Source organism: Talpa occidentalis, unplaced genomic scaffold, assembly GCF_014898055.3.
Source record: "Talpa occidentalis isolate TD23 unplaced genomic scaffold, MPIMG_talOcc4v2.1 talOcc4.9, whole genome shotgun sequence".
NCBI classification, from domain to species: domain Eukaryota; kingdom Metazoa; phylum Chordata; class Mammalia; order Eulipotyphla; family Talpidae; genus Talpa; species Talpa occidentalis.
Window position 1 is genome coordinate 67,984,909 of NW_023605305.1, and position 72,089 is coordinate 68,056,997.

Consider the following 72,089-nt stretch of genomic DNA (forward strand, 5'->3'; position numbering starts at 1 on the left):
TCAAGTAACTTTCAGTCCTACTTTACCTGTGAATGAGGGACTTCCTATGATGGAAGACTTTCCGGTGCTGAGATTCTGGACAGACTAGGAAAAGTTGGTCACTCTCCTCTTCTCCTCCTGATCCTACTTCCCTCTGTGCTAGTTCCATCTTTAGCCAAATAGCCCCTGGGTATTGTGGCATCTCAAGTCTTACAGTATCCTTACAATTAATCATTCCAGTGGAAAAAGAACTTCCCTTTCACATGGTCTTATCATAATCTCAGAATTGTTTCTCCCTGGCTTGGCCTGAATCATATGACAATCTCTGAACCAGTTTTCATGGCCAGGTGAAATGTGAGACACTGCCTGCCTCAAGGGCTGAGTCTAAAATCAGCCACACCAAAATTAACAGACCTGAGTATGGAAAAGAGATGGGTCCCCAGAAGGAAATTAAGTTGCTGCTATCCAAAGAAAAGAGACTGGATTGTGGACAGGTAAAAACAATATCTGCTACATGGAGTGACAAGGCAGAAAGAGCATTGGTCTTGGTGTTCCACAGACCTGAATTCCAATCCCAAATTATCAGTTCTAGAGTGATCTTGCTGAACTTCCAGGCCATTATGAACAGTTCTTAGGGTTGCTGTGAGGGTTAAAAACATAACATGTTGGGCCTTGCCAGTGGCGCAGGGGTTGAGCGCTGGGTTGACAAGCTGCCCGCAGCCTCTGCAGTGCTGGTTCGATCCCCGCCGGTGAGGGTCCCACATGGCATTGCAGACCTCTCCTGTCTCGCCAATTGCTCCCCTCAGCAGTGTATTTCGTCAGTCTGCCTGTTCTGTTCCCCGCTCTGGCTCTGGTGAATTCTCTCACCCTCCTTTGCTTCTGACTGTACCCAGTACTTGTATAAATAAATAAATAAATATATAAAAAAAAAAAAAACAAAAAAAAACATGTTGAAGATAACTGGCCAGGAACAAATACCTGGCCAATGTTTTACTTCCCCATATTTGCCTGGAAATATATGTCATTCATCAAGCTTCCCCAGTGGCAGAACCCAAGGGGGTGTCTTTCATAATTATAATTGAATAGAAGTAGTTTTCTGTCTGAAAGCAAGTGTGATTCTGGAGTTATTTTCAAAGCATTAGCATTCAACACTTCCTTTTACTCTGAGATCCTGAAGCTAAAGTGAATAATCTCATTAAAAAAAAAGTCTAAATACATGAGATAGAATATGAGAACATTGATTTCAATGAAAAGTATTTTTACTTTCTCCAGAATGCTTAATTAGACCAGTCCTCCAATGATTCTAAATTGACTCCAAAGTTTAAAGTCTTCATGCAAAATTTTCAACTCCAAGATCTGAGAAAAGTGTATACAGCTAACCTCATAAAAATTTTACAAGAATATTTGTAAATGATGTAGATTAAACATTCAATTGTTTCTATAGTCTATTTTATGCTTGAGATTAAGGTATTTTTGAGGGTAGAGGAAAAGACATGTTCTATCCACAAATCATTGTTTTTATTTTTTATTTTAAGATTTATTTATTCATGCATACAAGAAGCAGGGTACAGGTCAGATGTGCAGGAGGGTGAGAGGATTCACCAAAGATAGAGCTGGGAACAGAACAGGCAGATTGACTGAAATACACTGCCGAGGGGAGCAGCGGGCGAGTCAGGAGAGGTCTGTCTCACCATGTGGGCAGCTCCGCAGCTGGCTGGGAATGAACCCATGCTGCAGAGGCTGCAGACAGCTTCACAACACTGCACTCAACTGCCTGCGCCACCAGGGAGGCCCAAGTCACAACGTTTTTAGAGGATCTTTGAACATTATCTGATCCACCCCTCACTTGACAGTTAGGGAAACCAAGCCATATTCCACTATAAGGACTTCAAATTCAGCAGAATGATTCACTCCCCTCATGTGCTGTTCCCTCGGGCTCAGATGTTCTCAGACCTCTCCCTCACACCTTTATACTATATTTGTTCCTACACAATTCAACTAGAGGCCACCTCCTGAGCAATCTTCCCACCCCAGGTTGGATGAGGTGGTTGATCACAGTGGACTGCAATCATTTTTAGGCTCCTTTTGCCAATACCCACCCACCAGCCTCCTGCCAAGAGCACCTTGGGAGAAAGGCAATATATTGCTCATTGCCGATCTCTAATAACTAACATCATGGCTGATGCTTGATACACATTTTGTTGTTCAACCTGGTGACCCATTTTGTAAGTTTGTGACAAGTCTTAGTAACCTCATTTTACAAGATACATTTAGACCAAGTAGCAGTGCAATAACTGGGCTTATTCACAAAGATAGAACATGGAATTTTATATTTACCCCATGTGTACCACCTGCCCACTATGTGCAAACCACAGATCTTGACAAAGGGTATTGAATATACTTGTTACCTTCAAGCTATAGTAAGGTGGACAATTAAAGAAACATCCATAATCAACAATGACAAGGATATACTTTTTGGAAAAGTATAAAGGTTCAGAGAAGGGCAGGTTTCTTCTGTCTGGTATTGTTTCAAAGATAGTGGAGAAAGGAGATCATCAAATCAGAAGGGACAACAAGGACACAGGACTAGAGACAGAAAAGGAGGTGTGTGTGGGTGTGTATAGGGAGCAAGTAAGAATAACAAAAAAAAAAAGGAGGGGTGAAGAGGCAGGTAGGGTGCCTTGTAAAGAATATAGAAAGTGCATGGAGAAGGGCCATGGAGGATAATGTGGTTTGTATTATCAAGGTAGCTCAGCCAAGGCCAAGAGTAAAGATGGGTGGATGGTTATAGGTCATAATACCTATCTCACTTACCTGTCATGATGATTAGACAATAAAATGGGTAAGGGCAAGTGCCTAGCCTGTGGGCATATAAGGTGAATAGCCAGCTGAGAAGCTCACCTGGGCCTTGAGATCATGAAAGCAGTGACCAGGTGGACAGCATGAGTGGAGTAGTGACATAGGGAGGTTTACATGATGCTTCCAGGAAGCAGTATGCAGGGAGGTTAGAGGACAAGAATTTGAAGATTGGGAGACTAATATGGAGCCATATTTAGCCTTTGTGATATAAGGGAGGAGCAGAGAAGATTTAGACTCATGGGAACGGGAATAGTCAGAGGAACCCCAGTTCCTGAAGTGGCCCACTTCTGGAATCCCATTCTGTTTGCTTTTCTGTTCCCTGGACTATCACAGCACAGACTCAGAGAACAGGTTGAGGTGGGTTCCAACAGCCCCACCTATGACTGGCTAGGCAACGTTGGGAAAGATCTTCCAATATATCTGAGTTCAATTTATTCATCTGTAAACTGGGATTAAAGAAACTGACCTTGGAATGCAGTTCAAAGATAAGAAACACTAGTCATTGAATACTGAGTTATGGTCCTGGCAAACAGCAGATACCCCATCTATCAAGTGATTATTCACCAGCCAGGAGTAGGATAGCAGCTAGTATGAGAACCATATGGACAAGTCAATGTAAGCTAATTAAATTGAATATAAATTGAATCCCTTCCAATTCATCCTCATTTGAGAAACAGTGATAAATATTCATAGTTCTGTAGAATCTAGCATTTCTCAAAGTACTTGTCTGGATTTATCTGAATACCTGTCCTTCAAATAACCAAAGTGGCTTTAACTGGACTTTTCAGAATCAATTTATGGAAACAATAGTTCTCCAGAGGGGTTCCAGCAGGGGGTAGTCCTGCTGTTCCCAACAGTGAAAGTCTCCTACATTTTCAAAACCATACCACATCTTTGAAGACTTCCTTAGCTTTCCACTTGCTGTTGCTGCTGCTTACAATTCCCTTTCATATTTTCACCTTTTCCTTCTACTACCCATTACTTCTCATGCCTTCCAATCCCACCCCCAAAACACAATGAGCAAAACTGAGCACTCTTAGTTAGGACTTACCCATGCTAACTGTGGGATTATGTACAAATTTCTGGAATTGTTGTTTCTTTCTCTGTAAAATGGCAGTAGTATTAATAATAGTGTCCACCTCCTACTATTCTTGCTATTGGTATTTTTTTCTTTCAAACTCATCCAGAAGTCTTTACTCATTCTTCTCTTCCACCTGCTTTTGTCAAGTGCCTTTTGTCCTTTCTGTATTTTCTTGCCTCTAGTGTGATATGAACAATATCTTTAACCCACCAATTCTATCTACATCTAGATTAATAAACTGTAACCTGAATAAGCTCAAAGTTTATATTCCAAGATGTCCATTGAAGCACTGCTCATATTAATAACATTTGCAAAGAATCTAACAGCCCATCCTACAGGCCATGGTCAATGACTAAGCCCATTAAGAATGTGTTGTATTTTCTTTATCCACTATGGCCAGACCATGTCTGATTCTACTCTAATCCCAATGCCTCAAAAATAATTTTGAACAAAGTATCACTCAATAAATGCTTTCATTCATATATTCAACAAGGATTTATTGAAGCATCTATGAAGAGCCAAGCATCTGCTATATGATTTATCTTATCTTTAATCTTTAACCTTCCTAGTACCCTTTGAGGTAGGTAGTATTTTTAACCCCAATTTTAAAATAAGGAGACTGAGATGTAAAGAGTTGAAGTCAAACCCAAGTCTGTTGGTCTTGGCTATGCAAGCATTAACCACTATTCCACTCTCTTGATGAATAAATTAATGAATGAATGACACCTCTGATAAGATCATTGCATATCTATCCACAAGATAGATGCAAGCATGTTATCTTTGTCTGGGAATCTCTTAATGTTCATACCAGCAGCTGCTTTAAAGGTCAGATTCTAAAAGGAATTATTAATTTCACTTTACACATTAAAAAAAAAAGAGCTGAGTGACTTATCTGAACCACACAGTTAATGAGTGACTGTATTCTAACAAGGATCAGGTCATCTTCCTTGTCCATGGTCCTGTCACTGTTTCTGTACCAACTGGAGTCTGCAATTTAGTTACAAGATTTTGATGAATTTAAGGACCAGCATACAGTTACATGTGAGATCTTTCTGGAAGATCTTACTCTATAAGAAGTTCATTGTTAAGTATTTCTCCTATGGCATTAACACCAAAAAAAAAAAAAAAAGGGCAGTTCAGGACCATCCAAGATGGGGAAACTATCAAATTTAGTACAATCCAGTCCCTTCCTGTGGCATGTGAAATATGAAACATGACTACATTCCCAAAGACAATCTGTCAGTTCAGTTTTATAGATATGCCCTCTTCACTACCCAAATATTGCAAACCTCTTATTTGTCCAATGATCTTCACCTGGTTTTTCTGGAAATTATTTCTAGAAAGACCTCCTCCATAAGTGTAAGGAACTAATGTGTCTCCAGCTATTTCTACCAAGGAAAAGCCAGTGTGATAGTTGAATTAAGTGCATTCAATCCAGCAATAATAAGGTGGACAGTTCATGAAGTCAGCTGGAAGTTCTGTATTTTCCAAATTCCTCAAGAAACTGTTCAATTCTCTGTTTGGAACTATGCAAATGTAGCTTACCATGGAAGAAAGCCTTTAGGATGGAAAATCTCAAATGGGTCTTGCTTCAAAGTCACCACTTAATGGTGTTATTCAGGAAGGAAAATAAAGATGAAGTTGCCATGGAAACATCCATAACACCTGGCATCACACCTCTGACTCACACAGCTGTAAAGAAACATAAGCATAAACGGATGCTTTTATTTAGTTCCCCGGGCCAACTGTACCTTCTAGCTATGCAATGAGGGTTTATTACTGACATGCACTAATATTTTTATAAGGGAGAAATTATGTGTGCAATGTCTGTCATAGTCAAATGCATGTTTATTCTACATTAATGGTGTCCATTGTATTCCCAACTTGGGAAAATCTATTTCTTCCTCCACAGTTATCTTTTTTTCTAGTGTAACACAGGAAGGATTTGTTCCTTAGGTTCAATCTTCACAGCTTGTATAGAAGTTGGTATGAGAAGCAGGTGGCAGGATTAAATATGAGGAAGGTCAAGTTTGTACGTGTGAACCGCACAGACATAGCACAAGAGAAAGGACTGCATATTGGAAGTCAGAAATCTGGATGTCACTCTTTCTTCTTTGATTTGCAGCATCATTATCAAGCATACTGGCTGCCTATGAAAATATCTGTATCATCAGGTGATTGTGAGAATTCCATTAGACTGTTGCAAAGCCATTTTGTAAACTGTAGAGGGAGGAGAGTGAACTTACATTTATTGAATGCCTAAGGAATGTATTGCTTTTTAAGTGTAAAGCAAACATGAATCAGAGATGAGCCTCATAGGTTGACAGGTTTAGGTAACACTGGACCTTGAATAGCAAGCCCGTGAGTGTAGATCTCAGAATGTGGATAACTGAAAATCCTTGATGGACTTTGAGCAGCAGAGTTACAGAATCAAAACTGGATCTTAGAAGGGTTCTTTGAGGATAATAAAGAGAGAAAATGGAGACAGAGGAATTAGAGAACAGGAGAGAGGCTATTGCAATATATTAAGAGAGAGATGGTTGGAGCTGAAAAAGCATAGTGAAAGTGGAAATAGCAACTTTAATGATGCCTCTGTGAGCAAGATGAGAAATGTCTAGATGATGGTCCAGGAGATGAATATATCAATTTAAATAATGGCTGCTATGGATGGAAATGTGTCTCCATAAAAGATGTGTTAAAGTCCTAACCCTTGGAACCTGTCAAATAAAACCTTATTTGGAAGTAGAGTCTGCAAATGTAAGCAAGTTAAGCAAGGATGAAATAATACTGCATCAGGGTATAACTCAATCCAATGACTGGTATCTTTATAAGAAGAGGGAAAGTTGGGGGCTCCCCGGTGGCACAGGTGGTTGAGTGCTGCGCTGTGAGGCTGTCCGCAGCCTCTGCAGTGCTGGTTTGATCCTGGCAGGCTGGCCGGTGAGGGTCCCACATGGATTGCAGACCACAGCTGTCTCGCCAATTGCTCCCCTCAGCAGTATATTTCGTCAGTCTGCCTGTTCTGTTCCCCGCTCTAGCTCTGGTGAATCCTCTCACCCTCCTGTGTATCTGGCCTGTACCCCTGTTCTTGTATAAATAAATAAATAAATCTTTAAAAAAAAAAAGAAGAGGGAAATTTGGACAAAGAAACACGTAGGGAAAATGACATGTGATGATACAGGCTGAGATGGGAATGATGCATCTAAAAGACAAGGCATGCCAAGGATTACCAGCCACCACCAGAAGCTAGGAGAGATGAGAGGAAGGAAGGATCCTTCACTAGAACCTTTAGAGAATATAGCCCTGCCAACACCTTGATTTTGGACTTCTAGACTCCAGAACTGTGTGACTATAAATCTCTGTGGTTTTAAGCTGCCAATTTTGTTACACTGTTATGGCAGCCCTGGGAAACTAATAAGTGCCACACACAGAAAAATGATTCAGCCAATACTTTTTAGTAGTTCTAATGATGTTATAATTATTAATACATGCCTCACATAGTGCCTTTCTCAGGTCCTCCCTTCAGGACCAAAACACTCACTGTCCCCCTCCAACCTCCCCGCACACTCAGGGAATGCTGGTCACTGAGGTCTCACTCAACGGGAGTTACTTGCTCTTAGTGGAAAAGAGCTGCTTCACCTGTATCTTGTCCACTTCCCTAATGCAAACCTTATCTACCTGCTATCTGATATGGGGATATAAAGATTGCCTCGCCTCAACTCGGAACATCTGTGCAGAGCCACCCTGGCTTCAGGGATCACCTGAAGCTTCCATTGTAACTGTGCTGCCCCTCAGCTTCCCTCTCAACCCAGTCCAGTTTCCCCTGCTTCCTTGCAAATTTACTCCTGAGAGCTCTACTCACTGTCCCTCCTGCACACAAACTTCCACCTCAGAGTGTTCCTCCGGAGACCTTTCTCATGAAATTATTTCCAGCCCCATAAATGGAATTCTGGCTTTTAGCCACAGTCTCAGATTTGCATCAATAAAAGACTGTAGGAGCATTCTTGAACAATAAAATGCAACCAAGATATATGAACTAAAGATAATGTTCCCTCCACAAAGGTAAATTCCCATACAATTGTTAAAATGAAGGCTCTGATGTGATCTAGTTGGACCTACATTAAAAGAATACTATAAAATGGATGCTACACTCTAGTCTAGAGTGTGGAGTAATCCTGCAAGCCCTCATATGTTATCCCTCCAAACCATCAGCCTTAGCAACTGTCGTCATAATCAATTGCAGAGTCAGGAAAAGATTATGACCCAGGCCAACCTGAGGAGGTTGGAGGGGCTGAAATTTATAATGATAATGAAAGCCAGCCTACTGAGAATAAAAATAAGAAAAAGCTTATTAAAGCTCCAAGAACAAATAGAATTTGAACCACCCAAGGGACAAAATATGAAGAAGTGTATTAGATCTATTAATCTGGACTGAGTCACCCAATTTCTTCATCAACAGGAAATTGATTTCAGGGGCAAGAGATAAGGAGGGAAGCTAAAGTCAGGATTTGGCCTTTACATTTTAAAGAGTCCCAGTATCAAACATTCAACCCAAAACAGCTGCAATTTCTTTATGCAAAACTGCAATTGTCACAACTGTTTAGAGTACATCACGGACTATATTAAATGCTTTCTCTGGAGCTGATTGTTTATTACTCACAAGAATGTGATGATTTGGGTTCCATTAACACTGCTCCCATTTTACAGAGTTTGTCAATAAAGCAAAACAAGGTAAAGTAATTTACCTGAGGTCTTACTGCTCGTCCCTTGGAACTGGAGCACTGAGGCAACCTGGATTCTGGGCTCCTCTTCTTCATTTCATATTCTGCTCTCTTCAATTTTTACACAATTTTCTCCACAGTGTTTTTCTTTTTTCCTGTCTGGTCTTCCTGCATACCACTTTACTGACCTACCTTCTTCTCTCTCTCTCTCCTTCCAATCCATCTTGGAGTTTGAGAGTCTGTACACAAAGTCCCTCTCTTCCCCACTAAATTAGGAACCCATTAATTGAGAATAGGTTCAGAAGTCAGATGGAGATGAACATATAGCTTTGTTCCTAATAAAAATGAGATTGGAGGATACGCCTTAGACCTGGGGGTGAATAGGTTGACAATAATCCCCTGAATTGCCTTGACACTTTGTAGGGTAAGGAAAAATGTCAGGCTTTTCTGCCCTCCCACCATCAGGATAGATGATGGATCCTTGCGGTCCTGAATGCATGCCTGGAGTAGGCACCTGGAGTAGGGTGTGGGCATGCGTAGGTGGGTACACCTGGGCTAAGACTTTGCTTTTAAGGGCGGCATCACGGGGACGCCAGTAGAAGCCAAGAACGAGCAGAAGCCAAAAGAGAAGCCGAGAACTAACGGAAGAGCAGCAGAAGCTGAGAGAGAAGCAGAGAATGCCGGAGAGCCCAGATAGAGTGAAGACTTTCTGGGGGCTGGGAGGCCTGCCAGCCTCCCGGCCCCCCAGCACCCCTGCCTGCCGTATGCCTGGTGAACCCCAATAAAAAACCTGCAAAAAACCACTGAGGACTCTGACTCCTCCTTTACCGGTTCTGCATGGAATCCTAGAAAACCTGCTCAGTGGTCATTCCTGTCCCTTTACACACTTAAAATGGCATGTTAAATGATAAGAGAGCAGTCTTTCCTGTTAAGTTCTCCAAAAGGCCGAGAGCAGATAGTGTGCCTTCTGTAGGCAGACAGATCTAAAAATCAGAAAGAAAGTCTCCATAGGGCAATTAAGTGTTCTCCAAACATTTTGGTGTAACCTCAGTTCTAACCATGGCTCTTCAATTAACAAAAATTGCCTGATTCCCCTCTACTTTCAAGATCCAATTGTAGCATTGTGATGGGCACAGGGCAAGATCTCTATGATCCAAGCAGACATGTGAAGGAGGAGTCCTGGAGCCCTTGGTGGCTTTTCCAGGCTTTTATTGAGTTTACCAGGGAGGGAGGTTGGGAGGGGGGGCAGGAGGCTGGTAGGCCTCCTAGCCCCCAGCGAATCTTTCCTCTTTCTGAGCTCTCCAGCCTTCTCTCACGGTCTCTGCTTCTCTGCTGGTGCTGCTTTCTCTCTTCTGGTTCTCTTCCTGCTGGTTCTGTTCCGCTCTCTCGCTTGTTCTCCCCTGGCTCTGTTTTCCTCATTCCATTCCGCAATGCCGCCCTAATAAGCCCCATCTTAGCCCAGGTGAATCCCACCTATGTATGCCTACACCTTACTCCAGGTGCCCGCCATCAGGCATGCATTTAATCTAATGGCGGAAAGGCAGAAAAGCCTGACAATCATACAATCATTTACCCTACAAAATCCAAGCTCCCTGGTGAGATATCTCAAAACCTATTCACCAATGTTTCCAGCTCCTCTCCTCTTGGGCCAATGGGACATTGTATTTTCCTATTGTCTTCCAGTTAGGCATTGCTTTGGCCAATGGAATGTAAATGGAAGTGAAGTGTCACTTCCAGGTGGAAGAATGGAAAATCCAGTTCACGCATCATGTCCTGTCTCCTTGCCACAGTGAATGTTAAGATCCAGGTGGTAGAGAGTCCATTACTCTTGAGTCAGGACAATATAGATAAGACCCCAGTTGAATTATAATGGGTCTTTAGCACAGGTGAGAAGTAAACATATGTTGTGCTAAGTCACTGAGAATTGGGAGCAATTTGTTACTGCAACATGCCATAACCCATCCTGATCCATGCTCCACTAGTAATCTCCTTTTTTTTTTTTTTTTTTTGTGGGACTCTTGCCGGCAGCCGGGGAACGAACCAGTGCTGCAGAGGCCGGAGGCAGCCTCGCAGCCCAGTGCTCAACCACCGCGCCACCAGGGGAGGCCCTCTACTAGTAATCTCTTTTGTTCATGATATGATTTCTGCAAACACACAATGTTGGTCATTCTGTTTTTATTCACATGTCCACCAACATCCAACCAGCCCCCACTACCTCCTCCAAACCAGATTTAATCTTGGGCCTCCCTGATGGTGCAAGGGATTAAGTGTCAGTACTTTGAAGTTTCCGCAGTCACTGCAACACGAGTTCAAATCCCCAGCCAGGGAGCAACCCACATGGCACAGCACATCTCTCCTGTCTCGCCCGCTGTCTCCTTGCCACTGCTCCCCTCAGCAGTATATTTCAGTAGATTCACCTGTTCTGTTCCCCACTCTGTCTCTGGTGAATTCTCTCACCTTCCTGCACCTCTGGCCTACACCCCAGTACTTGTATGCATAAATAAATAAATCTTTAAAAAAAGATCAAATCTCACCTCTTTTATGGACACTCTGCAGTCTCCTAGAAGCAGAAGTAAATGCCCTGTCTTTGAGCTCAACTCAGAAAACATTTGACTGAATGGGGTGGAGAGGACTTTGTCTATGGGTCTATGGCAGGCTATAACTGGTCTCACATTGTAGTGTCAATGGCTTTTAGGCTTTTCTGCCCTCCCACCATTAGGATTGCCCTGCCTGATGGGACACCCTCAGTTGTTACATTGCTGCAAGCTGTCTTATTTACTTCTGTGGGCCATGGGAGGAGTATTGAGTTAGTCACCAAGAGAAGCAGGAGCGGGAGAGAGACAGGAGAGAGAAGGAAAGGAAGAGGCCAGAGAAGCCCAGAGTGAAGACTTGCCTGGGGCCTGGAGGCCTTCTGGCCTCCTGGCCCCCCGCACTCCTTCCTGCCTTGTACCTGGCTGCTGCACTGCATGTAAAGCTCAATAAAAGCCTGAGAAACCCACCAAGGGCTCCAGGACTCTCCTTTACCCGTCTGCCAGATCATAAATAACCTGCTCAGTGGCTATCCTGCCCCTACACCCATCTTTTCCTATTTTCAGGACTCTCTGGCTGTGTGAAGTCCATGGCCCTTTCTTTTCATTCTAAAGTATGTTCTTTCTCCGTGCAGCATTAACAGAAACTTACTAGGCATGTTCCCTCTCCACCATAAGATGCCAAGTTTGACTTGAGCCTAAAGGGAGGCACTTAATGTTTTCTTCAAGTCATTCTCCTGCTTCTCTTGGTGACTATCTCAATACTCCTCCCATGGCCCACAGAATTAAATAAGATAGTTTGTAACAATGTAACAACTGCAGGTGCCCCATCAGGCAGGGCAAAATGCTAATGATGGGAGGGCAGAAAAGCCTGAAAACCATTTACCCTACAATCCACCCCCTCAGGGTTTTCTGCCATACAATCAACTTATATCTATATATATATATATACAATTTTCTCTTAACAAACATAAACACAATAACTGTCCAAGCATCTTGCTTTGGCAGCTCAGGGATAAGCCAGAGAGGCAGAGGCAGAGGGGAGAAGAGGAGGTACATGGCATGACATTTCTGTGATATTTATTCACTTCTACCTATGTAGAAGAGTGGGACTTGGCAAGCTCTGATGCTAAATCCCACATTTTCCCACTTTAATTTCTATCTCTTGGCGTGAGCTGGGTCTAGAAACTGGCTTAGATGTATAGCTCAAGTTGAAAGGCAAGAATATGAAACAAAGGAAAAACAAATCTTTCATCTTAAAGGATTTATTAAAGAACATGAGAGAAACAGCAGATGTCCTATTGCACAGGGCCATGGGAATGAGAGCCTCAGGTCAGCTTATGAAGGCAATGCATTGGGAAATAGAGTTGCCCAGTGAATGTGTTGTATTCAAAAACCTGTTGAATTTTCTAAAAATCTCAGTTCTTCTTTCGAGCATTGTCATATCAGTTGGGATATTTTGCATCCTTTTCAAAGTTTTCATTTTTTTATCTAAAAAGGCAAGTAAAAACATTTCATGATTACTTACTAAAAGTTTTCTAATTTCTTTCTTGACAGATAACATTATCTGATGCAATATATAGAACACCTGACATTTTTTTCACCTACAAGAGAAAATTTAAGGCAGTTTTCAACCTTTTATCATGTTGTTCTCTTATGTTCTTTAATAAATCTTTAAAATGAAAGATTTGTTTTTCCTTTGTTTTATATCCTTGCCTTTGAACTTGAGCTATATAGTTAAGCAAGTTTCTAGGCCCAGCTCATGCCAAGAGATAGAAATTGATGTGGAAAAGTGTGGGATTTAGAGTCAAAGCTCCGCAGAATGAGTAGAGAAATGCTGGCCACCAGGGTTGGTGTCAGGAGTCAAAGGCATCCTGGAGAAGACATGAAGCTTGGGAAATACAATGTTCTGAACACTTGCTCTTCTGTACTTATAAATCTCCCTGGGAAGCCAGAGTGGTAAGCAGAGAAAATCAGGGTTTTACTCATAGGCATATTGCTGGCCTGCGTGTCTGCATGTATTTATAGGCATGCCTCTAAGTTTAGAGTGTTGGCTCCCCTCCAGAGGCTCTGCCAATGCTAATGTCACACCTGACACCTCTCCACACTGCAGACCTTGTGGAGAAGCAGTTCACACTGAAACCAGAGAGGAAGGCGACCCTGTGGCTGCCACACAGGGATCTCTCCTACACACTTTCGAGCTCTTGCTCTGGGCCAAGCCCCATGTACTGCACTGGAGTTGTAGAGAGGAAATAGACTGAGACACTCGCTAATTTCACTCCCCACATATTTGCAGAGCATTTCCAGGTGCTGGGCAGCTTTTCAGGAGGTGGAGATTTGGGGATTTAGTGGGGAATAAAGGAAATAGGTTAGAAAGCTTACATGTTCAGAGAGAGACACAAGCAATAAAAAGGGTGAATATTTTCTTCAGAAATCCCTTTCTCTATGTTCTTTTGGTGGAAAAAATTTTCCCCCCACCACAACCATACCTTAAACCCTTTTGAGCCTTTCTCCTTCCCCGCCACCTCTTAAACTCTGAAGCTTCACTGCATTTATTAGCATCCGCTGGTTGTTACACTTTTCTGTGCCTAATTGTCCACTATGTAAACATTCAGCATGTGTCTTTGTCATTCTGACTTGCTTTGCTATACATAATTCCCTCAAGCTCCTTCCATTTCATCTTTCTTTATCCATAGTGTGGATAGACCATATCTTGATCCAATCTTCTGTCAGTGGGCACTTAGTTTGCTCTCTTGCCCCAGCTATTATAAATAATACTGCAATAAACATTGGAGAGGATACACTTTTTTTAGCTGATGATTTCATGGTCTTTGGGAATACGATTTCTAGGTCATAAAAGTTGTGATATTAAGTGACATTACCATGGAAATAAACAGTCTCTGTAAAATGCTGATATTTAGGCAAAGACTTGAAAGAGGTAAATGTTGCAGAGAAGAGGAGATAATATGTTCAAAACCTAGAGGTGGGAGCATGTGTGTTACACAGAGGAAGAATAAAGAGGTCAGCATGGCCAAAATAGAGCTCAACAACAGAAAGAGAAAATCAGATGGGATCAGGGAAACAGTGGGGCTCAGATTCCACATAGCTTTTGGAAGAACATGAAAGAACTTTTACTCTGAATGAGATAGGAAGCAATGTGAGGTTTTTTTAATTGTTTTTGTTTTTTTTAAAAAGATTTATTTATTTATGTATACAAGAACTGGGGTACAGGCCAGAGGTGTGAGGGGTGAAAGGATTCATCAGAGACAGAGTAGGGAACAGAACAAGGAAGATTGACTGATGTATACTATGAGAGGAGCAGCAGAAGAGATAGGAGAGGTCTGCTGCATCATGTGGGTAGCTCTCTGGTCAGCCGGGGATCGAACTCGCGCTGCAGAGGCTGTGGATAGCTTCACAGTGCTGCGCTCAACCCCTTGTGCCACCAGGGAGGCCCCAGGAATGTGAATTTTTTGAGCAGAGGAGTGATGATATTTGACATGTGTAGGGTAGGTAAAAGGTATTAGGCTTTTCTGCCCTCCCGCCATTAGGATAGATGAGGGAACCCTGTGGTCCGGAATGCATGCCTGATGGCGGGCACCTGAATTGGGTACACCTGGGCTGAGACTGGACTTTAATGGGCAGTGTCACGGGGATGCCAGCAGCAGCAGAAGCTGAGAGAAGGCCAGAGAGCCCAGAGTGAAGACCTGCTGGGGGCTGGGAGGCCTACCAGCCTACTGGCCACCCAGCATCCCTGCCTGCCATGTACCTGGTAATCCCAATAAAAGCCTGCAAAAGCCACTGAGGGCTCTAGGACTCTGACTCCTCCTTTACTTGGTCTGCTGGGTCATAGAAAACCTGCCCTGTGGCCGTTCCTGGCCCTACAATTGGCATAAGTTGGCAAGATGATCCATTCAGACGGATATTGGAGCCCTCTGAAGACCTGGAGGGACTAAGGAGTAACAGACTGTATTTGTCTGTGACAACACTGGAGGTGTTATGGCAGCACAGCAGGTGGACAAGGTTCAGGAGCTACAGGATGAGACCTCACCTGGAGGAGGAGATGCCCGAGGGGACCAGCCAATGACCCCAGAGGCAGCAAGAATCGTCGGGGAAGAGAGGACCATGATTCGGAGCTTGCCGGGGCTGATGCAGGGAGAGGCCTGATGGACTTGGACTAACAATCCAATCCACTGACAATCCCGCCAGAAGGCGGAGGAACTTTGGCAAGTTAAAGTTTTGGGACCCTGGGGGAGGATGCTACTGTTTGTACACCCCAGGAGATGGGAATCTGGGGGTGGCCAGTGGGCCTTGATGGCCAAAAGCAGCCTGTGTATGCCCAGCAGCTAGGCAGAGGAGAAAAGCCAACTGAGAAGGCAAAAGCCGATAATGATGCTCAGTTTGGGAAGCCCTGAGTGGCTGTTAAGCACTAAGTAAGGTGAGGAAGGCCAGTGAGTCTCGTAAAATCACCTGTGGGTGATGCCCTGCTAGTTGTCGAGTGAGGGTGAGGAGCTGAGGAACCCGTCCTTGGGGGCCGGGTGGGGAACGTGGCTTGGGGTGGAGCCCAAGCCGAATGTAGAGTTTGTATCCAAGGATCCCTGACCCATGTGCTTGTGCAGTGGGTTGGCCTGAGTGCAGGGGTCTGCGAGTCGCATTGGTGGCTATGAAGGCCGAGTGTTGGAGCGACTGCAGACAGAAACCCTGAGGGTTGACGATTACCCCCAACAGAATAGAATCGCCAATCCCAGAGTGAGTGCATCCTGGGGGTGGATGCTGTGTGTGGCTTGTAGCCGAGACTACAGCCAGAGAAGGCCAGGAAGCCTGACGGCTCCTGGCGTGTTACAGTAGATGCCGTGAGTGATTCCCCTCCCTCGTATGAGCAGTGCCTTCGGCAGCAGATTTGGTGGCTCATCTGCTGGTACCAATAATTGTCTTTTGCACTAGGTTGGGGCCCTGCCTGGACTTATTTGTGTTCTGTTGTATTTTGTTGTTATATTGTGATGTATTTGCTTTTGTGGGCCATGGCTGCGTTGTTTATGTTTGCTAAGAAAATTGTATATATGTAGATTGTATGGCAGAAAACCCTGAGGGGGTGGACTGTAGGGTAAGGTGAAAGGTATCAGGCTTTTCTGCCCTCCCGCCATTAGGATAGATGAGGGAACCCTGCGGTCCTGAATGCATGCCTGATGGCGGGCACCTGGAGTAGGAACACCTAGGCTGAGAGACTGGCCTTTTAAGGGTGGCATCACAGGGATGCCAGCAGCAGCAGAAGCCGAGAGAGAAGCAAGAGAAGCAGAAGTCGAGAGAAGGCCGGAGAACCCAGAGTGAATACCTGCTGGGGGCTGAGAGGCCTGCCAGCCTACCGGCCCCCCAGCACCCCTGCCTGCCATGTACCTGGTAATCCCAATAAAAGCCTGTAAAAACCACTGAGGGCTCAGGCCTCCCCGGTGGCACAGCGGTTGAGCCCTGGGTTGCGAAGCTGCCCACTGCCTCTGCAGCGCCGGTTCGATCCCCGGCTGCTCCCCGGCCACAGGAGGAGGGTCCCACATGGTGCGCAGACCTCTCCTGCCGCCCACTGCTCCCCTCAGCAGTGTACTTCGGTCCTTCTGCCTGCTCTGCTCCCCGCTCTGGCTCTGGTGAATTCTCTCACCCTCCTGCGCTTCTGACTGTACCCAATGCTTGTATAAACAAAAAAACAAACAAATAAATAAATAAAAACATGCCTCTAAAAAAAAAAAAAACACACACCACTGAGGGCTCTAGGACTCTGACGACTCCTTTACTCGGTCTGCTGGATCATAGAAAACCTGCACTATAGTCCGTTCCTGACCCTACAACATGATTTAGTGAATTACAATGGCTTCCATGTTGAGTACAGAAAAAAAGCACCAGCCAGGTGAACAGTAAGACTACGGCTGTCAACCAGGTGAGAGGTCAGGATGTCTCAGCTCATAATGATAGGAGTGGAAATGGTCAGAAGGCTATATTCCAGATTTATTTGAAGACAAAGCAATAGATTTTCTGACACATCCAAAGTAGGATACATATTGGAGACACAGACCCTAATAATTTTTTCTCAATCAATTGAAAGAATTAAATTATCAATAATTTAAGTGAAAATTCACCTCACTGACAACAAGGAGCTCCAGTTTGGGGATGTTAAAGTTAAGTTAAATGTTAGTTTCAGTGGAGAGGTCTAGTATGCAAGTGAATATGAGAGTTTGGAGTTTAGGAAAGGGGTCCTGACTAGAGGTATCAATTCAAGTTTTATCATCTTCAGATGGTATTTAAAGTCATGATATAACCAAGAAATGATAGAGATTAAGAAGATATGAAGTTCAAGGACTGAGTGTTGGAGCAGGCCTCATTAAGAAACCAGACATATTATGACGAAGAATCAGCAAAGAAAACACAGAAGAATGGCCATAAAGAAAGGGGAAAAGGCAACATATTTTGTTATATTGGAAACAAACAAATATTTCAAAGCAGAGACAGTAACCAACTGTGTCAAATGTTGCTGATGAATCAAGAAGATCTATGAATCTGAACTAGGAAATCAGAAGACTAAGAACACCCCGAAAGATATAGCAATAGAGAGATCATTGATGACATGACCAAGAGAAGTTTTATTATAATCACGGGGAGCAAAAATATGACTGAAATAGATTAAAGATATAATCAGGGTATCAGGATGCCATAGTGAAATATCACAGGCTGGCTGGCTTAAACTATAGAAATTTATTCTTTCTTAGTTCTAGAGACTAGAAGTCCAAGACTGAGGTTCCCACAGGTTTGCTTTCTCTTGACTTCTACATCTACAAGTTTCTTATAGAGAGAAGCTGACTTGTAGATGCCCAACTTCTCATGCCTTATCACATGGCTTTTCCTTGGTGTGTACACACTCTTGGTTTATCTTCCAAGGACTTAGGAGGACTCCAGCCCCATCATGTGAAGGTTCCATCTTTATTACATCATTCAAACTTAATTATTTCTTTAAGTAATTACTCCAATTAACTTAGGACTTGAAAGTGCAAATTGGAGGAAAGGAAGAACTGAGTCCATAACAATGGAAGAGGAAGAAATTTATTTTGTAGTGATGTGAAGAAATCTATGATTCTGTAACAGGGTGGTCCCCAGGAAAGGGGGAGGTTCCAGGGTCCCTGCCCTACCCAAAAGGAGGGTGGAGCTGAGCAGAGAAAAGAGGCTGCAGAGGAGACTGAGGATGGAAGGAAGCAGGATGGAGCCAAAAGGAGACCTGAGGAGGCACATGGAGCCTAGAGACATGTGAAGAAACTGCGCTTGCCTTTTGGTCGTGGCCTGGGTGACAAAGATGTGGGTGAGACCCGTGGGGAGGTGACAATGGCAGCTTTTATCTTGATGTTGATTTTGCTCTTTTCCTTCTGGGCTTGTCTGGTTGTTTCTGACCCTTTTCTGTGGGTCCCCACTGGAAGATGCTTTAGACTTGTGGCAGGATTTGGGGCCTTGCTCTGGGTCACTTGGATGGAGTTTTACCCACGAAGGGATGGGTAACTTTGGGTGCTTGATTTAGAAACTAGATTCTTTGCCTTTCCTGTATTGTTTCCTAATTGTATTAAAGTTCCTTCCCATTAAAGTCTCATGTTTTGTAGTAATGCGGTGGATGGCAGAACCCTATATAGAATAGGCAGGTTTGCGGGGTTGGTGCTGCCCCTCTCCCTGCCCTATAACAATTCCACTGCATGAAGAAACAAATACAAAATTGAAGAAAATAGTGAAAAGCCACCATTCTGAGGCACTGTAAATTGATGAAAGGCAGACAACAAATTGAGGATTGTTCTTGAAGAACTGTGAGTTTCAGGTGAAAAGAATTGGAGTCAGTGACCTTCCTACCTGGGATTTCTCCCACCCTCCACCTATCAGCAAGACAGTAAAAATTAGTTTTACAGAATGGAGGTAAAATACCAGAAAAAAATGGACTTTAAATCAAAGACGATTATAAGGAATAAAGAAAGATATTATGTAACAATAAAAGAGTAAATTCACCAAGATTATATTCACCAAATATCAGAGCTCCTAAATACATAAAACAAACATTGAGAGAATTGAAGAAGACGGGTCTGCAATAATAGCAGGGAACTTCAATACCTACTTTAAATAATGGATAGAGAACCAGACAGAAGATAAGTAAGAAAGAAATAGCTACAATAACAATATAAACCAATCAGACCTAACAGATCTTTCTACCCAACTATAGCTGAATACATATTCTTCTCAAATGGAAATGATGGAACATTCTCCACCCTAGACCACATTTTTAGCCACTAGTCATAACAAAATTAATAAGATTGAAATCATACAAAACTTTTTATCTGATTCCAATGGAGTGAAAGTAAAATTCAACAGAAGGAAATTGGGGAAGACCACAAATATGTGTAAATTAACCACCATGCTTTTAAACAATCAATGAATCAAAGAAAAAAATCACAAGGAAAATTAGAAAATTTGAGACAAATTAAAATGAAAACATACAAAAACATGGAATACAGCAGAACAGTGCTTAGGGTGACATTTATAACTATAAACAAATTTAAAGAGAAGAAAGATTTCACCCTAACTTTATACCTTAAGAAATTAGGAAAATACCAAACTAAACCCCACACTAACAGAAGGAAAGAAATAATAAAGGTTAGAGAAGATATAAATGAATAGTATACAAAAACAATAGATAAAACTCAAATAAATTGAAAGTTGTTTCTTTGAAAAGAAAACAAATTAGGAAAACAATGGCTGGACTGACTGAGAAATAGAAGATTCAAATAAACGGAAATCAATGAAACAAAACACCAGTGTTTTGCAAAAGCGCACAAAATTGATCTCACTTCATCTAGAATAACTAAGAAAAAAATCAAGAACCCATAATTATGGAAGTCGGGAATGAAGAAAGGAACATCACTACAACCCTACAGAAACTAAAATGATTGTAACAGAACACTGTAAGCAACTTTATGACAACAAGTCAGGCAACTTAGATGAATCAGGCAATTTCCTCAATAGACACAAACTACCAAAACTGGCTCAGGAATGAATCAAAAATCTGAATAGAATATATGTCAAGTAAATAAATTGAATTAGTAATTTACATTCTTCACACATAGAAAAGCCCAGGCTCATGTAGTCTCACTGTTTAATTTCTATCAAACATATTAGAAATTATATAATGGTAAACTTTCCAACTCATTTAATGAGGCTGGCACTATGGTGACACCAAAACAAGACAAAGACCTTACATGCACAAAAAAAAGTAACTAAAGATCAACATTTTTCATGAGCACAGATATAAAAGCATCTTAATATTAACACCTTGAACCCATCAACAAAATAAAATACAAAAAATAAAATACATTGTGTAGATTGGTGCTTCATTCCTGCCTACAGGCCTAGGAGCTTTCTCACTAGACCACCAGGACACTGGTCAGCAGAGGCTATTGCTGTCCTCTTGCTTCCTTCCTTGTGGGTTCACTTTTCTGGCACACTTTCAGATTTCTTACTGTAAGTTCCTATGACTGTAACCTTTGGCTTGCTTAACGTGGATGCAGAATCATGGAAAATAATGTCCTACAGGATTTCTCTCAAGCATTTATGGACAAAAACTGGTAATAAATACCCCTGCTTTCTTACCCTTTGATGAGATGACTCTGGGGTGGCCTTTTTTAATTTTTTTTTTTTTAACAATGGGATTGTGCCTTGGGAACAGACAACAGTAACAAGTTCATAAACGAAATAGTTTCTTTCCCTTCCCTGTCTCTCTTCCCCAATCCCCTACTGCTGCTCCCTAGGGTCACCTCCCAAAACTATGTGTCCTCATCTCTGTCTCCTGTTTGCTTTCAAACAACCCTTGCCAAATCTTTTCTGCTATTGAACAAACTGAGAACAGTGCAAGAAAGTCTCCCCCAATTTTTAATGAAGTTGTTTGGCCTGTAGTCAGGGAAACAGATGGCACCTCAAATTATAACAGAATTTCCCAGGAAAGGCCTAAAAAAAAAGAAGAAAATTTAATTTGGGTAGAAAGTAGAAAATTCAGCAACAGAAGGGATTGGGTTGCATTTGGCATTTGGGGGTTTCATATCTCAACAGGAAGAGCTGATATGGTAATCGTGGAAATCCAATACAGTCCTTGTGTTCATTATAATAGTGATGCTGACTTCACCCAGTTTCCCCATATTCAACCTTAGATATCTTTTTGACATATCAAATTGGATGCAACAATCAGGTTCCTACTCAGCAGGATTTGGGTATCTCAGACAACTGATAAAAAAGCATCACCCATGTCCCGCAAATGCAAATCTAACCTGCAGCTGAACAGCACCAAGGAAAGGAGAAGAGGCCACTCTCTTAGGGGTCAAGGTTGCTAATGCCCAGTATCTGGTCATTTTATCTTACTGAACATAGTGTTAGAGCATATTTACCAAAGCCCTTGCTAATCATAATGCTGGTTCTCACCCAAAGAATATCAACTTCCTTGGGCCTCCCTGGTGGTGCCTCTGCAGCATGAGTTCAATCCCCGGCTGGCCAGGGAGCAGCCCACATGGCACAGCAGATCTCTCCTATCTCGCCCGCTGTTCCCCTCAGCAGTATATTTCGGTCAGTCTGCCTGTATAAGCACCTATTATACTAGTGTGGTTTTTCATTTCCTAATTGGACCTTGACTACTATGATCCCATCACCATAGAAATTTGGAAATCAGAGAGAACCCTGAGTTCTCTCTATGGGTCTTTGGAAAGTTGATCAATAGAACTGTCCATTAGTCTGTAGATGCTGCAAAATGTCTGATACTTTGGTCCCCAGGTTCTCCCACATATGCAAAAACAATATGTCAAATGAAAAAAAAATTCAAATCTTATGAGAGGTAAAGATAAATAATGTAAGACAATAGAAATGTAGGTCATCACTGGCAGTGCCCTGTTACATGGATTTAGAAATCAAAGCATTTAGGAGTCCTGTCATGGTGGGAAAAGTATTAGGAAATGCTATTCAACACAGATGTTCTTTTTTTTTACAGTTTTCAGTTGTTTTTTTAAAGCTTTTTTAATATTTTATTTTATATAATTCTTACAACATTTTTCATTTTTGTACAATGTATGCATTTTCATTTTGGTTATATTCCCCATACAATTGCACACCCCCTTATTTTGACCCTAATCCTTCCTCTCCCTGACCAACCCCCTGTAGTGTGTCACTTGTTTATAGTTGCTTGTTGATTTTGATTTTTAATTTGTATTAATTAGTCTTTTTCCTGGTCCCTTCTTTAGGTTTTCTAAATTCCTGCTAAGAGCGAGACCATCCGGTATTTTTCTTTTTCTTTCTGATTTTTTTGCTGAGCGTGATCCCTTTTAGCTCCATCCATGTTGCTGCAATCTGCATGTGTTTATCTTTTTTGATTGCTGAGTAATATTCCATTGAGTATATGTACCATATCTTCTTGATCCAGTCATCTATTTTTGGGCATTTGGGTTGTTTCCAAAGCTTAGCTATTGTAAATAGTGCTGCTATAAACATAGGGGTGCAGGTGCCCTTTGGAATTAATGTTTCTGTGTCCTTTGGGTAAATACCTAGGAGTGGAATTGCTGGATTATATGGAAGCTCTATGTTTAGTTGGTCAAGAAATCTCCACACAGCTCTCCATAGTGGTTGGACCAGTTTGCACTCCCACCAGCAATGCAGCCGAGTTCCTTTTTCTCCACAACCTCGCCAACATTTGTTGTTGCTAGTTTTTTTAATAAGTGCCATTTTCACTGGTGTGAGATGGTATCTCATTGTAGTTTTGATTTGCATTTCCCTGATTACAAGTGATGTTGAACATTGTTTCATATGCCTGTTGGCCATTTGCATTTCCTCTTTCTAGTTTCTTTTTAGCTCTTCTGCCCATTTTTTGACTGGATTATTTTCTTTGTTTTTGTTGAGTCTCATTGGCTCTTTGAAGATTTTTGTGATCAGTCCTTTATCATTAGTGTTGTGTGCAAAAATGTTCTCCCAGTCGGTGGAGTTCTCTTTGTTTTGGTTATTGTCTCTTTTGCTGTGCAGAAGCTCTTTAATTTGATGTAGTCCCAGCTGTTTATCTTTGCCTTTGCTATCACTGCTTTGGGTGATGTGTCTGTAAAGATGTCTTTGAGGTGCATATCATGTAGTGTTTCGCCTGTATTCCCTTCTATATATTTTATGGTTTCAGGTCTTATGTCTAGTTGTTTTAATCCATTTTGAGTTGGTTTTTGTGCATGGTGTGAGGTAGTAGTCAAGCTTCATTCTTTTGCATGTAGCGACCCAGTTTTCCCAGCACCATTTATTGAACAAACTTTCTTTGCTCCAATGCATGTTCTTTGCTCCTTTGTCAAAGATTAGTTGACCATAAATCTGTGGGTTTATTTCTGGATTTTCAATTCAGTTCCATTGGTCGGTGTGTCTGTTCTTGTTTCAATACCATGCAGTTTTGATGATTATGGTTTTGTAGTATGGTTTGAAGTCTGGGAGTGTGATGCCTCCATTCCCTTCTTTTTTTTTCAGAAGAGCTTTGACTATTCAGGGTTTTTGGTGATTCCATATGAATTTCATCAATAATTGTTCTATTTCTTTGAAGAATGACATTGAAATTTTTATTGGAATAGCACTGAATCTGTAAATTGCTTTTGGTAGGATGGCCATTTTGATAATGTTAATTCTTCCAATCCATGAGCAGGGGATGTCTTTCCATTTCTTTGTGTCTTCTTCTATTTTTTTAACAGTATTTTATAGTTTTCTTTGTATAGGTCTTTTACCTCTTTTGCTAGGTTTATTCCCAAGTATTTGATTTTCTTTGTTTCAATAATAAAAGGGATTTTTTTTAATTTCTTCTTCTTCAGATTTATTTTTTGTGTATAAGAAGGCTATTGATTTTTGTGTGTTGATTTTGTATCCTGCCACTTTACTAAACTGATTATTTGAATTAGTTTTTCTGTGGAGTTTTTGGGGTTCTCTATGTATATTATCATATCATCTGCAAATAGTGATAGTTTAACTTCTTCCTTCCCTATTTGGATTCCTTGTACGTCTTTCTCTTGTTTTATTGCTCAAGCTAAGACTTCCAGTATTATATGGAAAAGCAGTGGTGAGAGTGTACACCCTTGTCTTGTTCCAGATGATAAAGGAAATGCTTTCAGATTTTCACCATTGAGAATGATACTGGCTATGGGCTTGTCATATATGGCCTTCATGATTCAACACAGATGTTCTTAACACTCTCCTTTAAGAGGATTTTTAGTTTTTGTTTCTCAAATTCCAAAAGCATGTATCTCTACAAGGAGATTGGAGGGTGAAGGACCAAGTAGAAAATTAGAATCCAGTGTTGAAAAGACATGAAAATATTTTTCATAGAGCAATGAGAGTTTTAGGTCATATTACTCTTCAACTCAATATACTAATTTCCTTCTCATCTGCATAGAATTGCTCATCTCTCTAGATAGATAGATAGATAGATAGATAGATAGATAGATAGATAGATAGATAATCTCCATCCTGTTGAATGTCCATTTAACTTGCATTTAACAGTGCAATATGGGAAGAAGTGATGTTTTTCACTTCAGACAGAAGGTTTAAAAGCCTAGTATGATTACCCATTTCTCTTTACCTCTTTGCTGCAAAACTGGTACTGTCCTACATAGAAGCTGCTCTATCGCCAGAATATTAGAGATGCAATGGACTTAACATAAAAATTTGTAGGAGCAGCAAGAAAGCTTTATAGAAAGGCACTGAGATTTTAATTCATCCAATCTATTCTGTCAATATTGAAATTTGTTCTGAAAATAGGATTTCTTCTACAAACCTTAAAATATGCAAATTCAAAACTGGAAGGGAGTCCATTTGGTAAAATTTTCACCTGCTATAACATAATCAACCCCCTGGTGACCTCGTGACTTGAGGTTATATATAAGGCATACAGAATTTTAGCAATGTGCCTGAGTTGCTATTTGTACCCTGCAACAAAATAGTACAAGAATGTTATGAGCCCAGAAAGAATGATCAATGTTTTTCAAGACTAAAACATGGTAGAGAATTCGAAAACTTGTATATTTTGCAAAGCTATTCCTTCTCAAATCCAGACATGAAAAGATAAAACTGAGGTCTTTGGCCAAGGCTGATTAAAACTTAATCATCCTGGGAATGTCCAACTCAAGAATGTAACCATTGCACATTAGGTTAAGTCTTCTGATTTAGGCTGGCATCTGAGTCTTCTGTTTAAGTTGGCATGTGTGCACATACATTGTATATCCCTTGAGAGTGAGAAGAAACTGTGAAATTGATGATATATAATTCCCATGATCTTCTTAAATTTTATGCCAAAACGGATTTTACACATGTAATTAAGGTACATAATTTAAAAACTGAGTTAATCAAAAAGGAGATTTTTCCAAGGTGATCATGATCATCAGGTGAACCCTTGAAACATTTGAGAGATATGAAAAAAAGAAATTCTGTTGCTGGCTTTGAGCAAGTAAGATGTCACATAAGGACTTGAGCATAACTTCTAAGAGTTGAAGGCAACCCCCGAATCACTGTCAGTACAAAAAAGGGTACCATCACCACTACGACCACATGAAAGGATTCTTCCAAAAATCATGTAAACTAGTAAGAGGACCTTAAATTCCAGGATGGTATTTAGACATGCTGAAACTGATTTCAGTCTTGTGTGGCCCTAAGCATAGAATCCAGCCATACCATATCTGTGCTTATGACATATGGAACTATAAGATAATTAATGTGTTTTTTTTAATGTGTGTCATTTTAAGCCAATAAAATTCTGGTAATTTATTAGTCAACAATAGAAAAATTACAGAGTTGAATAAATCTTTTTAGTTGGACCAAATGGATCAGGGAAAATGTTCTATGGGTGTGGCTTTCACTTGGAACAAACTCAAGATCCTCACAATTAAATTTTTAGATAGAGTCAGGTCTCAAAAGGAATTGTACTTTTGAGCGTATAACAGTTCTACTAATGCATTGTTATATATACCAACTAAGATTTTTAGAGAGTGTTGAGTCAAAAGAAGCATCATTCCAGACAAAATGTATTGTGATGGTGCAGGGGGGCACTGCATGAATGAACTGCGGACTCTCAACCTTCTACACAAGAAAGCAGGTGAGACAGATATCCAGTCCCCGATGAGGAAGCATTCTCCACAGTCCTCTTCAGTTGCATCTAAAAAAAGGTAATGGATAAGGAAGGATGTCCCAGAGGGTAAAGGAGAACAGTAGATAAGGACTGTCTCATCCACAGATAGAAATCTCATAATATATGCCATATAGGATTACAGAATTTTATGAACGCTGCCGATGAACTTTCATAACTGGTATATGCCCCTTATTTTTTCCCTACCCAGATTGTAAATATTGAAATTATCTTATCGCTATTTCACCATATTTCAGGTGGGAGTAAATAAACAACTTGTGTTGTAGGTTCACTGGTTTGTGATGCCATTTGGTGCCCCATCTATCCCTAGTCTCTTATTCTTAACTTTTCAGCAGCACAATCCTGCTGAATTTCAGCTAGATCACATGAATTTCTCTACCTGAGGGCTTTCTCTGCTCACATGGCAGTCCAGGAATGCTGAGGAATTAACCTCCACACCCTGGGAGCAGTTTTCCAACAATGACTTATGGGACTCAATGGAAAAGTACCCGAGGTTCCTTGTCTCTTACATGGAATAATCCTGAATTATGTGTCCTCACTGGCTCCCATAATTTCTCCAGTGACATTCTGCCCTAATTGGCCATACATTTCTGTGGCTTCCTTCTGTTTCTTCTCTCACTTCCCCAATATTCTCCCAATGTTTCCTTCACTTCCCAGATAAATTATATTTTTAATCTTTTTTTTATTTTTTTTAAATCCTTATTCATTTTTCACATTATAGGATTTCTCCCTTCAGGTGCACTCACCATAATTTTTTACCACATTCCACCACATACTCCCCTCCCTCTTCTTACTCTCCCTTCCCCTTCCCATCCCACTCTGACTGTCTCATATTTATGGTCTGCTTTCAAGCATCAGTCTTACAGTTTGTCTTTGTCTGATCCTTTGGTTGGTTTGTCCAGATTCCACACAAGTGAAACCATCTGGCATCTCTTTCCTTCTGACTCACTTCACTTAGAATAATCCCTTCCAGTTCCATCCATGTTGATACAGAGGGCATGAGTTTATCTTTTTGATTTCTGAGTAGTATTCCCTAATGTATAAGTACCACATCTTCATGCTTCACTCATCTGTTCTGGGACCGTTTCGGTTATTTCCATACCTTCTCTATTGTAAATAGTGTTGCTATAAACATAGGAGTGCAGTTTTCCTTTCCAACTAGTGTTCTTGTGCTCTTTGGCTAGATCCCTAGGAGTAGAATTGCTGTTTCATATGGTAAATTCATTTTTAGTCTTTTGAGGAATCTCCACACTTCTTTCCACAGGGACTGGACCAGTGTATTACCACCAACAGTGTAATAAGGTTCCTTTTTGCTCCGCATCCTCTCCAGCACTTGATTGTGTTATTTTTTTTTTAATATTAAATTTTATTTTTATATTCCCCCATACAATTGCAAACGCCCAATTCTGACCCCAATCCTTTCCCCCCCGCCCCAAAAAGTGTCTCTGGTTCATAGTTTTTTGTTGATTTTGATTTTCACTTTCTTATATTCATTTTCCTGGTCCCTTATTTAAGTTTTCTAGATTCCTGCTATGAGTGAGACCATCCGGTATTTTTCTTTTTCTTTTTGGCTTATTTCGCTGAGCATGATCCCTTCCAGTGCCATCCATGTTGCTGCAAATTGCATGTGTTTATCTTTTTTGAATGCTGAGTAATATTCCATGGTATATATGTACCACATTTCTTGATCCAGTCATCTATTTTTGGGCATTTGGGCTGTTTCCAAAGCTTAGCTATTGTAAACAGTGCTGCTATAAACATAGGAGTGCAGGTGCTCTTTGGAATTGATGTTTCTGTGTCCTTTGGGTAAATATAGGAGTGGAATTGCTGGATCATATGGAAGCTCTATGTTTAGTAGGTCCAGAAATCTCCACACAGCTCTCCATAGTGGTTGGACCAGTTTGCACTCCCACCAACAGTGCACAAAGTTCCTTTTTTCCACATCCTCGCCAACATTTGTTGTTGCTAGTTTTTTTAATATGTGCCATTCTCACTGGTGTGAGATGGTATCTCATGGTAGTTTTGATTTGCATTTCCCTGATGACAAGTGATGTTGAACATTTTTTCATATGTCTGTTGGCCATTTGCATTTCCTCTTCAGAGAAGTTTCTTTTTAGCTCTTCTGCCCATTTTTTGACTGGATTATTTTCTTTGTTGTTGCTGAGTCTCATCAGCTCTTTGCAGTTTTTTGTGATCAGTCTTTATCATTAGTGTTGGGTGCAAAAATGTTCTCCATTGGTGGGGTTTCTCTTTGTTTTGTTATTGTCTCTTTTGCTGTGCAGAAGCTCTTAAATTTGATGTAGTCCCAGCTGTTTATCTTTGTCTTCACTATCACTGCTTTGGGTGATGTGTCTGTAAAGATGTCTTTGATGTGCAAATCCCGTAGAGTTTCGCCTATATTTCCTTCTATGTATTTTATGGTTTCAGGTCTTATGTCTAGTTCTTTAATCCATTTGAGTTGATTTTTGTGTATGGTGTGAGGTAGTGGTCAAGCTTCATTCTTTTGCATGTAGCGACCCAGTTTTCCCAGCACCATTTATTGAACAAACTTTCTTTGCTCCAATGCATAGTCTTTGCTCCTTTGTCAAAGATTAGTTGACCATAAATCTGTGGGTTTATTTATGGATTTTCTATTCGATTCCATTGGTCTGTATGTCTGTTCTTGTTCAAACCATGCAGTTTGATGATTATGGCTTTGTAGTATAGTTTGAAGTCTGGGAGTGTGATGCCTCCATTTCCTTCTTTTTTTTTCAGTAGAGCTTTAGCTATTCGGGGTTTTTGGTGATTCCATATGAATTTCATCAATAATTGTTCTATTCTTTGAAGAATGCCATTGAGATTTTGATTGGAATAGCATTGAATCTGTATATTGCTTTTGGTAGGATGGCATTTTAATAATGTTTTATTCTTCAATCCATGAGCAGGGGATGTCTTTCCATTTCTTTGTGTCTTCTCTATTTCTTTTAACAGTGTTTTATAGTTTTCTTTGTATAGGTCCTCACCTCTTTTGTTAGATTTATTCCCAAATATTTGATTTTTTTTTTCGATAATAAAAGGGTAGTTTTTTTGATTTCTTCTTCTTCAGATTTATTGTTTGTGTATAGGAAGGCTACTGACTTTTGCGTGTTGATTTTTGTATCCTGCACTTTACTGAATTTGATTGATGAGTTGAATTAGTTTTTCTGTGGAGATTTTGGGTTCTCTATGTATATTATCATATCATCTGCAAATAGTGATAGTTTGACTTCTTCTTTTCCTATTTGGATTCCTTGGATGTCTTTCTCTTGTCTTATTGCTCTGGCTAGGACTTCCAGTATTATATTGAAAAGCAGTGGTGAGAGTGGACATCCTTGTCTTGTTCCAGATCTTAATGGAATTGCTTTCAGCTTTTCACCATTGAGAATGATACTGGCTGTTGGCTTGTCATAGATGGCCTTTATGATGTTGAGGTAGGTGTTTCTTGTATCCCAAGAATTTCAAGGGCTTTTATTGAATGGGTGTTGCACTTTGTCGAAAGCTTTCTCAGCATCTATTGATATTATCATATGGTTTTTATATTTCTTTTTGTTGATGTGTTGGATAACGTTGATTGATTTTCGGATGTTAAACCATCCTTTGCCCTGGATGAATCCAACTTGGTCGTGGTGAATTATCTTATGGATACATTGTTGGATTCTGATAGCTAAAATTTTATTGAGGATTTTTGCATCAGTGTTCATTAGGGAGATTGGCCTATAGTTTTCCTTTTTTGTGTTGTCCTTATTCAGTTTTGGTATTAGTGTAATATTGGCTTCATAGAACGTGTTTGGTATTGTCCCTTCCTTCTCAATTTTTTGGAAGAGTTTGTGAAGGATAGGCACTAATTTGTCTCTGAATGTTTGGTAGAATTCATTTGTAAATCCATCAGGTCCTGGGCTTTTGTTTTTGGGGAGGTTTTTGATTACCATTTCAATTTCGCTGCTTGTAATTGGTCTGTTTAGGTGTTCTATTTCTTCTTTATCTAGCTTTGGGTGATTGTAGAGTTGTGTTATTTTTTTTTTAATATGGGCCATTCTCACAGGCATGAGGTGGTATGTCATTGTGGGTTTGATTTGAATTTCTCCAATAATAAGTGACAAAGAACATTTTTTTTATGTGTCTATTGTGAAAAACATCTACATGTTTTCTTTGAAGAAGTGCTTATTGACCTCATCCCTTCTCTCTCTCTTCTACTTCTGGTACTCTTTTGTTTCTTTTATTTCCTTTCCTGATGGTGTCAGATAATTCTCAAAGTGGTTCTCATTCTTTTCCTTTGTTTCTCTCTTGTTCATCCTTGAGATCACTGATTCATTCTTCTTTTTGATTTATTCTACTTCCATGGTATCATACTGTATTTTTGCTTCCTTCTGTGATTTTGTTATTTTATTGTTTAAAGTTTCAATTTTGATCTTCTGTTTGTAGATTGTGTTTCTCATAATATTCATTTCCTTTTCTTAGTTTTCTTTGTATTGTTCCCATCTATATTTTTTTTTAATCATTGCTAACCTGAATTCTACGTCTTATAGGTAAAGAAGCTCTACTATGTCTTCATGGTTTATTTCTGGGTTTTTGCTTTCTTTCTGTGGTGTATTATTCTCCTGAGTCTTGCTTGGCCATTTGCATTTTTCTTTCTTCCTATTGTTTTCTTTGGGTTTGCCCTTCTTTATTTGGGGCTTTTGCTGTGTGTAAGTCCCAGTTTCCCACTTTTCTGGGCTTTTACTTGATGGGGGGCATAGCGACTGAGGTCTTTTAGGATCTGATATAGTGATATAGTGATATAATGTTTCCCTCAAACACCTCTGTGTCTTGCTCTAGTGGAAGGGAGTGCTGGGGGCATGCTGGATCTAGAAGCTGAGTTGCTGGGAACTCAGCCCACCCAGGAGCAGTGAAGCGGGGCCTGTTGTCAGTGGCCAAGAGTGTAGAGGGTTGCTGAAGATCCCTGATATAGTGCAAGGTTTTATTCAGCCTGGATTTGGGCTTACATCTGCTCCTAAGGCACTGGTGGCTTAGCACTGAGTGGGCTGTACTTCCTGGGTGCCACTGAGTGCCCATAGTGTAAGGCTGGGCCCAGAAAGGCCCATACTGGGGTTTGCATCTTCTCCCAAGATGCTGGTGACTGGGCCTGGAGTCAAGTGTGCTTTCCAAGGGGTTGCTAAAGATCCCTGATAAAGAGCAAGGCCTTGCATGGCCCAGGCGGGGGTGCAGATATGCTCTAAGATGCTGGTGACTGAGTACTCAAATCATTTGAACTTAAATACACATCAGGATCTGAATCTAGGGAAATAAAACTATGACAATTAGTCACTGGATTTAGGAGTTCCATATCTGGTCGAGATCCTGCAGAAATTACCATCCTGCAGGGATCCCGGACTTTGAGTTTGAGAAGTGATTGAGGTGGGTGTTGAAGGAAATATGGAGTTGTCTCCTTTAGGAAAGAGTTGAGTATTTTTGCTTGAGGCAGAGTAAAGGCATTCAATACCTGGTATATATGAGTGTGCTATCTCTCTGTATTTCCTATCCTTGCAGGAGTACAATACATCTCTATTCTTTAAAACCTGTGACTGCTTTGTACCCATGGCAAAGTAACAGAGGGGAAACCTGTAAGAATCAACAAATAACTTACTATATCTCTTCTTTCTGCCATACATCTGACAATGTGCCATGCACAGGATTTTCCATTATCTGAATCTCAGAGAGAAGACTACAAAAACCTGACTCATGTTAGATGACTCAGGATAGATGATAGTAATAAACCTTTGTTCTTATAAGATACTGAGGTATTATAATTGCTGGTGCCATTGCATAATCTAAATTGTGTTAAATGACACTGAGTTCCCAAACAAGGATTTTTGTGGAAACAAATAAGACACAACTACCTAATGAAAGAGCAGTTTGAAGCTATATAACCTGACAATAAGAAGACTTCAAAAATGAGGCATTAGCTTCTGTGATTTAGAAAGTAATACAATCATTATTGAATGGTTATTTAAGGGAGCAGCAATCATAAGAACAAGAGGGCAAAACAAAATTATGCAAAGGCCATCACTCAAGAAATTCAGGTTTTTCTTCCCTACAGATGGAGTCGTAAATAGCTAGAATATATTATCATGGGCAATCAGAAAGCTGTTGTCAGTAATTTATTTTTTTTTTTTTTTTTTTTTTTAAATATTAAATTTTATTTTTATATTCCCCCATACAATTGCAAACGCCCCATTCTGACCCCAATCCTTCCCCTCCCGCCCCCACCCCCAAAAAGTGTCTCTGGTTCATAGTTTTTTGTTGATTTTGATTTTCACTTTCTTATATTCATTTTCCTGGTCCCTTATTTAAGTTTTCTAGATTCCTGCTATGAGTGAGACCATCCGGTATTTTTCTTTTTCTTTTTGGCTTATTTCGCTGAGCATGATCCCTTCCAGTGCCATCCATGTTGCTGCAAATTGCATGTGTTTATCTTTTTTGAATGCTGAGTAATATTCCATGGTATATATGTACCACATCTTCTTGATCCAGTCATCTATTTTTGGGCATTTGGGCTGTTTCCAAAGCTTAGCTATTGTAAACAGTGCTGCTATAAACATAGGAGTGCAGGTGCTCTTTGGAATTGATGTTTCTGTGTCCTTTGGGTAAATACCTAGGAGTGGAATTGCTGGATCATATGGAAGCTCTATGTTTAGTAGGTCCAGAAATCTCCACACAGCTCTCCATAGTGGTTGGACCAGTTTGCACTCCCACCAACAGTGCACAAGAGTTCCTTTTTCTCCACATCCTCGCCAACATTTGTTGTTGCTAGTTTTTTTAATATGTGCCATTCTCACTGGTGTGAGATGGTATCTCATGGTAGTTTTGATTTGCATTTCCCTGATGACAAGTGATGTTGAACATTTTTTCATATGTCTGTTGGCCATTTGCATTTCCTCTTCAGAGAAGTTTCTTTTTAGCTCTTCTGCCCATTTTTTGACTGGATTATTTTCTTTGTTGTTGCTGAGTCTCATCAGCTCTTTGCAGATTTTTGTGATCAGTCCTTTATCATTAGTGTTGGGTGCAAAAATGTTCTCCCAGTTGGTGGGGTTTCTCTTTGTTTTTGTTATTGTCTCTTTTGCTGTGCAGAAGCTCTTTAATTTGATGTAGTCCCAGCTGTTTATCTTTGTCTTCACTATCACTGCTTTGGGTGATGTGTCTGTAAAGATGTCTTTGATGTGCAAATCCCGTAGAGTTTCGCCTATATTTCCTTCTATGTATTTTATGGTTTCAGGTCTTATGTCTAGTTCTTTAATCCATTTTGAGTTGATTTTTGTGTATGGTGTGAGGTAGTGGTCAAGCTTCATTCTTTTGCATGTAGCGACCCAATTTTCCCAGCACCATTTATTGAACAAACTTTCTTTGCTCCAATGCATAGTCTTTGCTCCTTTGTCAAAGATTAGTTGACCATAAATCTGTGGGTTTATTTATGGATTTTCTATTCGATTCCATTGGTCTGTATGTCTGTTCTTGTTCCAATACCATGCAGTTTTGATGATTATGGCTTTGTAGTATAGTTTGAAGTCTGGGAGTGTGATGCCTCCATTTCCTTCTTTTTTTTTCAGTAGAGCTTTGGCTATTCGGGGTTTTTGGTGATTCCATATGAATTTCATCAATAATTGTTCTATTTCTTTGAAGAATGCCATTGAGATTTTGATTGGAATAGCATTGAATCTGTATATTGCTTTTGGTAGGATGGCCATTTTAATAATGTTTATTCTTCCAATCCATGAGCAGGGGATGTCTTTCCATTTCTTTGTGTCTTCTTCTATTTCTTTTAACAGTGTTTTATAGTTTTCTTTGTATAGGTCCTTCACCTCTTTTGTTAGATTTATTCCCAAATATTTGATTTTTTTTGTTTCGATAATAAAAGGGGTGGTTTTTTTGATTTCTTCTTCTTCAGATTTATTGTTTGTGTATAGGAAGGCTACTGACTTTTGCGTGTTGATTTTGTATCCTGCCACTTTACTGAATTGATTGATGAGTTGAATTAGTTTTTCTGTGGAGATTTTGGGGTTCTCTATGTATATTATCATATCATCTGCAAATAGTGATAGTTTGACTTCTTCTTTCCTATTTGGATTCCTTGGATGTCTTTCTCTTGTCTTATTGCTCTGGCTAGGACTTCCAGTATTATATTGAAAAGCAGTGGTGAGAGTGGACATCCTTGTCTTGTTCCAGATCTTAATGGAATTGCTTTCAGCTTTTCACCATTGAGAATGATACTGGCTGTTGGCTTGTCATAGATGGCCTTTATGATGTTGAGGTATGTTCCTTGTATCCCAAGAATTTCAAGGGCTTTTATCATGAATGGGTGTTGCACTTTGTCGAAAGCTTTCTCAGCATCTATTGATATTATCATATGGTTTTTATATTTCTTTTTGTTGATGTGTTGGATAACGTTGATTGATTTTCGGATGTTAAACCATCCTTGTGCCCCTGGAATGAATCCAACTTGGTCGTGGTGAATTATCTTATGGATACATTGTTGGATTCTGATAGCTAAAATTTTATTGAGGATTTTTGCATCAGTGTTCATTAGGGAGATTGGCCTATAGTTTTCCTTTTTTGTGTTGTCCTTATTCGGTTTTGGTATTAGTGTAATATTGGCTTCATAGAACGTGTTTGGTATTGTCCCTTCCTTCTCAATTTTTTGGAAGAGTTTGTGAAGGATAGGCACTAATTCGTCTCTGAATGTTTGGTAGAATTCATTTGTAAATCCATCAGGTCCTGGGCTTTTGTTTTTGGGGAGGTTTTTAATTACCATTTCAATTTCACTGCTTGTAATTGGTCTGTTTAGGTGTTCTATTTCTTCTTTATCTAGCTTTGGGTGATTGTAGAGTTGTAGGAATTTGTCCATCTCCTCTAGATTGTTGAACTTGTTTCCATATAACTGTTCATAGTAGTTACTGATTGTTCTTTTGATTTCTGCTGTGTCCGTTGTGATTTCTCCTCTTTCATTTATGATTCTGTGTATTTGTGCTTTCTCCCTTTTTTCCTTTGTGAGCCTGGCTAGGGGTTTGTCTATTTTATTTATTTTTTCAAAGAACCAGCTCTTGGTTTCATTGATCTTTTGGATTGTTTTTTTAGTTTCAATTTCATTTCACAGCCATTTGATCAGGTCTTTAATGGAGGCTGTTACCATAAAAGCAGAAATTTCACTATTCCCAGAGAATCGAGGCACATGTATTTGAGCTTAACTTTGTCCTCTACCCATATGTAAGTTGAAATTAGCTAAAAACAGGGCAGTATCCGCCAGACTAAAACAAAATTCGCTGCAGGTGAGTTGCCCTAAATGTCATGATTCTTGCTGCCCAAACTGTAGTTAGAAGGACTCTTACAAGTTGACTTGGACTAAAGCTCAGTTCCTTTGAAAACAGGTAACTTGCAGTGCAGGTTCACATGAGTTTGATGAGCTAGTTACAGAGACATCTCCATAAAGGGGGAAGCACACTGGTCCTGCCCCACTTAATGATGGGCAGAGCTGTGTGTCCAGGTGTTGCTATAGAAAGCCGAAGGCAGGTGGGCTTCGGAGAAGAAAGCAAGCTCTGGGTCCTAGCCTGAACTTTCACCCTGGAATTGCTGAGAAGAAGGCATGGAAGGATAAGATGGAGGAGAGACTTGTAGAGACACTTGGAAAAGACACGTGGGTGAGAGCCTTCGGGGGAGGCTGGCAATGGCAGCCATTATCTTAATGTAGTATCTCTTTTTGTTCCAGCTTTCTGGGACCTTCTTCCAGGACCCATTCTTATGGTTCCCTGCCAGAAGGTGCCTGTAAACGGCAGGAATGGCCACTGAGCAGGTTTTCTAGGATCCAGCAGACCGGGTAAAGGAGGAGTCAGAGTCCTCAGTGGTTTTTGCAGGTTTTTTATTTAGATCACCAGGTACACGACAGGCAGGGGCGCTGGGAGGCTGGGAGGCTGACAGGCTTCCCAGACCCCAGCAAGTCTTCACTCTGGGCTCTACCGACCTTCTCTCACATTCTCTCTGCTCGTCTCATGGCTCTGCTTCTGCTTCGGCTTCTGCTGGCGTCCCCGTGACACCGCCCTTAAAAGCCCAGTCTCAGCCCAGGTGAATCCCATCTACCTATGCCCACACCCTATTCCAGGTGCCCGCCATCAGGCATGCATTCAGGACCACAGGATCCATTGTCTATCCTGATGGCGGGAGGGCAGAAAAGCCTGACATTTTACCTTACCCTACAGTCCACCCCCTCAGGGTTTTCTGCCATATAATCCACACATACACAACTTTGTTTCTTTAGCAAACACAAACAATGCAGCCATGGCCACAAAAGCAAATACATCACAATATAACAAAATACAACAGAACACAAATAAGTCCAGGCAGGGCCCCAACCTAGTGGCAAAAGACAATTATTGGTACCAGCAGATGAGCCACCAAATCTGCTGCCGAAGGCACTGCTCATACGAGGGAGGGGAATCACTCACGGCATCTACTGTAACACGCCAGGAGCCGTCAGGCTTCCTGGCCTTCTCTGGCTGTAGTCTCGGCTACAAGCCACACACAGCATCCACCCCCAGGATGCACTCACTCTGGGATTGGCGATTCTATTCTGTTGGGGGTAATCGCCAACCCTCAGGGTTTCTGTCTGCTATTGCTCCAACACTCGGCCTTCATAGCCACCCATGCGACTCGCAGACCCCTGCACTCAGGCCAACCCACTGCACAAGCAGCACGTGGGTTGGGGATCCTTGGATACAAACTCCACATTCAGCTTGGGCTCCACCCAAGCCACGTTCCCCACCTGTCCCCCAAGGACGGGTCCCTCAGCTCCTCACCCTCACTCGACAACAAGCAGGGCATCACCCACAGGTGATTTTACGAGACTCACTGGCCTTCCTCACCTTACTTAGTGCTTAACAGCCACTCAGGGCTTCCCAAACTGAGCATCAGCACCAGCTTTTGCCTCCTCAGATGGCTTTTCTCCTCTGCCTAGCTGCTGGGCATGCACAGGCTGCTTTTGGCCATCAAGGCCCACTGGCCACCCCCAGATTCTCAAAAAAACATAATCTGCCAAGGTCCTCCGCCTTCTGGTGGGATTGTCAGTCCAAGTCCATCAGTCCACGTCCATTAGGCCTCTCCCTGCCATCAGCACTGGCGAGTTCTGAATCATGGTCCACTCTTCTCCAAAGATTCTTGCTGCCTCAGGGGTTGTCGGCTGGTCCTCTCGGGCATCTCCTTCACACAAGGTCTCATCTTGTAGCTCCTGGATATTGTCCCTCTCCTGTACCACCATGATGCCTCCAGCATCATCACAGGCAAACAGTCTGTTACTCCTTAGTCCCTCCAGGTCTTCGGAGGGCTCCAATACCTGTCTGCATGAATCATCTTGCCAACTTACGCCAATTGTAGTGGCAAGAATGACACAGGGCAGGTTTTCTAGGATCCAGCAGACCGGCTAAAGGAGGAGTCAGAGTCCTCAGTGGTTTTGGCAGGTTTTTTATTTAGATCACCAGGCACATGGCAGGCAGGGGCGCTGACAGGCCTCCTAGCCCCCAGCAAGTCTTCACTCTGGGCTCTCCAACCTTCTCTCACATTCTCTCTGCTCTTCTCATGGCTCTGCTTCTCTCTTGGCTTCTGCTGGCGTCCCTGTGATGCCATCCTTAAAAGCCCAGTCTTAGCCCAGGTGAATCCCATCTACCTATGCCCACACCCTACTCCAGGTGCCCACCATCAGGCATGCATTCGGGACCACAAGGATCCATCATCTATCCTGATGGCGGGAGGGCAGAAAAGCCTGACATTTTTCCTTACCCTACAGTGCCTTAGACCTGTGACAAGTTTTGGGGCCTCAGTGGCCCACTTCAAGCCAAATCTGTTTGGCTGGTTATGTGCTCATGAAGGGATGGTTGTTTTAGTTGGAATAGCCTGTTTTCTTCTCTATGCACACTAATTCTATTAGTTTTTTCATGTTAAGAGTCTGCTTTGCCTTTGTGCACAGAGATGGCCAGACCCCTTTAGAGTATGCAAGTTGGAGGTCCCTGGATGCCCCTCAGTCACTGTAGGGTAAGGAAAAATGTCAGGCTTTTCTGCCCTCCTGCCATCAGGATAAATGATGGATCCTTGCGGTCCTGAATGCATGCCTGATGGCGGGCACCTGGAGTAGGGTGTGGGCATAGGTAGATGGGATTCACCTGGGCTGAGACTGGGCTTTTAAGGGTGGAGTCACGGGGATGCCAGCAGAAGCCGAAGCAAAAGCTGAGAGAGAAGCAAGAGAAGCAGAACAGAGAGAACACCAGAGAGAGCCCAGATAGAGTGAAGATTTGCTGGGGGCTGGGAGGACTGCCAGCCTCCCGGCCCCCAGCACCCCTGCCTGCCGTGTATCTGATAATCCCAGAAAAAAAGCCTGCAAAAACCACTGAGGGCTCCAGGACTCCTCCTTAACCCAGTCTGCTGGATCAGAAAACCTGCACTGTGTCCATTCCTGCTTTACAGTCACTCAGTGACAAACCCAGTGACAGCTTTCAGAGGCTTGGTCCTCACCAGGAATCACTGGCCCACAGGGAGGCTTGCCTTTACTCACACTTACCCTGCGGGAGGCCCTTCTTCTCTTCATGTTTTTTGTGGCCTTTACTGTCCATCTATTACTCTGAGACACAGAGGAAAGGGAACACTAAGGTCAGATTCCTCTTGAGCAACCCTTGAGACTCTGGCCAACTCATTTAACCATCTGCCTCTCTGTCTGCTTGCTGGAAATATGATGTTTCACTCCAGCCTGGAAACCTGCTCTCATGGTAGAAAGACACAATGTAAACACCATGCTTGGCATAGAAAGGAAACTCAATCTATAATCCTTTATTCCCTTTTTCTTCCTCACAAAGCCCTTGGCAAAGTGTTGACTGCTGCCCACCCTATTCTCCAGGACCAGAAATGCAATTTAATCAGTTTAATCACATGTGTTTCTGTCTCTTCCAGCATCATTAGCAGGCCCATTGTGGCCAGACTGGGATCATGCCAAGAACTGTCAAGTGCAAAAGCCAGAGTTCCCATGACCTTGGTTAATTTCCACCTCTCTATAGAGGTTCTAAAAGACTGGGGAAGCAGAAAATTCACACAATTCTATCAGAAAATAAAAGCACCTGAGACCCTATCTAGATCAAACCAGCTCATTTTACAAATGGGAAAACTGAGACCAAAAAAGGAGCTTCTGTGCCCTCTCCGAGAGTGACATCCTTCCCAAATCTCCACATATTCACCAACTTGGAAACTCTCCGAAGTCCCCTCTTGGGGTTTTTATGGAGGCTTCATTACATAGGCATAGCTGACTGAATCATTGGTCATTAGTGGTTGTACTCAAGCCCGGGGAGAATAAGAAGTGCCTGGAGGAGAAGAAAGACACCCACCCTAACCCCTTGGGGCTGATAAAACTATACCCCAAGAGCACAGAAGAGGGGGAGTGACTCAGAAACTCCTACTGGGACCTATAAACCCACACCCTGGGAGCACCTGCACAGTGAACCCCAAAAAGGGACAGAGTGAGCCGCCAGGAATCCCCCACCATTCGTTGCAGCTGTTCTTCTATGGACACTGCCCCCTTGGGCCCCTTCTGAGTGTATTATAGCTAAATGAAACTTTGTTTTGCTGGGATGTGCCTTTGCATTCTTTCCTGGACATATCCAAGAATGAAGACCCCTGTCTAACCCAGTGACACAATGACCTTGGATAAGAACTAGCAATAACTGAAAGTACTATGGACTAAGGATTGACATACATTGTCCAATTTAACCCCCACAAGGTGGAAACTGCTATTCTCCATTTTTACAGTTGAGAGAAGCAAGGCTCAAAGGGGTGAAATGAGTGTTCAAGTTCTTCCAAGGTGTGGCTGAACTTCAAAAGGAAGTCTGACTGGCTTCCAACCTATGTTCTCACCACTTCTGCAGGACACAAGATTGGAGGCCCCAATCCAGCATCAATCTCCACCCACTCTAACACAGGGTCATGGTAGGGATGTGGCGCCCAGCCTGGTGGGTAACCCATGCAGCCACCACCAGGGCTGGCCACCTCTCCTCAGATCAGCCCTAACTTAGGTGCCTGCCAGCAGCAGAAATATCGCTGCAGCCACTTGGCTCCTGACTCACACACACCAACCCCATCTGCCAGACGAGTGTGGGTGTTGGCAAGTGAGCCACAAACTACATCTCTGCTGCAAATCCAGCAATGTCATGCCAGGCATTTTGCTTTTCATCTTCATTTTGCAAGTTCAACAGAAGAAATTTTGGCAATGAATTCTTTCTACCTGCATAGGTCCTGGGAGGAGACAAGGGAAAGTTGGACTATAGGGTGGTCCAGCTCCCTGATGGAGCCTCCAGCTGTGCCCACTGGCCACACTCTCTAGGGCTTGGCTGAGCCCCAGAGCTCACATCTGGGCTTAATGCCTACTGCCTGGAATGACCCAGCCCTCTCTGTCATCCAGCTGGGGACTTGATGTCTAGTTCCACTGTTCCTCAGAAGCAGGAATGTGATCAAATCATGGTCTGTGAGCAGATCAACCTCCTTGGAATCCCAGCTCAATTTTAACTAGCTCTGTGGTCTTAGAAACACAGCTTCTACTCTCTTCATGTTAATTTTCTCATCTGAAAAATGATCACACCTAGCAAAAATAAGGTGGTGTGAAGGACTGGGTAAGATGTCCGGCACATCAACCACACAGCTGCCAAACGTGGGCCCACTACTCGATGGCCGACAGCCATGCCACCAGCTTTTGAGAAAAGAACCAGTTTAAGGCAAGGTCACCAGCACTGGACTGAAGGCACAGCTCTCAAATAGATCTCTCTGAGGATGGGAATTGGGGTTGAAGAACAAATACAGTAAATGAAAGTCAGTGGAGTCTGATTGGATGCCTTCTGCTAAATCATGGTATAAATTGAATTCAGATACAGAATTATAACAGACTAATCACCCCTTTCTCCTGACTGTTGTCCATCTAACCCATGAGTTAGGACTCCTCATTCTGTCTTCCATGGCTATTTTTAGGCCAGATAATGAAAGAGCATCTTAAAGACAGCACATACTCCTCCAGGTTTGCACTTCGAAACACAACGTGTCAAATTATGAAAGACTGGGGTTTTTTTACCTCTTTGTTTAAAATGAGTAGGGATATTTTTGTCCTACTGTTGCAAAACTGCCCTGCTGTTCTTTCAAGTAGCAGAAGTAGCAAAAGGCCATCATGACCACCAAGGTTTCAACACAACTTAATTACAATATAATGAGTAATATACAGTTATTAATATGAAGTAATAGTGTTATTAATCATTAATAATCATTCTTTATTAGGTCACTTGTTCCTCACTGAGACTGTCTTCTTAATCATAAAATATCTAGTGTTGGGCCTCGACTGGTGGTGCAGGTGGTTGAGCGCCACGCTGTGAAGCTGTTCGCAGCATCTACAGCGCTGGTTCTATCCCGGCCGGCCTGCGAGGGTCCAACATGGCAGGGCAGACCACTCCTGTCTTGCTCGCTGCTCCCCTCAGCAGTGTATTTCATCAGTCTGCCTGTTCTGTTCCCCCTCTGTCTCTAGTGAATCCTCTTACCCTCCTGCACATCTAGCCTGTACCCCGGTTCTTGTATAAATAATTAAACAAATTTTTAAAAAATAAAATAGCTAGTGTTTGCAAACTTCCAATTATAAGATAAGGAAATCCTAGCTATGTAATGTACAATGTGTGGATGGACAGCATCAATTTAGAGTGTTGATAAATCCAGTAAGTATTATAAATGTATTATCTCTTCCTTGTAAGAAAAATGTATTTTCTTACATTTCTTTTCTCTTACTTACTTTAGTAAGAATACAATATATAATTCATGTAACATACAAAATATCTGTTAATCAACAAATGCCATAAGTAAGGCTTCTGGTCAACAGCAGACTATTAGTAAAGTTTGAGGGTCTCAGCAGTTGTACCCAGATTTTGACTGCACAGGGGAACAGTGCCCTCTGCATTAATCAAAGGTCAACTGCATAGGAAAGCAGTTAAGAGAAAAACCCTAAATGTTTCCATCACAAGGAAACTTTGTATTCTTCTTTCTTTTCTTTTTATTGTATCTATCTGAATAGATGGATATTAGTTAAGCCTATTATGGGAATCATCTTGCAATTTATGTAGACCAAACATCATCCTGTATGGTTTAAACTTATGCAGTGGGGCTTTCTGGTGACCTAGGGATTGAGTCTCAGCACCATCACTGCTGCAGCCTAAGTTCCAACCCTGACCAGGGAGCTGACCCACATGGCACAGCAGACCTCTCCTGTCTCACCTGCTGCTCCCCTCAGCAGCATATTTTGGTAGATCAGCCTATTCTGCTCCCCACTCTGTCTCTGGTGAATCATCTCACTGCCTGCACTTCTGGCCTACTCCTCAGTTCTTCTATGCAAAGGGAATGAAAAGTAAATTTATGTAATGATGTATGTCAATTAATTCTCAATAAAACTGGAGAATAAAGATTTAGCAACCAAAAAAAAGTTACTGTCCTTTCCAAATCTGTTATTCAGTGTCCTACTAGGAGGTCACACCTACCACCTGGGAAACTTGTGGACAGTAAGTGAGCCCACAAAGTCCTGAGTGGCACCCCATGCCGCTGGCACATCACATGCAGGCATGCAAGAGACAGGTGTTTGCCCCCCAGAGGCAGCATCACTATGGTTAAAGTCTGTATCTGGAGGATGTGGCCTTCCTAACCATATAGATATGTGTTGCTTAATATCTTTGTACCTCCACTGCATCATAAGGACATTGAAAGTGCCACCTTTAGGGTTGTTCCAAATATTGTCAACTTTGTTCAATAAACTTTACCTATTGCCATTTTCCCCAGGTGCCAACATTCAAACAATTCTCACTTATTTCCTTCACTTCTTTTTCTACCGCCAGCTGCTCCTGGACGCTTGTGTCTTCCTGCTGCCTTGATCTTGTCCACACAGAGTGTCACTACAGGGTACATTCCATGTGCTCATGGACTCCTTTTGTCTTTTCCCTTTTTTTTTTTTTTTTTTTTGTCCTTTTAAATATTATTGCAATGAACCTCTCAATGATTATAATTTTTCTTTTTGATAAAGTTAATTCTTTGGAGAGTAACATGATAAGATCAAAGAAAGCAGCATTTTTTGACTCTTCTGACCCCTTGCCACCACTTCTCAAAATGCACTGTGTCCATTCACACCAGCTCTGAGAACATGGTGTGTCCGTGTCTCCACATCCAGACCAGCACTGGGAGTTTTCCTTTTCCCATTTATTTAGCTTATTAAGGAGACATAAAGCAATCACTTCCTTGTTTTGTTTTGTACTTTATTGACTACTCTATGAGTAATCTCCCCCTTGTGTGCACATGTGTATGTCCTTATCCCTTTTTCCTCTGGGTCTCTGTAGTTCAGCATTTCTCTCCAGCTACTTTGAAGAATTGCTGGAATCTGAGCAACCATGACTTTGTTAGAGTTGGTGATGAAGAGAACCCCACACAACCAGCCACATTCGGCAGGGCTTGTCTTAGCCTGGGCTACTCACCCAATGTGGTAGTCGGTATCTGTTCCCAGGGACTAGTTCCTTTGGCCAAAGCACTTACCTGGATCTTTTGGCTTCTCACTGTTCCAGAAACAGAAGCCCTTGGGCCTACGTACACCATGCCCTGAAGCCTTGGAACACCCATCTAGGAATCCAGAGACACATGACAGCCTCTGGGAGGGCCAACTCCAAAGAATTCCTGCCACATACTCAGAGAACTAAGAACCCAGCCAGGGTTGATGCTACCACCTCCTCCATGCAAAGGTGATAAATGTGCAGGACTGAGCATCAGAGTGGCTCAGGTAAGGAGCACCACAGGGGATCAATACCCACTGAAGCTTCTCTGACCTCAGTGTCCACATTCCCGAAATAGACACACAGTGAACTTATCCAGAGTTCTCAGCAAGAAAGATGGTATGACCGAAACAAAAGGGAAAAAAGGGCAGAGATATGGGAGAGATGACTTGAGTTCAGATCTCATCTTGCCATGGATTCACTGTGGAGCTTTGGCCAGATCTGACCTGTTTTTACATCTATAAATTGGGGAATAGTTATCTTCACCCTCTGGGGTGGTGAGACCAACTAAATGGCACAACCTATAAAGTGTCTTGTGCTCTGCTGGTTCCTAGCTGAGCAATAAAGACTAGTCCTCTTTTCTGCCTCTAGAAGTGAGATAAGTTTTATGAGCATGAATTCATAATGTACCAGGTACATTTTAAGTCTCAGCCACAACAAACAGACCCTGAGGACCCACTGGGGCCAGACACTTCCTTCCTGTTAATTCAGTGAAGACTGAAGCCACATCCTCAACACAGATCCTGCACCAGACTGCCAATCAAGATACTTAGAGGACCCACTCCCACGGTAAGGACAGTAGAGATCCACAATACTTTTGAGTGCATAAAATGTAGCCAGAGAGCTTGTTTAATTGACAAATAAAGCACTAGCAAACCATAGGACTGCTGAGATTCTGATTCCATAGGGATGGAGCCCATTACTTTGCATTTTTAACACACATCCCCAGGCCCCATCAAAGATCTCTTGTGTAGGGGGCCCATGAACATCTGAAGAAACTGTTTAAGGTAGAAGGTAGCCCTTTGTCTTCATGGGCATCTAATAAATGTGTGTGGATTATCTGCCTCCCACACCATGACCAGGCAGTTCTGGTCCTGCCCCTGAGGGTGCTGAGACTCCACCAGTAATGAAGGAGGGGTGTTAGCTTATTAAAAGCACTGATTTCAGATGATGACTATGGATGAAGGATAGGCCTCCCCCAGATGTTCAGAACAAGCCTCCTGAGAGGTTCAGAGCAGACTTCCCAAGCTGCGTTGCTTTGGCATGGGAATTATTTCCAGTTGAGATCCAGCAAGTTCACTTCCCTAACTATCTATAAGAATGAAACTACCTAGAAGAATGAAAATTGGGGGGTCTCACCTGGAACTAGGGTTTTTAACAAAAAAATAATATTTATAATATTTTTTTTTGCCCTGGATCTTTTTTTATTTTTTTTTATAATAAATTTTATTTTTATATTCCCCATACAATTTCAACCCCCTTTTGACCCCAATCCCCCCTCCCTCCACCCATCCCCCAAAAGTGTCTCTGGTTCATAGATTTTTGTTGATTTTGATTTTCACTTTCTTATAGTTATTCATTTTCCTGGTCCCTTATTTAAGTTCTCTAGATTCCTGCTATGAGTGAGACCATCCGGTATTTTTCTTTTTCTTTCTGGCTTATTTCGCTGAGCATGATCCTTCCAGCGCATCCATGTTGCTGCAAATTGCATGTGTTTTATCTTTTTGAATGCTGAGTAATATTCCATGGTATATATGTACCACATCTTCTTGATCCAGTCATCTATTTTTGGGCATTTGGGTGTTTCCAATTAGCTATTGTAACAGTGCTGCTATAAAACATAGGGGTGCAGGTGTTCTTGGAATTGATGTTCTGTGTCCTTTGGGTAAAGACCTAGGAGTGGAATTGCTGGATCATATGATGCTCTATGTTTAGTAGGTCCAGAAATCTCCACACAGCTTTCCATAGTGGTTGGACCAGTTTGCACTCCCACCACAGTGCAGAAGAGTTTCTTTTTCTCCACACACTGCAAACATTTTGTTGCTAGTTTTTTTAATATGTGCCATTTCACTGGTGTAAGATGGTATCTCATTGTAGTTTTTGATTTGCATTTTCCTGATGAAAGTGATGGTTGAACATTTTTCATATGCCTGTTGGCCATTTGCATTTCCTCTTTTTTTTTTTTTTTTTTTTTTTTTTTATTTTTTTTTTTTTTTTTAAATAATAATTTTATTGTGTATTCCCCATACAATTGCAGCCCCCCCATTCTGACCCCAATCCCTCCCCTCGCCGCCCCTGGTCTCTAGTTCTTTTGTTGATTTTGATTTTCACTTTCTTATAGTTATTCGTTTTCCTGGTCCCTTATTTAAGTTTTCTAGATTCCTGCTATGAGTGAGACCATCCGGTATTTTTTCTTTTCTTTTTTGGCTTATTTCGCTGAGCATGATCCCTTCCAGCGCCATCCATGTTGCTGCAAATTGCATGTGTTTATCTTTTTTGAATGCTGAGTAATATTCCATGGTATATATGTACCACATCTTCTTGATCCAGTCATCTATTTTTGGGCATTTGGGCTGTTTCCAAACTTAGCTATTGTAAACAGTGCTGCTATAACATAGGGGTGCAGGTGCTCTTTGGAATTGATGTTTCTGTGTCCTTTGGGTAAATACCTAGGAGTGGAATTGCTGGATCATATGGAAGCTCTATGTTTAGTAGGTCCAGAAATCTCACACAGCTTTCCACAGTGGTTGGACCAGTTTGCACTCCCACCAACAGTGTAGAAGAGTTCCTTTTTCTCCACCCCTCGCCAGCATTTGTTGTTGCTAGTTTTAATATGTGCCATTCTCACTGGTGTAAGATGGTATCTCATGGTAGTTTTGATTTGCATTTCCCTGATGGCAAGTGATGTTGAACATTTTTCATATGCCTGTTGGCCATTTGCATTTCCTCTTCAGAGAAGTTTCTTTTTAGCTCTTCTGCCCATTTTTTGACTGGATTATTTTCTTTGTTGTTGTTGAGTCTCATCAGCTCTTTGCAGATTTTTGTGATCAGTCCTTTATCATTAGTGTTGGGTGCAAAATGTTCTCCCAGTGGTGGGGTTTCTCTTTGTTTTTGTTATTGTCTCTTTTGCTGTGCAGAAGCTCTTTAATTTGATGTAGTCCCAGCTGTTTATCTTTGCCTTCACTATCACTGCTTTGGGTGATGTGTTTGTAAAGATGTCTTTGATGTGCAATCACGTAGTGTTTCGCCTATATTTCCTTCTATATATTTTATGGTTTCAGGTCTTATGTCTAGTTCTTTAATCCATTTTGAGTTGATTTTTGTGTATGGTGTGAGGTAGTGGTCAAGCTTCATTCTTTTGCATGTAGCGACCCAGTTTTCCCAGCACCATTTATTGAACAAACTTTCTTTGCTCCAATGCATAGTCTTTGCTCCTTTGTCAAAGATTAGTTGACCATAAATCTGTGGGTTTATTTCTGGATTTTCTATTCGATTCCATTGGTCTGTATGTCTGTTCTTGTTCCAATACCATGCAGTTTTGATGATTATGGCTTTGTAGTAGAGTTTGAAGTCTGGGTGTAATGCCTCCATTCCCTTCTTTTTTTTTCAGGAGAGCTTTGGCTATTCGGGGTTTTTGTGATTCCATATGAATTTCATCAATAATTGTTCTATTTCTTTGAAGAATGACATTGAAATTTTGATTGGAATAGCATTGAATCTGTATATTGCTTTTGGAAGGATGGCCATTTTAATAATGTTTATTCTTCCAATCCACGAGCAGGGGATGTCTCCATTTCTTTGTGTCTTCTTCTATTTCTTTTAACAGTGTTTTATAGTTTTCTTTGTATAGGTCCTTTACCTCTTTTGTTAGATTGATTCCCAAATATTTGATTTTTTTTGTTTCAATAACAAAAGGGATGGTTTTTTTGATTTCTTCTTCTTCAGATTTATTGTTTGTGTATAGGAAGGCTACTGACTTTTGCGTGTTGATTTTGTATCCTGCCACTTTACTGAACTGATTGATGAGTTGAATTAGCTTTTCTGTGGAGTTTTGGGTTCTCTATGTATAATATCATATCATCTGCAAATAGTGATAGTTTGACTTCTTCTTTTCCTATTTGGATTCCTTGGATGTCTTTCTCTTGTCTTATTGCCCTGGCTAGGACTTCCAGTATTATATTGAAAAGCAGTGGTGAGAGTGGACATCCTTGTCTTGTTCCAGATCTTAATGGAATTGCTTTCAGCTTTTCACCATTGAGAATGATACTGGCTGTTGGCTTGTCATAGATGGCCTTTATGATGTTGAGGTATGTTCCTTGTATCCCAAGAATTTCAAGGGCTTTTATCATGAATGGGTGTTGCACTTTGTCGAAAGCTTTCTCAGCATCTATTGATATTATCATATGGTTTTTATATTTTTTTTGTTGATGTGTTGGATAACGTTGATTGATTTTCGGATGTTAAACCATCCTTGTGCCCCTGGAATGAATCCTACTTGGTCGTGGTGAATTATCTTATGGATACATTGTTGGATTCTGATGGCTAAAATTTTATTGAGGATTTTTGCATCAGTGTTCATTAGGGAGATTGGCCTGTAGTTTTCCTTTTTGTGTTGTCCTTGTTCGTTTTGGTATTAGTGTAATGTTGGCTTCATAGAACGTGTTTGGTATTGTCCCTTCCTTCTCAATTTTTTGGAAGAGTTTGTGAAGGATAGGCACTAATTCGTCTCTGAATGTTTGGTAGAATTCATTTGTAAATCCATCAGGTCCTGGGCTTTTGTTTTTGGGGAGGTTTTTAATTACCATTTCAATTTCGCTAATTGTAATTGGTCTGTTAGGTGTTCTATTTCTTCTTTATCTAGCTTTGGGTGATTGTAGAGTTGTAGGAATTTGTCCATCTCCTCTAGATTGTTAAACTTGTTTCCATATAACTGTTCATAGTAGTTACTGATTATTCTTTTGATTTCTGCTGTGTCCGTTGTGATTTCTCCTCTTTCATTGATGATCCTGTTTATTTGTGCTTTCTCCCTTTTTTCCTTTGTGAGCCTGGCTAGGGTTTGTCTATTTTATTTATTTTTCAAAGAACCAGCTCTTGGTTCATTGATCTTTTGGATTGTTTTTTTAGTTTCAATTTCATTTATTTCTGCTTTGGTTTTTATTATTTCTTTTCTTCTACTGGTTTTGGGGTTTTTTTGTTGTTCTTTTCTAGATCTTTGAGCTTCGAGATTAGGTTGTTTCTTGAGTTCTTTCTTGTTTCTTGATGTGAGCTTCTATTGCTATATATTTTCCTCTTATTACTGCTTTTGCTGCATCCCATACATTTAGGATATTGGTGTCCTCCTTGTCGTTCAATTCAAAAAATTTTTTAATTTCCTCTTTGATCTCCTCATTAGTCCAGTGGTCTTCCAGTAGTGTGGTTTTTAATCTCCATGAGGTAGGAAAGTTCCTTGCCTTCTTTTTATGGTTTATTTCTAGTTTGATGCCTTCATGGTCAGAAAAGATGGTTGATATGATTTAATCTTGGTGTATCTGTTGATGTTTGTCTTGTGCCCCAGTATGTGATCGATCCTGGAGAATGATCCGTGTGCGCTTGAGAAAAATGTGTACTCCGTTTTTTGGGGTTTAGTGTTCTATAGATGTCTGTTAAGCCCAATTGCTCTAGGTCCTTATTTAGAGCTTTGGTTTCTTTACTTATTTTTTGTCTTGTTGATCTATCCATTGTTGATAGTGGTGTGTTGAAGTCTCCCACTACGTATGTGTTTTCTCTGATGTCTGTTTTCAGAGAGGACAACAGTTGTCTGATATATTTTGGTGCTCCTTCGTTTGGTGCATATATGTTAATGAGTGTTATTTCTTCTTGAAATATTGTCCCCTTGATCATAATGTAGTGACCATTGGGGTCTCTTTTTATCTTTTTGAGTTTGAAATCTGTTTTATCTGATATAAGTATAGCTGTTCCTGCTTTCTTTTTTGGCCCATTTGCTTGTAGGATTGTTTCCATCCTTTAACTTTGAGCCTATTTTTATCTTTTGTAGCTAAATGTGTTTCCTGTAGACAGCAAAAGGTTGGGTTTTGTTTCTTAATCCAGGCTGCAACTCTGTGTCTTTTTATTGAAGAGTTTAGTCCATTTACATTTAGAGTTAATATTGATATGTTAACATCTGTATTTGCCATTGTGTTTGTCTTTCCTTTGATTTTATTTATTATTCTTTTAATAACTTTTTTTTTTTTTTTGCCTTCTTTCATTGTTATTCGTCCCTCTGAGGTTCTGGCTTTAGGACTCCTTGTAGTATTTTTTGGAGTGGGGGTTTAGTTGCAATGAAATTCCGGAGTTTCTGTTTGTCTGGGAAGTCCATATTCTTTCTTCAAAGAGGAAGGAGAGCTTTGCGGGATAGAGTATTCTTGGTTGGCATCTGTTTTCTTGGAGTCTGTTGACTATGTCCCTCCACTCTCTCCTTGCCCGTAGTGTTTCTTCGAGAAGTCTGATGTCAGCCTGATTGGCTTTCCTTTGAATGTTATCTGTTTCTTCCCTCTTGCCAGCTTCATTATTTTTTCCTTGTCCTGGATTCTTGGGAGCTTTACTATTATGTGTCTTGCTGTATTTTTCTTTCGTCGTGGAAGTTTGGTGTTCTTCTTGCTTCTTGTATATCAATTTTCAGCTCCTTCTTCTCATTTGGGAAGTTCTCTTCAATTATCTCTTTGAATATTTTCTCTGTTCCTACTTCTCTCTCCTCTCCTTCTGGTATTCCTATAACTCTTATATTTCCTTTCCTCATGGAGTCAGATAGTTCCCGAAGTCTTTCTTCATTCTTTTTTACTTCGTACTTCTCTTTCCTTTTCTGTTTTGGTTCTTTTTATTTCTGTGTCTTCAAGAGCACTTATTCGTTCTTCCATTTCATCAATTCTGCTTTCATTGCTTTTCCCAGAATTCTTTAGTTCTTCCACTAATTCTTTGATCTCCTGCATTTCTTTTACTTCCCTCTTTAGGGACTCAATTTCATTCTTCTGATCGTTGATTATTTTTCCCTTATCATTGTTTTCCTTTGACTTCTGTCAGTTTTTTAATCACGGCAATTTTAAATCTCTCTTTCTGGAAGGCTCAGAAGTTCTTCCAAGTTACTGTCGTTGCAATCTGAGGGCTGGTTTTCTTTTTGTGGTGTGCTTTTTTTCTGGAGAGTTGCTAGGTTGCGTGTGGTTCTTCTCCTCCCTACTGTCTGTTTTCTTAATTTGCCGTATGCGTTGGGACACTGTGTAGTTGGGACTGGCCGGCATCTTGGGTGAGCTTCTCTGCTCCCCTCTGGTTCCTCCAGGAGTCATCTGTCAGTTTCAAGCAGTCTTTTATTGGAGAAAGGTCCCTGTCCTAAAATGTCGATGTGGGGACACACTCCCCTGTGCGCCTGGTCTGCCCCGGCGGTGGGTTCCTGCTCCCCCACTGGGCTTGGACTGCAGGCCAGAGGGTCTGGCGTGGGCGAACTTCCCCGCTCACCTCTGGCTCCTGAGGAAGCCTTCTGCAGGTAGTCTTTACTGAAGAAATGTCCCTGTTCTAAAATGGTGATGTGGGACACACTCCCTGCGCGTACGGTGTCAGGCACACTCTTCTGCGTGCCTGGTCTGCCCCGGCTGTGGGCGCTCGCTCCCCCTGTGGGCTCAGACTACTGGTCGGAAGGGGCCAGGCGTGGGCTAACTCCCCAGCTGGCCACTATCTCCTTCAGGAGCCTGTGCTGGCTTCCAGTCGCTAGGTGGCGCCAGAGATCTCTCCTAGAGCCCTTGGGGAGCTGATTGTCCACCCCGTGGGACAGGGAGCAGAGCGGGGATGGTAGGGTACACCTCAACGGCTTTGGGGTGCTGTGTCTGCCTTGTGCCCCACCGTCGTGCGGAACCCACGCCCCTAATTTCGTGCCCCGGGTCTCAGTTCCAAAGCCCTCAGTTCAGGACGCGGGCTGTAGCCCAGATCAGTGGCGCGGGAATGGCGCCTTTTGAATCCCGCTCCCTGCCTGGGCGCCTGGTTCCTGCTCACTCCGGGAGGGCCTCCGCGCGTCTCCCCGCAAGCCTAGGTCGTCTCCCGGCAAGCCTAGGTCGCAGGCGCGGGGACCTGGGCAGCTGCGATCCGATCCGCGCAATCCGCGCCGCTTTCCCCGCGCAATCCGCTCCGCGTCTGTTTTTCCGGTGCGCCGCTTCCGCGCAGGCTTACCGGGCGGCCGGGCTGTGTGCTGGGGCTGGGCTCCTCCTGGGCGGGGCTCTCTGCAATGGCGCCCGGAGCTCACCTCCGCGGAGGATCCTGCGGTGGTTCTCCACAGCTCCCGTTCACAGGGTGTGGTGGCTGCAATAGTTCCTTTCCACTCACAGTCCCGCTTGCTGCGTCCTTTGTTCTTGTTGGCCGTTTTAGTTTGTCGTTTCCTCCTCTCTGCGGGTCAGAGAGTGCCGCCTCTGTGGGCGGGGAGGGGAGCAGGGTTCTGCGCTTCCCTGCCTTCTGGTCCTCTTTTATGGCAACTTTCTTCTTCGGGCAGTTTGCTGGTGTCGTCCGTTTATCTTCCGTGTCACAGTTCTCACTGGGACCTGCCACTTTTCCTCCCTATTAACTTTTTTTTAATGGGAGATCTTACTCGCAGCGTCTCCTCGCCGCCATGTTGCTCCGCCCCTCCACTGGCCTGCATTTCCTCTTCAGAGAAGTTTCTTTTTAGCTCTTCTGCCCATTTTTTGACTGGATTATTTTCTTTGTTGTTGTTGAGTCTCATCAGCTCTTTGCAGATTTTTGTGATCAATCCTTTATCATTAGTGTTGTGTGCAAAAATGTTCTAGTGGAGAAATTTATCTGTAAGGCAGTGCTAACATCTAGTTACAGAATAATTCTCTTGTCATATGAGTCACTTTGTCATCAGTCCCCCCACCTTCTCCCTGAATCCCCAGGTTCCTGTGCTATTCCTTAGCTCAGGATAGAGATAGAGACAATAGAGACAGAGATAGAGGTAGAGGTAAGAGAGAGCTAGAGATAGAAATAGAGACAGAAATATAGATACAGAAATACAAAGATAGATTTTTTTTTTTTGCTACATTGGCTTTGTAACTCACATCTATGCAGATTCCCCAGATATATATAATTAAATTTGTTCTTTTCTCCTACTACTAATTTGATTGTTCAACCAGTCCAAAAAGAATCCAAAGGGGTGGGACAACATTAAGTGTGGTAATCACTTCACAATAAATGTATATCAAACCACCATGCTGGGTGCCTTAAACTTAAACAGTGTCAATTATTTCTCAATATCACTGGAAAAAAATGTGATTTCTGGGGGGTGCCTTAACCCACTGAACCAGAATCTCTGGAGGGGGACCCAGTGTCTACATGGCTACGAAAGTTCCTCAGCTGTGTTCCAACACTGAAGCTCTGGAGCCACTCCCACAGGCAGTCACACACAGACCTGTCCTCCCAGAGATGATGACCCAAGGTGGGCAGCTGACCAGAGAGCCACACTCTTGGGGAAGGGTCATACTAGAACAATTGTGAGAACCAAGTCCTGAGGGCCCAACCCAAGCCAGAGTCCCCAAGAGGAAACAATGCCTGAGCTGAACTTAAATGGGGATAGGCATTAACCAGGCAGAGGGCAGACTCCCCTGTCCAGTGACAAGAGAGGTGATGCATGAGGAAGAAGAAAAAGAAATGAGAGTCATGGCGTCATCTCCATGGGGCATGAGGCAGTGAAGGTGTGCACAGAGCAAAGGAAACCACTGTCCAGTTCTTCCCTCTGCAGAAGCCCAGATTCTGCTCAGATGAGGGGGCTGCTCTGATGCTGGGGAAGTGGGTTTATGTGATTATCTGAACGTTTTCAGAAAAGATAAGATTATCAGGGCTTCCCTGGTGGGGCAAGGGGTTAAGATGCAGCACTATGAAGCTATCCGCAGCCACTGCAGCAGGAGTTTGATTCCCAGCCAGGGAGGTGACCCACATGGCGCAGCAGACCTCTCCTGTCTCGCCCACTGCTCCCCTCAGCAGTGTATTTCGGCAGATCTACCTGTTCTGTTCCCCACTCTGTCTCTGGTGAATCCTCTCACTCCTCCACATCTCTGGCCTGTACCCCAGTTCTTGTATGCATAAATAAATAAATCTTTAAAAAAAAGATAAGATTATTTCCTCCTCCTACCATTTGTCATTTACTTTACTAACTTGTGCTGATTACCCGTCAGTCCCTCTCATATAAAGTATCTCGTGCAATCCTGCAGGTCATGAACAATGATTTCACTCTTGGAAAGGAGACTGGAGGTTCAGGTGCCTACAGATGGTCAGAGCAAGGCTGCTATGGGCATGGAGTCTGGAGCCACTGGCAGGGTTCATCATGTGACTTCACGACTAACCCATGGGTGACCATGGACAGGCCACTGGCCTCTATGTGCCTCAGGCTCCTCATCTGAAAAAAGAGCACAATAGTAGTACTTACCTTTTAGATTATTATGAGGACTGAGTTCATTTCAATAAGTAACTTCAAAAATGCTTGGCCTCCCCTGGTGGCGCAGCGGTTGAGCGCTGGGCTGTGAAGCTGCCCGCAGCCTTTGCAGCGCTGGTTCGATCCCCGGCCACCAGCGAGGGTCCGACATGGCACGACAGACCTCTCCTGCTGCACCTGCTGCTCCCCTCAGCAGTGTGTTTCAGTCAGTCAGCCTGGTCTGCTCCCCACTCTGGCTCTGGTGAATTCTCTCACCCTCCTACGCTTCTGACTGTACCCAGTGCTTATATAAGTAAAGAAATAAATAAATCTTTAAAAAATAATAATAATAATGCTTGGCATAGTAATTTCTGCAAAAGTCTGAGCTGCCATGGTTAGTTAGCAATGTCCACAAGCCTAGAATAACACCAAGAGGTCACTTTTCTTTATTCCCACTATGTAGATAAGGAGTCTGGAAAGATGATATGTTCGCCTAAGGTCACAGCTTGGCAAGTGGCAGGCTCAGGTGCGCCTGAGCATGAAGCCCAATTTCCTCTCTGATATCCAGCATCTGCACTGCCCCCTTTATTCTAACAACACTATGTCCCTTTCCTCCATGGCACCAATCCATAGCTACATACTGATTTGTGGCTTTTTGCTCCTCTAAAATCCATCTTCCTCAAGAGATTCAGAGCTCTATGAACATACACACCATGGTGTTGGTGTTCCACAGAGGGTGATGGTGTTCCACAGAGGGTTATACTTATCGGACCTCAGAAAGTAAATTCCATTTCTCTCCTTATGCAGCTTAAATTTTCTCCATTGAAGTTATCATCATGTAAATTTTATGTGTTTGTTCACTTCCTTGTTTCTTTCCAACTGGAATGCCATTTCCTGACTAGGGAATTATCTGTCTTGTTCACTGCTCTTTCTCCAGCACCTCAAACAGTATCTGGCCCATAGTATATGCTCAGTAAATATTTGTCAATGAGTAAATAAACAACCGCCTTCTCTGGGCTCCCACATGAAATGGGAGTTCACAAAAGAGGCTCACAGGAGCATCCTCTCTCTGCACCTCATCCTCTCTCTGCTGCTGAGTTGGAGGAAGGTTTTGATGCAATTTGAGCTACAGAGCCTGTCCTGTGAAGGAGGGAAATTAATGGCAAGTCTGACCCAGCTCATGCATCATTATACTTGACGATACAGTTTGAGATGTTAGGAGGGAAATGTGATAGAGGCGGCAGAGGTTGAGCTGGGGACGGCTTGCTACCTGTGTCACAAATGGCTTCACCTCTACACCTCAGTTTCCTTACCTGTAAAATGGGAATACTTGCCCAACCTCATAAAACTTCTAAGAAACCCACACATGGAAACTTCCTGCTGGTCACGCCAGTCCCACATTGGCCAGGGACAGAAAGAATCCCTGGGAGAGGAGCTCTGAAGACTGGCTCTTCCCTGGGGCTTGTGGGTCTCAGTGTGTTACTGAGAGACACAGAGATGGGCTGGGACAAAGCCTCTTTCCTGGGCTGCCCTTTCACAGACTGATGAAGACCACCTCGCACTACAGAACCTGGGCTTCAGTGCCCATGAGAAGGGGGGGTCTCAAAGTGACCTGCCTGACAACTATGGCCTCAAAGCCACTAGTCACCCACCCCACCATGAGAACTCTCCTAAGATGGGCACAGTGGGAACCTGGCTTTTTCACCTGTCCAGCAGCCACCCTTCACTGTAAGAGAATTTCATCTTTCCATCAGGGAACTTCTTAATGACTCCCTGACCCAGAGGTGCACAGTGGGATTCAACTCTGAGGGTTTGGTTGTATTTAAGACTAAAGCTCTTTTCGAACTCTGACAAGAAAGACAGGGACTACGTAGGAAGATCCTACTGACAGGGAAGCCAATGCAGGATAACAAGATGGAAAGAGAGAAACACTGAGTCCTGATGAGTCTAAGCCCTTGGATCCAGCCCAAACTGATACATTCCTGAATTTATGATTGACATGAATGAGTAAAATCTATTTTTTCACTTTTTTCACTTAAACTAATCCATGTTAAGTCTCTTTACTGGGAAGAAATGTGGTAGCAATCTTTTTGTTTGTTTTTCAGCAGATGTTGGGTCTTTTCATCTAATAAATGTGGAAACTATAGGGCATTATACCATAGGGCATTATACCATAGCCACACAGAACCTGACATGTTGGGAGACCCTTTTTTCCCCCTTTTCGTCACAACACTTTATATGGTATCTGGGTAATGCCCAGTGAAAGAGGAGGTTCTAGATTCCCTGCCCCATCCAAGGAAGAGTGGAGATGGGCATATGCCCTAACCCATCTCGAGCTCTGGGCTTGTGTTTCAAGTTGACTGCTAGATAGTTCTTCTGTCATTTTGTTACAGGGCAGGGTAAGGGGCACCCAGAGACACCCAAACCTGCCTGCTCTAAATGGGTTCTTCCATCTGACACATAAAGACAGACATACTCCAGTACATAAGACTTTAAATGGAAATGAACTTTAATACAACTAGTGTGCAATAGAGAGAAGAGAAGAGAAAGAATATAGTTTAAAAGTCTCCCCATGAAGCACCCAAAGTTACCTATCCCCTCATGGGTAAATGCCCAGGCAAACAGGGTTGGCCCCAAACAGGACCTCTGAGGCCCAAAGGCTATCACCTTCCATGTCCCCAAGTCCCAGGTACAAGTCCAAGGCTGAGAAGCAAGCACAGCTTCTTCACATGCCTCTCTGCTCCATGTGCCTTCTCCAGGTCTTCTTGATCTCCTTCCTTCCTCCTTCCCATCTCCTTCCTTCCATCTCTTTGTCTTCTCTTGCTCTCCTCCCTGCCCAGCTCCACTCTTCCTTGGATGGGGCAGGGAATCTAGAACCTCCTCTTTCACTGGGCATTACCCAGATACCATATAAAGTGTTGTGACGAAAAGGGGGAAAAAAGGGTGTCCCAACATGTCAGGTTCTGTGTGGCTATGGTATAATGCCCTAGGGGGCCCATGGACAAATGTGCCCTTATAAATGAGCCATTGCCTTAACACACATCATAACCCTCACAAATCTCCTCATTTCTTTGTAAAAAAAAATGTGAAAAAGACAAATTATGACTACAAATGCTTGTTCTCAAGGAAGACTCTCTGGGATAAGTGCACAATTTTCTCAAATGAGATTGTTGACCTGGCTGCAACCAATAGAACATAAAATGCTTACCATGTCTTATGAAACATGTTTGCCCCTTTGGGGCCTTGACAACCCCGTTGAAGACCAGAGAGAGAGCCACCTATGTGGTCTGTCCCAAGTGCAGAAAGGAATGAGAAACAGATGGCACCTTCACCAACCAGGGCTGCCCAGGAAAGGTAATGAAATGTCAAAATGCTCTCCCTCATTCCCCACAGTTCCCAAGCATAAGCAACACGTCTGGATCTACCTGCCAGATCCACTCAGAGACACTCAAATAGAATGTGCACCACCAAGGGCTGGAGACAAGGGAATCCCATCTGAGTAATGGGTATATAGGGTTATGTAGAGAACAAAAGGATAAAAATATCTATCTCTGGTCTTTCTGGGAAATTTGGGTTTCTGGACTTTTCCTTTTTGCTTATTTTAAAACCAGTTTAAAAATTTGTTTTGGGCCTCCCCTGGTGGCGCAGAGGTTGAAGCTGCCCGCAGCCTCTGCAGCGCTGGTTCGATTCCCGGCCACCGGCGAGGGTCCCACATGGCGCGCAGACCTCTCCTGCCACGCCTGCTGCTCCTCTTGTTATAGGGCAGCCCCGATATTGAACAGGTTGCCTGGCTGTGTGTCCTCACCCGCGCGTTTACAAGGGACTTATTAATACTCCACTACAGGCATACACAAAAGGTTAATAAAAGGTTTATTTACAAGAGAAAAGGAAATAAGGAAAATGTACAACTCAGGGAGAAAATAGGGAAATAAAGTCTTTAATGAGTCCTACCTGATCCGACGACCTGGAAACCCAAAAAGCACTCTCCTAGCTGGCCAGACGCTGCGAGCTGGTGGAGAGTCAAAATGGGGGACCCCTCCAAAGCCCACGTGTCTGGCTTTATACCAACCTGGCTGCTTAACCCCACCCTCAGGTCCCAGCCACCTTCCCTTTGGTGGTGATGGGATTTGGAGTTCCCAGTGGCTTTGGCTTTGGCCTGGGGTGGGGGTGGAGTCCACAAAGCCTGTATGGAATTAGCTTTAGGACATCCTTTTCCCCCTAACACTCTCAGCAGTGTATTTCATCAGTCTGCCTGTTCTATTCCCCGCTCTGGCTCTGGCGAATTCTCTCACCCTCCCGCGCTTCTGACTATACCCAGTGCTTGTATAAATAAATCTTTAAAAAAAAAAATAAAAATTAGTTTTAACCAAGGGAAGAGAATTGACTGGCTAATACACCAAGTACCATATAATTTTTCATGCAAATCAGGACAGTTTTTTGCAAACAAAACATGGTGACCCCACCAAAACAGGGAATTAAAGACAAGGAAAGCTAAGAAAAAACAAAGAAATGCATTGCCCATGGGGAGTGAGACTTCTTGTTGCATTATGGTACAATTCCTTATTCAATATATTCTCCCCTAGGAACTAAGGAGACAGAGAAAAGCCAAGGCACAGAGAAGGATCTCACAGTCTCTTACAGGAGAGACAGGTTGTGCAAGAAGACATGTTAGAATAGTCAGGAAAAGAGAAGTGGGGTGTATGGGAACCAGGAGAGTCACACTGGGTAGGCCATAAGGTGCCCCAGCATCTGTTCTCCTATTTGCCAGAGTATCTGATTGAAACCCCAGCACATAGCCACCCAGAATAAAAATGATGTGATTTGGAGATTCAAAATAAATATATATCTTTGACCTTCAGCCCCCATGCTGGCATTGTGCTCCTAAACTCCTGGAATTTCCTAACAGATAAGAGTGATAATCGTGTCATTTGTTATGATAACAAAATGACTCATGGAAGGACCCTAGGTTACCTAAGGATGGGGGTTGGCTCCAGAGGAACCGATTTTGCTAGAAGGTTGGAATTTCCAGTCCCAGCCCCAACCTGGAGAAGCTGTGGAGGCTCAGCTCAATCTCAAGAGGCTAATGACTTTATCCATTGTGTCTGCGTAGTGGCGCCTCCATAAAAACACAAACAACCGGGTCCTCCAAAGGGTTTGGTTTTGTAGACTTCAACAGTGAGGAAGACACCAAAACTGCCAAGGAGGCCATGGAAGATGGTGAAATTAATGGAAACAAAGTCACTTTGGATGGGCCAAACCTAAAGGCAAAGGAGGCTTTGGGGATCAAGGTGGAGGCAGAGGTGGCTTTGGAGGCTGAGTCGGTGGCAGAGGAGGCCAAGGCGGAGGATTTGGTGGCCGAGGTCGGGGAGGCTTTGGAAGCTGGGGAGGCTTCCGAGTGGAAGGTTCAGCATGGTAAAGAAAAGGAGAAACAGGCTAAACTTTCTAAGAGGAAGGGAAAATTTATTGCGTCCCTGGGCAGAATTCAGTGACCCAAGGTGGGGGTCGGTGAAATCGTGGCATTGTCAGAGGAAGGCAGGTTTTTATAGGGTGGGGAGAGGAAAACGGACTTGTAGGTGGGAAACTGGTTTGATGAGGAAGAGTTGTTTTCTGATGGTATCAGAAGGCCCTCATTCTCACCCGTAGGTGGGCTTCCTCATTTTCGCCCCTAGGTGGGCTTCCTTATTCTGGCCTCCTCTTCTTGCATCCACCTTTCACCAAAGAGGTAGATGTGGAGGTGGAGACCACAAGCCACAAGGAAAGAAGATGAAGTTTAAATAGCTTCTTCCATCCCTCTCTGTCCCTCTTCCGTTTGAAAGAAAGGACTCTGGGGTTTTCACTCTCTTACCTGATCGATGACAGAGCCTTCTGAGGACATTCCAAGACAGTGTGCGGTCCTGTGGTCTACTGGGAAATCCGTAGAGATAACATTTCAAGGGAGATACCCTGTTGGTTTTGACTGGATGTTCATATAAACTTTTTAAAGAGATGAACAATAGCGCTAACCCTTATCTATGTTTTGAATGTATTCTTCCTTCCCATGTATAAAACCATTTTTTTCCCTACAAATAGGTGTTTTTTTGTTTTTGTGGGTTTTTTTGCATTGAGGAGTGTAAAGGAAAGCAGAATGTTTTATGAATTTTGCTTCAGCAACTTTGGGACAAATTAAAAGTTCTAAACTCTGGTTAAAAAAAAAAAAAAAAACATAAACTACACAACCAGTGAAGATGCGGGGGTGGGGCACCCTCAGAGAGGGTGGAAGACCTCACCCTCCCCATGCCTTGCCCCATGTCTTTCTTCCTCCTGGCTCTTAATGTGTTACACTTTCACAATGAACTGCTTATCTAGTAGGTGAATTGCATTCTGTGAGCTGCTCTAGGTTAGCCATGGGTGGTAACAGTTTAGAGAGGTGTTAGGTTCAGAGAGCAATATCTCTGAAGATTGGGGACCTCAGGGCTTTCCACAAGTCATTTTGTTTGGGGTGGGGGGAAGGATGTCTGAACTAATTCCGCAAGCACAGGTTTTATGGGCCCCACCCCCACCCCAGACCAAAGAGATTCAACACACCAAGGACTACGAATCCCATAATGTCACCGCCACCAAAGGGAGGATTGCTGGGGACTGAGGGTGGAGTTAAGCAGCCAGGTTTGGTATATAACCAGACATGTGGGCCTTGGGGGGTTCTTAGTTTTTCACTGGTTTTCAGAGTGCTATTGGGGTCCCAGCTCAGTGGAACTGGTGGGATGTATTCACCAATTTCTCGCTCCCTTTGTTGTTCCTCTCTTCATTTCCCCTTTTCGTAAATAAACCCTTTATTAACCTTTTTTGTGTATGCCTGCAGTTGAGTCTCATTATACGTCTCTTTTAAGCATGCAGGTGAGGACCCAGTCAGTCCACCCATTTCACAATGGGGTTGCCCTGTAACAGTTTTGTTAATATAACAAAATGACACTATTATTGTTCTTAGTTCTTAAGAAATCCAGGAGTTTTAGGGGCAGAAGCGGCCAGGCAAGTGTGGAAGGAAAGGAGCAAGATCAAAAGCACAAATCAAAACCTCACGGGGGTCTCCCACACCTCTCTTCCAATTATCTCTACATGTCTTGATTCCACGTGTTCCTGTGTCTCCTATGCCCCTGGTGCAAGTCCATGACTGAGAAGCAAGCGGGACTTCTCTACAAGTCTCTATGCATATGCTCCAAGTCTTCTCTGAGTCTACTTGTCCAACTTCTTAGCTTCTCCTCCCTATACGGCGCACCCTTCGGTAGGTGGAGCAGAGAACAGGGAACCTCCTCTTTTGATGGAAACTGCAACTCTGCAACACAGCCAACCTGTAGGATTCAACCTGTACGCGGGGAGACAGGAAAGGTCCCGGGACAAAGACAAGAGAGGACTCAAGGACACAATTTTGCTGCTCCCACAGGCTAGTGAACAAGAGGTTAAAAATCTGGTGTCCCTATGTAACAGGGTGGTCCCAGGAAAGCGGGAGGTTCCAGGTTCCCTGCCCCACCCAAATGGAGGGTGGAGCTGAACAGGGAGAGAAGAAGCTGCAGAGGAGACTGAGGAAGGAAGGAAGCAGGATGGAGCCAGAAGGAGACCTGGAGGAGGCACAGGGAGCCTAGAGACATGTGAAGAAACTGCGCTTGTCTTTTGGTCGTGGACTGGGTGACACGGATGTGGGTGAGACCCGTGGGGAGGTGACCATGGCAGCTTTTATCTTGATGTTGATTTTGCTCTTTTCCTTCCGGGCTTGTCTGGTTGTTTCTGACCCTTTTCTGTGGGTCCCCACTAGAAGATGCTTTGGACTTGTGGCAGGCTTTGGGGACTTGCTCTGGGCCAATCCCATTTGGATGGAGTTTTACCCACGAGGGGACGGGTAACTTTGGGTGCTTCATTTAGAAACTAGACTCTTTGCCTTTCCTGTATTGTTTCCTAGTCGTATTGAAGTTCCTTCCCATTAAAGTCTCATATGTTTTGTGTCGATGCGGCGGATGGCAGAACCCATTTAGAATAGGCAGGTTTGTGGGGTTTGGGCTGCCTCTCTCCCTGCCCTGCTGCCATAGGCGTCCTCGCTCATTATTTGGTATTGTTTTGTTACCATTTCTGCACTATCTTTCTACAGCTTATCAAGTTGCCTGCTACAGGGATAAAGGAAGTTGTAGGATCAGAACAAAAGGGAGTCACAGACCTGGGGACCAGACTGGTTCAGCCTGGAGTGGCAGGCACACGCCTCCATGAGATGTTCACCTTAGACGGTGGTCACGAGCCTGGACGACCTCTGCGCAGCAGCTGATTGGGCCCACAACTGGCAACAGTAATGGACTTAAACCAAGACCCCTCCTTGATTCCCCAGCTAATAAGGCTTAATTCCTTTGTTCTCAAACCCCAGTCCTAAAACCTGCATAGGCCCTTAGTTCTAGCACCTTGGCAAGTGTCTCTCTCATTCCCAGTGAGGTCTCCCCAGAGTGCTCTCTCCCTAGTTAATAAACATGACTCTGACTATCTTCACTCGTTGATGTTTGTGGGGTCCACTTTTTCAATCTTGACCAGAGGACCTCAAGAACCCTTTCCCAGCCTGGAAGTGAAACCCCTCAGTCCATCCCTCTGACTCCTGGCAGGTAGAGCAGTAGACAGCAGCTGGCCTACTCCTAGTTTATCCACCTGTGTTGCAGGAGGTTGGAATAGGGCCTCCTAAAAGACTGGAGGAGGCACATAGAGCAGAGAGAATTGTGAAGAAGCTTTGCTTGCATCTTGGCCTTGGACTTGTACCAGGGCCTTAGGCGACAAGGAAGGAAATACTTGAAAGAGACAGAGACATGGGTAAGAAACCCATGGGGAGGCTGTCATTGGCAGCCTTTACCTTGACTTGGATTTTGAATTTGCTCCTTTCCTTCCAGACTTGTCTGGTCCCTTCTGCTCCTTTCCTATGGGTCCCTATCAGAAGGTACCTTGTTTAGCTGAGCATTTACCTATGAGGTCATGGGTAGCTTTGGATATTTAACTGGAAATTATTTTAAACTATATTCTTTCTATTCTCTGTATCACACACTAAATATATTTAAGTCTTAGCATTAGAGTATGTTTTATCTTGAGGCAGTGGATAGGTTTGGGGGCCTCAGGTGACCCCTCAGTTTTCCCTGTATCAATTCTTCCCTAGGAAATGCAAGAACTATAAGAAAGAGGCAGATGGTCTGGGCCAACCCTTTATTAGCTGCATTTCAAGATGTTTCACAAAAAAGTCCATCCCTGGCGCCATCTGATACTGCCTGTCCCCACCGCTGGATCATTTGGAGAGGAGGGCTGGTGCCTGCCCCTTCTCCATCTCGTGGTTGCTTCTCTATACTCTGCAAGCTTCCTTCTCTCTGTGCTGTGGTAGCCAACGTATTCCCTCCGTCATGTCTATGTGCCTTTGCACATTCTGTTCTTTCTTCCTATTGCTCTTTAGATTGGACCAGGAGGAGCACCTCTACTAATAGTAAAAGTCCCTATTAGTTACAGGGTTCTATAGTTTGTAACTTCTTTAATAAAATTTGAACTAGACAGGAGGTTCAGCTTGAAAATATCTCCCAGGACCCAGGCTCCTTCTTTCTTGTTGCATGGTCATCCTTAAGCTTTTGTCTTCCTGGGCATGGTCCAAAAGGGCTTACCATCACATCCACATTCCAGCTGCTGGGGAGGAGGACAAGGGAAAGGGAGGTAACGCCCTTTTTTCTTAAAGAAACAACTTGCAGGTTATACCTATTTTAAAGCACATTCCCCGATGGTCAGAATTAGTCACAAGACCATTACTAGTTGCTGGGGGCCTTTCTGGTCACCAGTTATGATGGATGTGTGTGTCTGTGTGTGTGTGCACGTGCACACGTGGGTTTTCCCCACACAAGCAATTCCCCAATAGCGGTTGGGTGTGCAACAAAAACTCAATTCCAGCACCATGTGTCATGAGACCAGGGAGTGGACATGTGGTCCCTTGGCCCTATTCCAATCTCCCACAATTCAGGTGGATAAACTAGGAGTAGGCCAGAGTCATGTTTATTATCTAAGATAGTCAGAGTCATGTTTATTAACTAGAGAGAGGGTGCTCTGGGAAGAGCTTTGTAATATAGTTTGAAGTCTGGGTGTGTGATACCTCCATTCTCCTTTGTTTAAGTCAGGAGAGCTTTGGCTATTTGAGGATTTTTGTGGCTGCATATGAATTTCATCAATATTTGTTCTATTTCTTTGAAGTATGTCATTGAGATTTTTATTGCAATAGCATTGAATCTGTAAATTGCTTTAGGTAGGTATTAAAATGGCCATTTTATTTTTTTTATTTATACAATAGCTGGGGTACAGGCCAGAGGCGCGGGAGGGTGAGAGGATTCACCGGAGACAGAATGGGGAGCAGAACACGCAGACAGACGGAAAGCATTGCTGAGGGAAGCAGCGGGTGCGACAGGAGAGGTCTGCCGCATAAAATGGCCATTTTAATAATGCTAATTCTTCCAATCCATGAGCAGGGGATGTCTTTCCATTTCTTTGTGTCTTCTATTTATTTTAACAATATTTTATAATTTTCTTTGTAGAGGTCCTTCGCCTCTTTTGTTAGGTTTATTCCCAAGTATTTGATTTTTTTGTTTGTTTCAATTATAAAAGGGATGATTTTCTTGATTTCTTCTTCTTCAGATTGATTGTATATAGGAAGGCTACTGATTTTTCTGTGTTGATTTTGTACCCTGCTACTTTATTAAACTGGTTGATTGTTTTGATTAGTTTTTCTATGGAGTTTTTAGGGTTCTCTATGTATATCATCATATCGTCTGCACATAGTGCTCGCTCATCTCCCACCTTTATTGGAGTCCATGTCTTTTCACTGCCTTTTCACCTCACATCCTCTCAGGGACAAGGGGGTTCCTCCCCAGAATTTCAGATGCCTCTGATGGAAAGTCCTTTAAAAAAAAAAGACATTCTGTGCTAGCCTCACTTTTGCTTCTAGTTCTGCTACTGGTATCCTCACGTCAGTTCCTGTTGAAACCTACTCAGGCAGAGGCCCTCAAATGATTTACTGGAGTTTGTAAAAAAGGACCCTCCTTGCTGGAGGTAGAGGTCAGGACCCTGGTCATTCCCCAAGAAGTGTCCCGGGAAGGCCTGGCATGGAGTGAATCCGACCCCACAACCCAGGCACTCCCCCAAATTCTCCTCCCTCTCCCTGGGGATGCCTTTCCATCCCTACAACTTCTACATTTTTACTCAAGAATATCTATCAAACTTATTTCCCCAAGTAAATTTTCTTTATATGATTCTGCGGCTCTCCATGGACAGAACACAGGAACATAGAAAGAATTTTTCCTCTCCCAATCCTCACCTACAAGTTCCTTCCTTGTAACCAGGAATACCAGCTCCTCCAAACCATCACTTCATCCTTGTTGATAAGAGCCATGACTATAGCCAAGCCCTGGGTGACACCCAGCTCCAAGAGCCTCCCTAGTGGGGGAGACAGGTAATATAAAGGTCAGTCCTGATCCAAGAAGACAAGTGCAGAGGCAGGGGGACAGACATACAATGTCCTGTGGAGTCTCAAAAAAAGGAGGGATTCATTCTGCTCATGGGGCACAGAAGATTTCCCAAGGGAGATACTATTCAGTGGAACCTAGGAGGTTATGCATCTAATGGAGGGGAGGAAGGAACTCCAGGCACAGAGGACAGCTGACAAAGCCCAGGATGCAGATGTGGCAGCTCCAGACAATGTCAGAAGTCCCAGAAAGAGACTCTGGGGTGCATGGTCAAGAGTAAGGGAGGCCACCTGTATAGAGTGGTTCTTCCCCACACGGCACAGGGAAGTCTGGGGGGCATATGCAACAAAGCCCTAGGACTAGAAAGGAAGAAGTAGGCTTTCCTCAGCCTTCAAAAATGTGGGGGGGGGGCGGCGGGGGAGGGCTGGGCTTCATCTGGTCACACAAATGGGCTTCCATGTGTATCGGTGTGTTTTTTTCCTGATGGAACCAATGTTTGTATATTGAAAGACTTTAATTAAAAATCTCGATATCTTCCTTCCTCAGACTATAAAACCACATAGGGACAGAAACTCCCTTATTTTCTGCATTTTAGTGTCTAATTCAAATAAGGAACACTATTTTTCCAAATAAAATCCTTAATATACAAAGTAACCAATTACTGGGCCTCCCCAGAGGCGCAAGGGGTTAAGCACCACACTATGAAGCAATCTGCAGTCTCTGCAGCACGAGTTCAATCCCCGGCCAGCCAGGGAGAAACCCACATGGTGAGGCAGACCTCTCCTGTCTTGCCTGCTGCTCCCCTCAGCAGTGTATTTCAGTCAGCCTGCCTGTTCTGTTCCCCACTCTGACTCTGGTGGATCCTCTTACTCCCCACACCTCTGGCCTGTGCCCCAGCTCTTGTATGCATAAATAAATAAATCTTTAAAAAAAAAAAAAAGTAACCAATTACTTATTTTATGGACTTGAGAGTATTTTAGCCAAAATTTATATTTTCAAAGGCATAACTGCGATTTAAAGTGCAACCAAATACTCTGTCCTGTCTTACATTAGGGTGCTTTATATGCAAAAGTTTTTTAGGCACTTGTGAAATTGTACATCAGAACTGTTCTAAGGGCCTCCCCCGTGGCACAGAGGGTTTGAGCACAGCACTGTGAAGCAATCCACAGCCTCTGCAGTGCGGGTTCAATTTCTGGCCAGCCAGGGAGATACCCACACGGCGCAGAAGACCTCTCCTGCCTCGCCCGCTGCTCCCCTCAGCAGTGAACTTCAGTCATTCTGCTTGTTCTGCTCCCTGCTCTGTCTCTGGTGAATCCTCTCACCCTCCTGAAAATTTGACCTGTATTCCAGTTCTTGTATGCATGAATAAATAAATCTTTAAAAAAAAAAGGGGGGCCTCCCCAGTGGCACAGTGGGTTAAGCGCCACACTGTGAAGCTGTCCACAGCCTCTGCAGCACAGGTTCAATTCCCAGATGGCCAGGGAGAAACCCACATGGCGTGGCAGACCTCTCCTACCTTACTTGCTGCTCCCCTCAGCAGTTCTTTTGGTCTGTCTGCCTGTTCTGCTCCCTATTCTGTCTCTGGTAAATTCTCTCACCCTTCCACACCTCTGGCCTGTACCCCAGTTCTTGCATAAATAGAGTATTTCGTTGCACTTTTAAAAAAACTGTTCTAAAAGTGTATAAATATATGTAAAAAGGATTTTTTTCTTAATAGAAAGTTGGTTTGCTAGAAAATATAATCTCAGAAGGTACAAAACCATGAACAAAAGACTGAGTTTAATAAACCCATGTAAGAGACAAATACGGACATTGCACAGATTTACATTTTGGGGGAAAGTAAAGGATGAATATAGGAAGTGTGGGAAGAATCCAAGAGAAAAAATATCTGGGTTTCTGATTCCTCTTCAAATATTGGAAGCTATGAAAACACTGAATCCACTCCCCACGGGGCAAAAAATAAAATGCTTTGAGCAGAAAGGAGTTATTCCTCTCCATCCACCTTTAGGTAATCCTGGGCCTACATAGGCCCTCTTCCCTACAGCCAAATTACATAAAGGGATGTGTGTGTGTGTGTGTGTGTGTGTGTGTGTGTTAAAGAAAAGGGGAGAGAGAGAGAGAAGAGAAAAGGGAGGAAATGGAGTTTATCAAGCCATGTATCTGTTTTTTGGGGGCTTCCCTGGTGGCACAGGCAGTTGAGTGCAGCGCTGTGAAGCTGTCTGCACTGTCTGCAGTGCGGGATCGATCCCAGCTGGCAGATACCCACATTGCGTGCAGACTTCTCCTCTCTTGCCCACTGCTCCCTTCAGCAGTGCATTTCGGTCAGTCTGCCTGTTCTGTTCCCCGCTCTGTCTCTGGTGAATCCTTTCAACCCCCGCCCCCCACACATCTGGCCTGTACCCCGGTTCCTGTATAAATAAATAAATCTTAAAAAAAAAAAAAAAACTATGCATCTGTTTTAATGTCCTTGCAGTTAATTAGGGTTATGTGATTGGGTCTGACTGACTGGCTGTGGACCCTCAAACTAATATTAAAGGAATTGTTGAATAACTCTCCAACTCTTTCTCCTTTGCTGCAGCTCCTTTGCAGCAACTGAGTAGACTTAGTGTTTTAAGATGGCAACATCTCTATCAGTCTAGGGCCCTGAATGTCTGTATGGAACAGTCCTGTTATCCTGCATGGAGCATTATCTTGGGGGAAAAAAAAAAAAAAAACAGGTTTCTCTAGTGTTAAGTCAATAGGAATTTGAAGCTTCTTACCTCTGATCTTATCCTATCTTGATTCTTAGTGCATCAATGTGCATTTTCTAATGGGTGACTGAACACAGATTTTATTGGATCTCCAAAGAGACCCCCATGACAAAGGCTCTGAATTATAGCTCCTGGGAAAAGTATAAATTTGCATTCTTGGTGAATATAGTGCTTGCCATAGTCTCTCTAATTTATCTATTTAATCATTCATCTATTTATATATTCCTTGAAATATTCGCTAGTCACAAAGGGCTGTGCCAAACTCTGGGATGAATAGATGAGAGATGATAGGTCATATGCATCTTTGTGCCTTAAGAGTGGGATCTCAGTTTATGTTGCTGTAGGGGCTATTGAATGATGCAGCAATGTACAAATAAATGATGAATATGAATACATGCAAATGTAGGGGAGCAAAAATCTGCCACCCCAAAACATGTCTTTGTCAAAAAAATGATTTGAGTAAAGGGAGGGGCTCTGAAAGTTGGGTGGTTGCTTTGGAAAAGGACATTTATACGCAAACTTCTCAATGTAAAGGCATCTCCCTCACTGCCTGGGAAAACCTAATCTATTTCTCTATTATTAGAGAGAAGGCAGAACTTAAATCTATAATCCTTTGTTTAATGTGTCTTCCTTGGCAAACTCCCAAAACGACCTTCTCCTTTCTCTCTCCTGCTCAATTTCCCTTCTAAGCTTAGCTATTTAAGACTTCATTTGCAGCCATGTGGCAAAGTATTCAGTTTTGCTGGGTCTCCCCCATGTACACAGAGGGTATGCATGTTATTATTAAACATGGTTTTGGCTTTTTTCTCTTGTCAATCTATCTGATGTTGTTTGATTATTTGCCAACCTAGAAGAACTCAGAGGGGTAGCAGAGTTCCCTTTGTGCCCCAATACTAGCATGCAGGGTAGCTGTGAAGGATTCATGTTGCATGAGTGCACCCAGGTTAGGGAGCCATGAGGAATGGAATGTAACCTGTGCTCTATGAACCAGGCCAGAATGTGAGAGCCTGAGATGTGCTTTTTCCTATTTTTTCAAAGATAGAACATAAAATAGCTGTGACTCTAAATGGATTCATCTTGAAGGAAAGAAGGGGAAGAAGAAAATCTGATCTGGTCCCTATTAAGTAAAAGCAACTACTGGACCTCCCTGATGGTGCAAGGGGTGAAGCACAGCACTGTGAAGCTGTCCACAGCCTCTGCAGCACGAGTTCGATCCTCGGCCAGCCAGGGAGCTGCCCACATAGCACAGCAGACCTCTCCTGTCTCACCTGCTGCTCCCCTCAGCAGTGTACTTCAGTCAATCTGCCTATCCTGCTCCCCACTCTCTCTGGTGAATTCTCTTACCCCCCACACCTCTGGCCTGTACCCCAGTTCTTGTATACATAAATAAATAAATCTTTAAAAAAAGAAAAGAAAAGGAAAAGCACCTAGGAGAGAAGAATGGCAGAACCCTGAATAACCCTCCATCTTTACATGGCAGCAAGGAGCCTCTCATCCTTGAGAGGGAAGGGAGTGAAAGTCTGAGAGATGGAGATTGATGCATGAGTAGTTCTGATAGATGGACAAGAGGTGAGGGTGTTCTAAGAAGAGGGAACAATGGGGACCAGCAAATGAAGCTATGACTACATGGAGGGATTAGGAGACTATAATATAAATATCAGGAGTCCCCAAGACCATCCTCACCTCTGACCCCAACCACAAGTTTAGGAGTCCCTGACACCATCCTCAGGTTTGATCATTTGCTAGAAAGTCTCACAGAATCCACTGCAGGCTCTCATTCTCACGGTTGACAAGCTAAAGCACTCAGAGTGAGAGGCTAAAGATCAGACAGTCAAGGGAAGAGGTTCATAGGGCAGGCCCAGGGGCATCCCCAGGGCCAGCATCCAGTTTCCTCTCCCATGTAGTGTTTATTTTTCTTGGAAATGATGTATGATAATATATGTGAATTATTACCAACCAGGCAAGCTCAAGTGAGTCTTGGTGTCCTGGTTTTTATTGGGGTTCTGTCACATAAATAGGATACAGCATCCTTGTGACTGACCTTAGTTTTCACCTCAAGTAGAGTTGATACTGCACGGCCCAAAGACCCAATAATATATCACATACTGGGCATAGACTAGTTATGTGGTCCAGCACCACAGGCAAACAAAAATACTCTCATCAGGCAGAACTTTCAAAGATTTAGAGATCATCACCTCCCAGGAGCCAAGATCAGACCTGTCTTTGGACAAGTCCCCTTACTGCATAGAGAGCCATCTTGTGTTTTTTGTGTTGTTGGGAAGTAAGGCAAGGTGGGTGTTGGGAGAGAGAAGGCTGGAAAGGTAATTCGGAACAAAATTATAAGGACCTGGCTAAAAATGTGGGTTCTAGTATCTGGGTGTAGTGCCAAGAAGGCACAGAGCAGGGTATCTAGGATTCGAGCAGACCGGGTAAAGGAGTCCTGGAGCCCTCGGTGGCTTTAACAGGCTTTTATTGAGCTTTACATGTAGTGTGGCAAACAGGTACATTGCAGGCAGGGGTACAGGCCTCCAACCCCACCCCCGGCAAGTCTTCACTCTGGGCTACTCTGGCTTCTTTCTCCCCTTCTCTCTCCTGCCCCTCCCCTGCCCCTCCCTGCCCCCTCCTGCCCCTCCCCTGCCCCTCTCCTGCCCCTCTCCTGCCCCCTCCTGCCCCTCTCCTGCCCCCTCTTGCCCCTCTCCATACTACTCCCATGGCCCACAGAAGTAAATGAGATAGTTTGCAACAATGTAACAACTGTAGGTGCCCCATCAGGCAGGGCAGTCCTAATGGTGGGAGGGCAGAAAAGCCTGAAAACCAATTTACTCTACACTGGGTAAAGAAGGAAAGGAACCTCACCTCTTTGGAGAATCACTCTTCATATATTATTTAATTTGTTCTTGAAGCAAAAGGCTGATAAACACTGAGGCTTGGAAATGACTACCTGAGGCTGGTTCCGCCAGGAACTCAGTTCTGTCTGACTCCATAGTCCATGTATTCAACCAGCGGCGTCCACTCAACATACATTTGCTGAATACCTACTATGTTCCGGGCTCTCAATCCTTGCTGCATCAATTATAGTAAAATAAACACAGCCTGTCCTCCCATAGGGTATATGGTTGAGTGGGATTAAGCACAAAACCTGCAAATAGGCTCTCCTTCTGGATGGTGCTAAGGACAGTGAGAATATCAGCAGAGACACTGAAGGTAGACCCAGGTGGCAGACAAGGCCTCTCAGAGCAAGTGGCACCCCAAAAAACACCTGGAGACGTGGGAGTTGAGAAGGGAAGTGCATCTGACTGAGGGCATTCTACTTTCCTACTCCAGCAGGGTTCTAGCCCTGGAAGTGAGTTATCTCTACTCTAAAATAACCCAGGAGAATAGGATTAGAAGAAACAAAAATATCATTTTACAGTCTGACAGAATAGTCCTTTTAGGTAAATGACGTCTTCAATAC